A 72,089-nucleotide genomic window follows, 5' to 3' on the forward strand; every position below is an offset into this window, starting at 1 on the left:
ATCGTAACAGCGTGCGGTTGCGTATCACTACTGCGTGGTGCACGTTAAAGACCCCAGGCTAGCGGTTGTACTGCACTGGCTAAATTTCTCATCTACAGCGAGTGACTCGCCGCAACTTTGAAATGGCTGACCAACTACACGCTGTCTAAATATCCACACAACTCCGATTATTATTATCACACGCAGTCCACAATTACTTTTGTGTATTGGTTGGGTGATTAATATACAGTGTATGAATTTTATAAACCAATCGCAAATTTATGAGATGCTCAATTACTCATGAACCATCGCCTCATTGGTAATTTTTTTTTCTAAATTGAGTTTTCTTGAGAATATATATATGCTGTTCAATTTTCAGTTCTCAGATATATAATATCAAGTGAATTGGTTCACCCGTAAGGCCATCCAATTAAAATCTTGGCTTGGTACTTTGTTCGCCGAGTTAAAAGAAGTGTCAATAATGTGCCACATCTGAACAGTCGTGCACTCCGAATACCTGAGCGTGATGGCTGTCGCCGAGTTCCGTACAAAAAAGTACCTAACTACAACAAATAAACCGGACATAAATCTAACCTCTTGTTTTTGCGTCGAAATTGCGCCAGTAAAAGGCGATTACATTTTTTTTTCCAGCGTGGTGTATTTCTTCAGCTACGACATCAAAAAGGAAAAGGAAGTAACCTGCAGGAGGCTCTCAAAACCAGGCAAATTTAAGTTTTTGCCCGCTTCTTACTTGGAGAACTTCTCCAAATGATCTAGCATTTCTAAATGAACTCATGGTGACACATAACTCTACAAGTTACTCGTTCATGCCAAATGTAATTGACGAAGCATGAATAAAAAAAAAAGTGTCTGCTACTCATGGTTTCATGCTCTCTATTCAAACGTGAAATGGTGCATCACGGTCATTTTGGAAAGTTCTTACGGGAAAGGTTGGGTCTATCTCGCACTATGTAGAACATAACTCCATCCCTGCATCATCGTTACTAACTTTATATAAATCTCAATAGCGGTTTTGATTAAAACTTTTTTTTAAACCTGAGTGGTCGGGTGACTGTGATATCAATGAAAGTCATCTCGTTCTTTAAAGGTGCCGTGCAAGGATATGGACCAGGAGCATTTCTCACCTAATACAAGCTTAGTGGTACTGGTATGACTCAAGTATACTTGCACGCAACAGCACTGACCAAGAAGCTTCTTTATCGCCGTGTAATTTCAAGTAGAGAATCGGACGTTTTTTGTCAATCTCCTTAAAACTCGGTGACAGAGTTGTGGGGATCCCATTGTTGGCGTTGTCAAGAATATGATCCCCAGGATTTAGTCAATAAGTTTTGCGATCTCCGCGGTGGCGATATTTTAATGTGGCTTTTGCATGTGGGCATACACACTCCGTGAGCACTGGATTTGACCTCGGGACAATCAATAAATCGACGTGCACGCAGTCGGGTAATGGCTCGTGCCCAATCGCTGCAATGACGGAAATAGCCGAACCTTAGCAATGTCTGAAACTCGGCGCGTTCCCTGTGCTTTGCAAACTCCAGCGCGTGGCTATGATAAATTTTGGCAGCATATAATCGGCTCCATATCACGTGGCCGCTTGGCCTGGCTGCAAGTTAAAAAAAAGGCTACTTTTTTTCTTTTTTTTTTTTACTTTTTGTGATTAATAGTGCACGAGAAAAACTAACGTATGTTTCCTAGGTTAGTTAAAGTGCAGCTCGCTCGCCCATTCGTTTGCATATGCAGTGGACACAAAATGAATATCTAAAAATTCTTGGAATATAAAAATATACACTTCTGGAAAATCGTGAAGCAATAGTTTGCCTATTTTTCTTTTTAATTAATATGCTAAATATCTTCATAATCGCTACTCGCAAGAAGAAGCCGCGTACCAAATACTAGTTTATAGATAGGGCTCTGTGTTTTCGGATAAATCCGAAAAACTACGAAAAACACCCGCCGGTAAAATTTTGGTCCATTCGGATTTATTCGATAAACTCCGAATACTTCGTTAAACTCCGAAATTCGTTTTTTGGAGCAATGCTGGTCCTCACGTTTCGGTGGAATGTAGCAGGACATGGCAGTGTAGGCCCTTTGGTTCATCTTGGCGCAAATGACGCAGAAGTCACGTCACTGGGATTATCTCGCCTATTAAAGCTTAAAAAGAGTCTTTTCTTTCGTTCCTTCGACAAGGGCAAAATACTAGAAGTAATTAATTTCCACAATTTTCCAAAGTTTCCCAGGTCAACTTTATTCTCAATCGATGAATGGTAATATGTTACAATATTCTAGTCCCTCTTTTTTAAAACTGCCCGCTGTTGAGTTTTTTTTTTTTATGTGTCATGGTTATGTTGTTTTTTCGGTGCAATGTCATGTTGCTGGCGTCGATAACCCCTCTGTGCTATGGCGAGGACTACTTATTTGGGTGGTGTTTCCTACGGTGTCATTTTATTTATTTTTTCTTAGGGGGAATGCTGGTGAGAATCGTCAGGGAGAAATGGCATTGATGCTCTACAACTGAATTCCCTCAGAGAGTTCCAACACGAAGTATCTCTGTATGGCACGGTGAAAGATCTAAAAGATGCATATAACACCGAGATGCACGAAGCAGCAAGCCAAGTAACAAAACACAGTCAGAATAAATCTCAACCAAATATCTTGAATTACTCTCAATGAAAGAAAGCCAATCCCTAACATGTTTGCCACTACCGCACGCGTGGCTCCCGGGAATCGAACCCTGGCTTTTCGCGTGGGATAACCGTTAGGCCACGGCCGCGCTGCCTACTTGGCGCGCGGTAATATACATTCCTTGTAAAAAAGAAAAAGAAAACAGAAAATCTCGGGACAAAAGGTTACAAATCATGAAGAGTTGGGACCCCGCTTTTATACGTACCGTCGGTGTGGCAGGCTCGATAGTCAATAAAATATAACAAGTCTATTCATTTCTAAAAAAATATGAATAGGCACAGGTGAGTCGTCCTAAATAATATTGATTGTTTAATACGTTGCGTGTATCTCCTCAATACTCTAAAGCATGGCACCCCGAGGTTTGTCCGCGAACTCTGCAGGCCCATATCTTATGATATATCATTATCATATTAATAAAAGTTTTCCTAAAATATCATATTTACGAACAGGTATAAAAGGACATATATATACATTATTTTCATAAAACAATTTCTCAGATATTAGCACGAAAACACTTGATTAACACCAAAACACGAAAACAATACAAAAACACATATCCGACTCTTATTTTTAAAAATTTGCACTTCTTGTTTGTATCATTTTTTTTTTTTTTTTTTTTTTGTGGGGGGGGGGGCATTTTTTGGAGAGAGAACATGCTGGATTATATTGCCGCCCACAAGGCCGAGAAAGCAACGCTCAGTCATGGACTTCTAGAAGATTCGCGTTTATTTTTGCTCCGGACGTAACTTTTATCATTTCGTCCCGCTTTCTTGTTCTCGAAAGTGCCTGTTTATTCTCGACCCGAGCGCGCGATACTCGAACCTTCTTTGCCGAATTTTCGAGATAGTGACGCACTGTAGATAAGGAGCAGCCCAGGACCTTGTCGAGTCAATCTCGCTCTTGCTTGCTGTTACGCCGCCAAATCGCTGCACGTCTTTTTGCTGTTTCGACGCTCGTCTTTTATTTTGTTTAGCACAGGTTCGCCGATTAAACCTTTAATTTTAGTCGACTGTTCATCCTCTCGTCGCCTTCCTTCGTGACATTTCTGGTGGAGCTGCGGGGTACTGGCGGGTTGCTGGCGGCGGTCGTCGGGCCATGGCGGTGTAGCTCAGAATCGGTCCTTCGGGAGCTGGAACGGTGATCGGAGCCTCTGGCTGGAAAGCTCGCTGTATTTTCTCTCGAACCACCTCGGCAATTGAGAGCGAAGCCGGGTGGTTGGGAGCCGGCAGTAGCTTCTTGAGCTCGTCCCGGACAACGTCGCGGCTGATCTGTCACAGGTGTTTGATACCGACACCATCAACATCAGAGCGAGGTGTTGAAACAACCGAAACCGTTGACACCACGGCGAGTCTTGATAATGGACAGCTCTGGCCGACAGCGCTCGCTCAATGTTAGTCACCTCGGCCACGAAGCCTTCAGCCGCCGCCGGGGTGCCAAGGTATATGTACATGGGTAGCGAAGCTTCGGCCAAAAAGCGGTTCAAAACAAATCGCCAGCGATATCGACCTGGAGGGTCACGTGAAGGATGCGATTGAAGCGCGACTAGGAGAGGTGGGGACAAACATTATTAAAATTAATTAGTTTGTGACTAGAAGTATAATTATTGGTATTTTTAAACAAGCTAAATATAATTATTAGATAATAATAATCATATTTAACGCGCTACAAAATTCAAAACTGTCTTTGTTTTTGCCAATATTATGCATACTTCTCATTAGCGTCCTCTGTACGCCACCAGCGAAAAGGCCGACTAGCAATAGCGATATTTGCAGTTTTTTGTAGACCTCGTGGCGCGCGGAAAGGCAGTCTGCTGACGTCCGTCTGCTTACTTGTGTTTGGGCCTCCACATGCTCTTGGCTTTTAATTGTTTTAGCGGCAGTTAACACCGTTTCGGGAGTTTTGTTTTTTGCTCGGGCGTGATTAGCCCAGTTACCTGCGCGGGAACTCGGCTGTCGTGCGCTTGGATCTTGGACGCTACTGCGCCAAAGAGGCTCAACGTCTTTTGCGACGATGAGCACAGCGCGATACGCAAAGAAACGGTGCTCCATGGAAATGTGTGAAAGCAACACCCGCACGGCTGGCATCTCGCTGCACCGGTTTCCCCTCGACTCTTGAAGGTGAGACTTCGCTACTGTCAGTGACATGCCTGCTGTGTGATGTATGCACCTTGTTCGGTCTCCTCTTAACTCTTGTTAGTTTTACCTAAAAGTATTAGGGTTGTCTGGATGTGCACAAGAAACTACACCTGAAGGCGCAATATATTATACTAGGAATGTTTTAAGTTCGAAATCACTCTGACTTCGCAGCGTTGTGTGCCGTCATTATAAAAGTGCCCACGATATTAAAATTTACCTGTACCGGCCTGGCTCTGAGGAGCCTAGTGTCGTGATCATCGGCGTGGTTATCAGTGGTACAACACAGATATATAATAGGGTATCTGTGCGTAAAACTTGTGTTTTTACTCTTCATGATGTACACAGAGCAGTGATGTCATGCATTTGTTAAGGTCCTTACACTGATTTGCTTTGGTTTGTGGACATTTTGGCTACATTTTCTTTTCGTAAGTATTCATGACACCCTCATAGCACTATGCCTTATCTGCAGGCACGAAGGCTGGGTTCGGTTCTGCAACAACCGAAGTCTACAAGGGACGACTCCATGGCAGCTACGAGACAGGGTAGTTTGCTCCTTACATTTCGAGGAGTCAGCTCTCCTGCGCCCTGGACACCTCCGTCACAATGCGTTGCCAAGTGTGCTTCCCACAAAAAGTAAGCAGACCAATAAACCTTCCTTGCACTTTGTGACTAAGCATGGTTAACCCGCTCTTAGAAAAATGGTTACCACATGGGGTTGAAATATTGCTTTTGTGGGCTCATAACATTTCTATATTATTTGCAGAAACGACACATGGCGACATTTCCAGCAAAAGCTCTCCAGGTTCAGCAGTTTTGCATGGTGAGCTTTTTCACTGAAACCAACTTAAAGTGGCAGCAACTGCCAGCACCACTGCATTACCTCATGGTATTCATGACTTGAGCATTTTGCAAAAGAACTAGGTGAGATTAGCTGGGAAAAGCCGGATGAACATGGAAAGAGGTACTGCTAGAAGTTCATTTCAGGCCCGTTTATAATGACATGTTTTACTTGAGGTGACATAATCAACGCCGCAGAGCATCTTTTGCCTTACCGACACCCAGTCTTCCATAATAAAGCTGCCCATGAAAGAAACTGATTTACATTTTGTGTTAAAATAGGCGAATTCACCATAAATTTGCAGAGGTGAGTGTGACACCCTCATTGAGCTACACATGGTTCGGCAGTTCAGACTCACGGAGCTTCTGTAGTCACCCTGACGACCAGTCTTCCGAAATGAAAATTTCGTGGGAACAAGGTGATTTTCTTTGTCGTGTGTTAGAATAGACACATAGGAAGGAACTCAACTACTATTCCATGGCCAACTTCACGCTAAATTTACAGAGAGAATTTCACCAGCCTCATCAAGCTGCACATACTCCGGCCACTCAGACTGGTGGAGTTCCTGTAGTCACCCTGATGACCAGTCTTCTGAATTAAACCTGTCATAAAAGAAGGTGAATATACTTTTTATGCATTCAAATAGGGAAATAAGGGAGGACTTCCTCTTCTCCTTTGCTAAGTTCACATTAATTTTGCAGAGCGGATTTCTGTGGCTTTATTGGACCACACATACTCGTGCACCTTACTAGAGAACAGTCGACTAGGGGCCAATAATAAGTGGTGGCCGAATATTGCTTGTGCTATCTTTTTTCTTCCCTTTTCTTTGTGAGCTTGCTTTCTCAAGTGGTAGAAACAGCGCAACTTTACGTGAAGCAGGAAACAAGGAGTATACAGACAGGCGCAGTAAAAGTACACAGAGAGGCACTGTTTCTGCCAGCTTAAATGAACGACCAACTCGTCCAACTTTCCACTCTGTTGAACCTGCTTTCTTACTTGCAGTTTTTAAAAAAGCTTTTCTTTCTTTCTTTTTTTTTTGCGGTTGATCACAGCTACGCTCTACGTCAAGATGCTGCTCCTGCTCAAGTGTCCAGCGGGGACGTGGCTGACATGAAGATTTGGTTTCTTCACCGTCGCCTAGAGACTCTCTCTCTGGCTGTGCTGCTGGGCCTTCTCACAAATGTGAATGCTTTCTACGATGCAAACTTTTTTTTTTTTTTGTGAAGTTATAAAAGATCAGGTTACAAAAATAAGAAGCCAAGGCTCGAAAAACACCAGGGGATACTAAACTTTGTCTTGAGAGCAGATGACATAACAACAGACCGACTAGCTGGCAGCTTCAAATCGAAGTTTGTTCAAAGTTCACCACATTTTTGTTTCACGGTATTGTCATTGTCAAGCACACAAAAAGACAAAAAAAAAATTTCCACACGCAGGTGTTAACATTGTCAAATCAAAACAGCTGAACCGGTTTCACTGAATCATATGTCTTCCCGCAAAACCTCACGTAAGACATGTTTTTTAAAGTTATCGAAAAGCTGCCGTGGTCATATGTGTGTGATGCTGAGCCTGTCACGGTCCCTTGTCCTATCTGCCAAACTTTAGTCGCCTGTTTTTGTGTGAGCGCTTCACTGTTATAATGCCATGGGCATGAGTAAGGTATGGTCAAGCCTTAAAGGACCCATGAAACGAATTTTGGGCTGGAGTAAATCAATTTATATTGGGATTTTACTAATAGCACATCGTTCAGTGAGCCAAAAGATGAAAGGTAGAAAGTCAGAAGCCTGACTTTCGCTACAAAAATTTGCAAAACATAGCGGACTATTTCGTACCTCCTTCCCTTCGTAAACCCTCCGCCTTTTCACTGTGATACATCCGCAGACCCCGCAGCGCGTCACCGGGCTACTAGCCACCATAACCGGGCCCCCGCAGCGCGTCACCAGGGCCCAAGCGCACGTCACACGACACCGGACCTCACTTAATCCCTTTACCCCTAAGCTGACATTGCGGTGGAAGCTACGCGCTTGCCGGACCAATCAGCTGCCTCCCTTTCATCACCTGACCTCATTCTCTGCGGGTCGGTATGCGCGAGAGAGCGTGATCACGTGGAAAATGTGTGGCTGGCCCAACGAGCACGTAGCTTCCACAGCACTTTGAGCTTCGGGGTGAACGGGGTGGGGAAAGCAACTAGTCGGAATTTTGAGCGACGGGTTAATCTTCTAGGGGGACAATGGCTGTGTCCGGGCTACACAAGGGAGATTCCGAGCAAGAGAGGACTCCCCCTTTTCGACTTCTTGAGCTGTTTGGTACAATGCGCGATTTATGAGTTGAGGAGGAAAGCTAAACAGAAAAAAGTTGAAAAAGCGTTTCATGACTCCTTTAAGAAAATACATTTCACAGTTTGGATGCCTATTCTGACTTGCATGTTTCTGTGTGTGCCCTTGTCTTTTTTGACTATCAGGTCTCTGGCCAACATGAAGCGCCTAGTCCAACATAAATATGTACTGTTGCTTTCCTAAACTTGAATTGCATGTGTAGTTTGTCAAACTTGCGGTTCTTGTTTAAAGACACTTCAGATCATTGAGGAATGTTCTTGAGCGTGAATAGATTACACATTTAATAAACTGATGGCGAATGCAAATTTTTCTTGGAGACCTAATCTGGGTCATTTGCCAAACTGCAGCACCCTGCAAAAGCCGCAGCATCGGCAACAAGAAGGTGAACGCCTGAGAGCCAAGGTGCGACAGCTTCAAGAACGTAACAAGAGGCTGCAAAGGAGGCTGCAACGACAACGTCAGATGAGGACTGCTGCCGAAGTCGTTGAGAGTGTCCGCGTTAATGTGTCTCCTCGTGTCGCCGCACTCGTTGAAGCCCAGCTTAGAATGAGCAATGTGAGCCGGTTTGGCCAGAGATGGTGCAGCCACAACAAAGCCTTGGCTTTAGGCGTCTACTTTCATAGCCCTAAAGGCTATACGTATTGCAGGCGACTGCTGAGGCTGCCATCAGTAAGGTCACTGCAGCTATGGCTTCAGCGTGTGCCACTAAAGATTGGATTTTACCCTGGCATTTTCGAGCTGATAAAGAGGCGGGCAGCTTTTTTTCTTCGAGCCGATCGGGCCTGCAGCATAGTCTTTGATGAAATGCACATCAAAAAAGAGCTTTCATACAACTCCTCGTCTGACAGGTTTCAAAGGCTTAAAAAACATAGTGGACAGCAAGGCAAAAAACTGGCAAATAAGGCTCTCATGTTCATGGCGGAAGGAGTCGGAACACTGTCGAAGCAGCCGCTTGGCTATTTTTTGCTCACAAAGGCACCACCTTCAGATGTACTAAAAGATCTCTTCTTCCAGTGCTACAGCGCCCTTGTGGACGCTGGCCTGAAGCCGGTAGCTGTTGTATGCGATGAACGGTGCCAGAACGTGTCTCTTTTTCAAGCATCGTAACTGCCGAAAAGCCTTACATAGAGATCAATGGCAAGCCACTTTTTTTTCCTTTTCGATACTCCGCACCTTTTGAAGTGACTAAGAAACATGTTATTTAAATACGACTAAAAAGTTGGTGATTACATAGTGAAAAGTTCCTACATCAAGGAAGCTTATGAAAAGGACCGTAAACTTGAGATCGGTACTATGCCAAAGCTGAAGGAGAAGCATTTTAATTTGACCTTCTCGTTAAAGATGTCGGTGAAGCTAGCAGCTCAAGTGTTTAGCAATCACTGCGCAGCTGCAATGTATGCCCTTGTTACTTCTTAGGAATTGCCAGCCACAGCTGTTCACACAGCGAGATTCGTTGAAAGAATCGACCTTCTCTTTGACAGCCTAAATAGCTTGCAGAAATCTGAAAAGACGCCATATGCCTCTGCAATCTGTAACGGCTCTATCCATGAGGAGTTTCTGAAGGAGTGCATTCTGGTTTTTAAGAGCCTGCAAGTACTCGGATGTGGAAGGCAGCCGCACTGCATTTGTGGCTTCTGCTTAACAGTTAGGTCTCTACTGCTGCTCATCAATCACCTCGCGGTTAATTGCGCTTTTTCCCACTTTTTAAACTTCCATCTGAACCAGGACACCCTTGAAAACACTTTTGCTGTAATACGTTCAAAATCAGGTGCAAACACGAACTCCACTTTCCGTCAATTTCAGGCTGCGTTCAGGCACCTTTTGATTAGCAACCTATTCAAGCTGTCGGAAAAATCAAACTGTGCTGATGAAATGTCTCTTCTTGCTACGTTCCCAGCAGGCCTTTGGCACCTTCTCGTCTTGCCTTAGGAAGATCAGTTTTTCTTACCACGGCAGACGATTCGCCTTCAAACTACCCTTTGGCAATAGAAGAGAACAACATGGTTTATTTTGTTGAGTCGCTGACATCGAAATTCCTCAAGGTTTATTCCTGTGTAGGAACATCCCAGAAATATGAGTTGAGGACAGAAAATGCGTGTTTTTCTGAGATAAATCAAGTGCTCTTGTATTTGAGTGTGAAAGGAACTGCCGACTCCCACTTTGGAATCCTCTCAGTTCCTTCTGCTTCTTTCATATTATTTGTTGAAGCTTGTGAGGAAGTCTTCGAGAAATGTATCAACAACCTTATTTCAAAGGAGAACGTAGGGCGGACTCTTTGTGTCTTTTTTAACCAGAAGATTTCAAAGTCTCTGACTGTATATGTGACGAAAGTGTTTATGACAATTTGTTTTCTCTGATTGCCAGAGTCACTCTGCACTGGTTCGCGCGAAAAAAAATAAAGCTGACTATTTGATACAGTAGTAAAGTGTAAAGCTTGGCAGCAAGTGCGCAGACTACGTTTGTGAGACCACCCAGAGTACTTTTTAAAGCTGTGCAGGCATGTTCTATTCGAGTCTTTCATTTTTTTCGGTTTCTTGAGGAGTAATATAGTGTTCTAACTTATTCACATATATAGAGTTTAAAGCTGTGAAGCAAAACTTGCTTATGAAGTGCAGCATACCACAGGGCTCCAAGAGGGTTTACTCCACTTGGCTTCCTTGACTTGCACCAAACAATCGCTGCGTTGCAGTGTAGCAGTACCAGCAGATGCAAGTTAAGATATTTTCAGCATTATGGTACCTTGCCCAAGGAATGTGTAGAAAAGTGTAGCTTTTCTGTGTATTACAGTGGTGGCCTCAGTTGTCGTCGGAACACTGTGGAACCTCCGAGTTATTAGTGGCTGCCTGTGAACTGTCAATGTCCTCACAACATCCAGCCGATTGTACAATGTCTTATGTTATAACAGTGTGCCTTATGTACCGATCTACTAATTTCCTTCGACCATGACCTTTTGAAAAGAGTTAATACCGATTGTATAATTCAAGTGAGTAATCTGAGTGAATGATTGTAAGTGAATAAAACAAATAAAACGCGACTGTTAAAGCGACGTTGGACTTGCATTAGAGTTACTGTTCTGTATTTCATACGCCCAACACACTCCAGCAATTTGATTCACTCTTTTTTGTGACATTACATAATTTGCTTTAAGGTTTCTCACATATTTCCCAGGGATCCTGAAGGAACAAAAAGCAAAACACTGCGGCTGGAGTTTGACCACAGTGCAAAGACACGATGGTGTGACGAAATGAAACTACTCTCATAGCAGGTCGGCTAACAAAGTCGGCTGCAGAAAAAAAAGACATTTCGAACGAAATATAAGAGCAAGGGCAAATAAGGGTGTAAACGATCCAGTATTCCAGTATAGAGTAAACACAAGGTGTAAACACCCCAAGAAAAACCCGAGACTGCAGGTAAAAAGAACGACATATGCACAAAAAAGTATCAAACAAAGCTCAAACACGGAGCTATGTTTGAGACTTTTTAGTGTGTATGTCATTCATTTACCTGTGATCTCTGGAATTAGTTTGGTTTAATTTTCGCGCCAAACCGCACGCACGCATGACGTCACGTTTTTTTCCGGAAGTGTCGTCATTTCCTGTTGATTTTTTGTTCCGCCGGAAGTGTCCCCACGACTCATAGATGGCGCTAAAGCCGCTCCATGGGCCGCCATTTTTTCGACATGTGAGCTTCTATGGAAGCTTCGCTACCCATGTACATATACCTTGGGGGTGCTGCGTACAGACCGCCGAAGATTTCGATCTTGACGCCCCTCATGAGGAAGCGCAACTTCTCCTCGGTGGCCTGCGGGTCGGCGCGTGTACACAGGCGTAGCACGTCTTCAACGAAGCTGATCACGCTTTCGTTGGGTGCTTGAGTTCTCGTCTGGGGCAAGTCATCCGCCTTCTGTCGCCGGTGTTGGCTCAAGAAGGTCCGCTTCAGCTCGATGGCGCAGGTGTCCCACGAAGTGAGCGAAGCCTCGTGGTTATCGAACCCTTGGGGATGCCTTCCATCGAGAAGTAAAGGTTCTGGAGGCGTTGCTCGGCGTTCCATCTGTTGTGGTGGGCCACACGCTCGTAGTGTAGGATCCGTTCTCGACGCCTTCGTAGAGTTCGCCATGGAAGGGCGTCGGCGATCGCGGGGTGACGGGCAGGCAGACCGGGGCGGAGGCAGGGGTCTGTGGCGACTGGCTGCTCATTGTCGGCTTCGTCGACTGGTAGGTCTTCTTCGGCAGCGGATCGAATTCCGGGGCAAACCTTCGACACGGCGGGTTCCTCGGGTCTCGGTCAATTTCACGGTGGTCTTCTTGAGCCGGGGACTGGGCTTGCGCTGCGAGGCCTCGAAGGAGTGCGCTTCATGGGCTGCGGTAGCCGCACCTCCACCAGAAAACTTTCAGGTAAGAAGGCGACGAAGGGATGAACAGGGAACTTGTGTCAAACAAAAGAAAAGACCAGCGTCGAGACAGCATAAAAGCTTGCGGCGATTTGGCGGCGTAACAGCAAGCGAGAGCGAGGCCTCCTCGACAAGGTCGCGGGCAGCTCCTTATTTACTGTCATAGCTCCCTCTAAATTCGCAAAGCCTGGCAGTTGGACGACGGAACCATAGAGTGCCCGGTAGCAGATTTGGAGCGCGCGAGGATCTGGTAGTACACAGCATCAAAGAGCCATTTCTCGGGGAACCTGGACGTCAGCACACAACTTTTGTAGCTGCGAGGACCCGAAACACACTTGTTCGCTCGGGAGAAGTGTGTTTCGGCGTCTCGTCGCAGCGCGGCGCCAGTTAGATGGCTCTCCTCGCATCCGTTGTCTGCCGTTCCACCTTTTCCATTTCGGCGGCCACTTCTGTGGCGATCTGCCAGGCTTTATGTGTATATAAGAGGCTAGGCTATTGTATGTCACTATCTCTAAAATATGGCAAAGAAGGTTCGAGCCAAGACCTACTGTAATCCTGACCTGCCCACAGAAGAATGTGCCAGCGCGCTCCTTGTAGAAAGAACATGGCCTCGGCCGCAGCGTTCCGTCACACTATGATTTCGCGGCGCTGTATAAAGGCTTTGTTTCCTAGGCTATCCGCATATCAATCGAAGGCGCGAAAGGCGCGGCGGCCTTAAAGCCCCTCGATATGTTTTCGTTTGTCTTTGCAAGTAGCGCCAAATGCGCGAGCGCACGTGGACCAGGTCTCGAGCGGCCCTTGGAAGCAAATGGCGGCGCAGCACTGAAATGAGCGGCCCTTGGAAGCGAATGGCGGCGGAGCACCCGCTCGTGGCACGTGTCTTGCGCATTTCCGCAACAATGGTTGGCGGTACTTGTGAAAACACCTTTATCAAGGGGCTTAAAGGCTGAACTCCATGGGACGAATATCCTGCGAATAACCGACGAATTTTGCCCGGCGGCTTTTGCTCTTCGCGTGGAATCAACACAGTGGCTGCTACGACGCGCGCAAAGCGAGCGAGCCGTTGGGCGGCGTTCGCCAGTTATTCGTCGCGTAATTCGTCCCATGGAGTTGAGGCGGCCTTATCCGGACCCGACCTGCTCCCCTCGCGGGATCTCGTCATTCGGGGATCACGTGACAAATTTGCCGCTAGAGGCGCCGGCTGCCAGCACAGTGGTTATTTACGGGTAGTCCGAGAACGCTTCTTTTTTTTGTTTTCACCGATGGCAGAAGAGCAGTCGGGGCTAAAATACACCTTTGAGCTTCCGTGCCTGAGAAACGCGCTTTTTCGATCCAAGCGAACATGAAAGCGATGCACCCTGTTGTGTGCTATTGCTTCTGCAGCCTGCTGCCGCCACGCTACGGTAGGTGTTCCCGAGAAACAAATATTGCCAGGCGTGCCGTGCGGACCGTGCGTTAGTTAGGCAGGCTGTGAATCGTGTTTAGGTCGCAGAAAAACTTTATCGAACGCCCCCAATGGCACCATAAAGCACTTCATCGGCGACAGCGTCTTCCATAGGGAGCCATTCTGTGGGCTGGTCATGATTACAGTATATAGTCGTGGTTCGAGCATCACGCGCTCGGTGCGATAATGAACAGGCACTTTTGAGAACAAGAAAGTAGGACGAAATGATAGTAGTTACGTCCGAAGCAAGAATAAACGCGGATCTTTTAGAAGTCCGTGACCGAGCGTTGCTTTCTTGGCCCTGCGGGCGGCAAGGTGTTCAAAGGGTAGTGTAAGAATCTTAATGTTAAAAGAAGTTGCAGATTGTATTTTTAATATTGCTTATCAGAGCACAAGTAAAAAGAAAAACATGACCTTGCACCCAATATACTGATATTCCGTTGAGTAATCGCAAAGGAAGAAACGAATTATTTGCCGATCTGTAGCCACGTTTGGTCGTTACGGGAACTACAGTAACACGTCTCTGGGTGACACGTGGAAGTCAGCAAAACGTGCCCCACCCGCTGCTACGCACGCTGCCAGCACCGTGGCAAACCGTTCTTTGTGTCGATCGCTCGCCGCGACCTTCGGCGATGCTAATCCTTGAACAATTTAAAATTGCGAAGGAAGCTGTTAGGGGTCCCCCAGAGCACGACACTCGAAAGAGAGCGTGAGAGTTGAGGGACAACCTTACAGGTCAACACGCTAATAGCACCACCCATCTTCTTTGAACTTGAACAAAAGGATCATTTGCCCGTTTTATACTAAACACAGTTCCAACTTCGCATACAAAAGACGCCCTCCCCACCTATTACCCCCGAAAAACCCGAAACAAATTCTAATCACACGACTGCTTTAAAGGGGTACTCCGCCGATTTTTGAGCTACCTCAACTAACTATATTTTCTGACTCCCCGGCCTTTACCCTTTCTGGTATGCTATTTAGTATCGTGAAATTCATAATAGTTATTGCGAAATCGGCAAATGAAAATCATGCAAAAACAAACATTCAAATATACCCGCCCTTTTCAGGGCCGTGACGTCATTGGAAGGTCAGCTTGCCAGTCGGGCGAGCAGTCTAAAAAATAGAATATGCCAATCATTTGTTCCGTGATGGAGCGCGGGGACTGGAGCGAGCTTCCAAAGCATTCATTTGACACCATGAAACTGCTTCGAATCAGTTGGGAACAAATTCTACAGTCCAAAGAGTGAACCCCTGCACTTCCAATGACGTCACTTTTTCATTGTTGCCAGTAGAGACTTTCAGTTTGAAAAACACGGTGAGGACCAAAATTGTAAATTCAATAACTTCGTGAAAAAAAATTATTTTGACCTAATATTTGGGATACTATTTTGGCGATGTTGTTTGGCGAGTTTAGCGAAATTTCAAGCAAATCGGGGACCATGAAGAAATCGGCGGAGTTCCCCTTTAAGGCGCGTTCACACCGGCGATATAAGCAGTCGCTCGGTGCAAGTAAATCGCATCGCAAAAAAAAAAAAAAAAAAATTAGATTGTCACACTGGCGGGCGCGATGAGCGAGTCCAACGCCTTCGTTGGCGAGTCGCTTTTCGAAAACTCTCGCTCTGAACGCCATTGAATGGCCCAGCCGCTCCGCGACTACACTGTAAAAAAATTTGCACCCTTAAAGGTGCATTTTCGTGTCTATAACTCACCCCCTTGCACCCCTAAGAAAGGGTGCTTCCGAATGACTACACACCCCTTTTCATGGGTGTTGTGGTTTAAGGTGCACCTTTATCGATAAAGGGTGTTTGCAGCCTGTCACTACCCTTTGATATAAGGGTGTTATGAGGGTGTTAAAAGGGTGCAAATTCTAGGAAGCCTTATAACCCCTATTGAGCCTTATTGATGCATGCCACATATCTGATGGTCATTGTAGTTCTGGAATACTCAAAGACAACTTTCTGCGGCAATGCAATCGGAGCTGTGGGTGGCCGGGGTCAATTGGACGCCGGTGCGGAGCGCAGTCATCGGCTGCTATCATATCGCAGCCAATGGCTGCGCTCCGCACCGGCGCCCAGTTGCCACACGCCACCCTCAGCTCCGGCTGCATTGCCACAGAAAGCTATGCTCGAGTATAGTCATTTAAAGAACACACATAGCGGAACAATCACTCGAAAAATTTATTGTTCTTTTAAAACACGTTGGTTTGTGAGCAGATTGCTTATTTGGCAGAAGACTGCAGCTGAACACTGGAGAACTCTGCCACGTAAGAAGAGATGAAGCGCTGTGTTGCGCACCTCGGTTTTGTTACACGAACACCAAAAAATAAATGTTCTACAACGCAGCACAAACTGTGTGCTGCTGTAGCATAGTTGATGTCAAAAAGATAGTACGCCGCCATCATTGCAGCAATGCCTTGCTCAGCATCAATCACACGCAGTAACTGCTGCTTCTCAATGTAAAGGAACAGGTCGTCTGCCTGCTCAACAGAGGTGCCACTGTAAGCAATGCATGGTGTAGACGGTTTCTCCCCTTCCTGCATAGAAAAAGACAATCCGGGGCAGCAGTGTAGAGTCACAGGATCACAATTGTACAGTTTGGAGCAAGCCAGGCCTGCCCACCATCTAGTCTGAAACACTAACGATATAGACGTTCAAGCAAACAAAAATGTGTCTTTTGTGCATGAAAACATTCGTGGAAGCTTTAGTGAAAAAAATGAAAAAAGCACGGCAATCAAGATACGCCTTGGAAATGCGCGGAGTCACTACAAATGCACGATGACTCGTCATTTTATTGTGAGCTGTCATAGGCTAAAACCGGGACGTAAACGAAAGCATGTGTCTACAAGCCGGGTTTAAACAAACACAGTAGGTGCGCGAGCAGCAGACACACTTGCACGCCGCATGCCAAAATTATATTGATAACTATAGAGCCCCTTCCCATACAAAAGTGGCCTATGGTCGTCTACACTCCCCGGACCGAAACGGACTCAAACTTCTCTTTGGCGTGGCTAAGGTGCAATAGACTAAAAAATAACTGTGGGGCTAGTTGGTTATTCATTACAATATACTCATTCGTTTCTTCCGGGGGGGAAACTTATATGGCAGGCTGTCACCCCTTATGGCCCTCTATGGTCGGCCATAGAGATCCATAAAGACAGCTACAGCCAGCTATAGAAAAATCTATGGCCCTGTGTCTAAAGACTGGGAATTAATAAATTTTCTTTACCCGCCTATAGAAAGCTCTTTGGTCACAGGTCTAAAGACTGGGAACCAATAAATTGTCTTTAACCGTCCATAGAAAATCTTATGGCCTTATGTCTAAAGACTGGGAACCAACAAAATTTCTTTAGACGCCTATAGAAAATTACATGGCCCCGTGTCTAAAGACAGCGACCCAATAAATGCTCTTTTCCCGCCTATGAAAAACTCCTTCGCCCCGAGTTTAAAGACTGGAAAGCAATAAATTGTCTTTAGCGGTCTATAGAAACATTTATGGCCCCGAGTCTAAAGACTAAGAACCAATAAATTTTCTTTCCACGCCTACAGAAAATCACTACCGGCGCTTACTTTTTTTTAGTAAAAACACTCCACGTTAGAAAATTAAATCAATACTACATTTCTGTCAGGCCGGTGACAAACCATGACCCTAGATATGTTCTCTGCTGTTCCAACGAGTCGTGAAAACCAGTAATATTGTTTGTTTGAAAAACCCATTAAAATACTTGTGCAACAATTAAAATTACCCCCGAAAAGTGAAAATAACTTACACTTGCGCCGAACACTGCAATCAAGCAATAGATTGATTGCAATCTTCAGTGCCAGTGTACTGCATGTCATCACTGCATTGTCAACGTGATTCATCAAACTTATTAAAAAGATAATTAATACATTTTAGTTAATTAGCCTAATGATCTACATTTGCTTTTTTCAGGGTTTTGAAGTAAGAGATGCGGGCTATTCCGAGAGACAATTCAAATAATGTATTAAGTACGAGTAATATTTGCTCCGCCTCTCAGTGTTTTTGCGACAAATAATGGGTCACCGGCAAAGTCGGATTCAAAAATTAGACTGCCATATATACAGCTAGTGCGAACATAGCGTTTGTAGAGGGGAGGAAGTGGCCGAGTGGGCTAACGCGTCTCAGATCGGAGCGTGGAGCGAAAGCTTGCGCTGGAACCTCCTGGGCTCGATCCCCGCCGCCCCCGCCCGTTTCGATCTGGATGAGTTTCGTACCGGCACACGTTCGTGTGATCACTACTGCGTGATGCACGTTAAAAACCCCAGGTTAGCGGTTGTACTGCACTGTCTAAATTTCTCATCTACAGCTAAGAGACCGATTACCCGTTGAGGCGCATCTCCATCAAGGCTGTATAAACATAAAGAGCAAACTAATTTTAGCGTTTGTAGATCTGCGTTGTTGCTGCTGTGTGGGGAAGTGTTCTGCTTGTGTTCTGTGTGTTCAGAGATGTATTTATATCTATACATTGATTTACACATATATATATATATATATATATACATGTGTAAATCGCAAGTCGGGGAACTTCAAGTAGATTTTTTTTTAGGGTTTGCTGGCTAAAGAGAGCCATAGGGAAAGTCACAGAGAAGTCTTTATCCAACCATTAGAAAAGCTAAAGAGCGCTATGGCTGGACAGCGATAGGGCCATAGACAAAGCTAAAAAGGCCCATAAAGGCGACCATAAAAAATGCTAAAGACAGCCATAGAAAATTCTTTAGCTAATTGGGCCAAATAGCTAAAGCCGACCATACAAAGAATTTTCTATAGCCGACCATAGGACATTTTTGTATGGGCTTGAATGTAATACATTGACTTGGGCTTTCCCACCCCAGAAAAAAAAATTAGGCACCTAGTGCTTATCAAACGATCATGTACAGTCGTAATATGCTTTCTTTAAACGCGAAAGTACCCAGTCATGTACCTCAATGTTCACGCAAAGCGAGATTTTGATTGTACTTTTAGTCACATATTTAGCTCGAATTTTCAGCTCTTTGTGATTTATAGAACATTTTTGTGGAAAAGAGCTTCCTGTTGTTTTTTTTTTTTTACTCAAACCCCGTTTAAACTTTTGCGATACATCTGGTACAGCAAAGAAGGCAAAGAATTTAAGCAAAAGGATATGTGCAGTGCTGCTTGACCTAATCGCCGCAACAATTGTTGTCTTATCCACGTGAGAGACGGACCTGTTAGAAAACGTGATCTGTTGTTAAGCTAATGTAACACACAGTTATGACAGGATGGTATATCTGCATTTCAATTTCAAGCTTTCAGGATAGCCCTATGTTGCATAAACTTACCAGAGGCACAAACATTGCTTCCATTGCTCTTGGTTGATGAACAAGTTTCGCCAGGAGTTGCAAGGTTCGTACAGCCCGGATGTCTGCAATATGAACACATCACATACTCCTTAATTTTTCTTTCAATATAAACTTTGTGCTGTTTAAGAACCAAAAAGACTGGAAAGTAAGACTAGTCTTTTCTTTACCTAACGCTTTTTCTCATCCTCATCTCGTTTCCGGCCATCCCTTGTTTACTCATACCCCCCCCCCCCCCCCCATGCAAAGCTTATCTTGTAAATATTTTGCCTAAAACAAGCTGGTTCCTCTCAGACAAATATTGGTAGCAAATTCAGACCTGTTGCATTATAAGCTGCAATATTAAAGCAAGATTTAGAGCACTGTAAGTATAAAAACGACTGCTCGGCAAATTTGGAAATCTTTATAAAGGCAATTCGCCGAGATACACAAGGAGGCGGCGTTACCGTCGCGCTACCATCAAAGCGTGGACAATACAAGGTCACCAAACGGCTTTTTAAAACTATTCGCCACAGAATTCTAAGTATTCTGTTGAATATTGTAGTTTGAAGTAATTCTAGTGGGAAATATGTAATTCTTCAGTAAATCACAGCATTATCGAATCAAATGTCCACCACGTGCATTTCCAATTATAAACATCAGCTTCCTCAGCTATTACACCTCCGTCTGCTGTAAAAGCTCGCTGAGCCTCTATACGGATAAGCTGAACAACTGATTTTGAATGCATCTTTTTCCACAACAATCAGCAAAAAAGTAAAAGAAAGCAGTTACCATTTCTGTCTTTTAGTGGCAGTGTGGTTTCATCTCGAGGTGGATAAGTTCACTAACTCAATTGCTCAGAGAACCTTACTATGGTAATGACGCTTCTGTGCTGATCGGTTTCAGTGAATACACTGCATACCAAGAATGTCTTGGGTCAGTGTTGTATCATAGAACACTAATGTGCACTCTGGTGACTCTAAACTTGCACAAAGCAGAATGGAATTTTTAGTAGGCTACAGCAAACACTAGCGACATAACATGGCCGCACTGAATTTTTAACAAGTCTTGATGAACATACGTTTCTTGCGCCTTGCACAAGCTGTCGCCTCGTCAGCCTCCAGGACAGGCATCGTGTCCTTTCTTTTGGCTCCCAAGCGATCCCCGAGGGCTAGGCTCAGGACAATTTGCATCCCTTCCACCACAGCTGCAGCTCCATCTTTCTTGAGTAGCATATTAAAGTCGTGGAAAAACTGAAATATTTTAGAAAACAAAAAGCTTGCAGAATTAAAAAAAGATAGAAACACACTTCAAATACAGTATTCGCATGCAGAGCTGGCCGTCGTGGACAGCTATAACTGAAACAAACTTGTAGGGTAAACTTGCAGGGGGACGAAGATAATACCTGAGGGCTTATATATTTGTTTAGAGTAGGTCTCAGCTGTGACAGCAGCGCAGAAAAACCAGTCTTGATAGAAAAGGTAACAAAACGTATTTCTAAATGAATAAAACAATTTCCTAGTAACATTTGAATGATGTTGATTCGAAAACGATTCAGCAGACACCTGAGAATGTGTATTCACGACGTAAGGACATAGATACATACTTCGATTCTGCTAAATTCTTGTCAAATCTTTTTTTTCCTTATTTTATGTTTGGCATGTGCCGAATCTGAACTTTGACAAATAAAACTCACAAATATACTACTGAGGTTATTATAAAGCACTTACCAAATCGGCGTCTCGTAAGTATGGATACTTGGTGACGGCCACAGCAACCGACAGTCTGCTTAATTGTTCCACTCTGGCCTGATGCGTCAGTTCCAGTCTGCAGCGCATTTGCTGATTGTCAGGATTTGGTTTCTTCCACTCTTGGCAAAGCCATGCCTCATGCTGCGCAAGACTACTCGCATCTTCTCCACAAGGAGTCGAACTTTGTGCCTGCGTAGAAAATAAGGTTGTGTTTAGTGAAACTAAAGGAAAAACTATCACACAACTGTAATCTAAAGCACTAACCAAAGTTTGTCCAATGCTGCCACGCTGCAGCTCTTCTGTCGTGGTTCCACTGGAAGTTCTTGGTTTCTTTGCGGTACTGCCATACTTTTCTCTGCTGCTCATTACACGATCGGTTGACAGTTTCCTCCTTTCATTTTTGAACTTCTGCCTTATAAACATGACCCAAGAATCCTGAAATATCAGATAACTCAATAACTACAGTTCAGTGGTGGCTCTGCGATACAAATGGTTTTCCCTTTACCCTCAAAGCTATAATTCAACTCTGACCTGTGACTTTCGTCAAATAGTTGGTTATGTTCCAACGCTGTCAGTCAAGAAAACCAGCATGCAGGATGCGTTTCCCTTTTTTTTCTTTTTCCCCTACTTGTGTATAGCACCAAAGTGCAAAACAGTTTATTTCAACCTGTCACAAAGTTAAAAACAGGGCAAGCACTCCTCAGAGAGCACAACTCTAATCCCATGTTTTCAAACACACGTGTTTGCAAACAATGCAGAAAAATTGCACTATTGTTGATGCAAAAAAACAAAACGCAACATGTACAGCAACAGTTTGATATTTTTCTGCAGTTCCTTTTTTTTATTTTGACTAAGATTTTGTTACATTACGCCCCTTCCCTAAACAGGTAAAAGTTTTAATTTGCAGCAGATTTTAAGGAAATATTGCACTCTTCCAGCACAAACAAAGGAACATGTTTATGACTAAAAAATCATATTTTTTAGTCAAACAAAAAAGCTGCCCATTAGGAGCTTGTACTACTATGGAGAATAGACTAAACAGAAAATGCATCTCAACAAGGCACTTACATGGCCACTTCCACAGGTATCTGCCAGCTGTGGGTATTGAGCAGACTTGTACCGTACGCATTACAAGTAATCAAATTACTTGTAATCGATTATTTTTTGGAGTAATTTTGTAATCAGTTGATTACTTTTATTACGCAGTAATCACAAGAGTAATCTGATTACTTTTTGAAGTAATAAAATTACTTGTAATCGTTACAATTTGTCCACGGGACCCCCCCCCCCCCCCCCGCCCCCCCCCCCGGCACACGCCTTTTTTTATGTCACGACAAAAATAAAATTTGCTCTTTTTTTTTTCGAACGGAAAAAAGAAAGATTTTTGCAGAGCTGTAGGGAACGAGGTCCATCTCTTTCTATGTACAGTTTCTGTGGAATGTCCGTTTTTTTTTTCGTTTTTTTTTTGTTTTTTCGAGCTGGGACTGGGAGTGGGAAGCCCCAGGAAAGCCACAGTTTCCCCAACTGTGGCTTCCATTCAGGGCGAAGTTTGAGGAAGCAGAATGTAGCTTTGTGAGTCCTTCGTTCAAACTAGCCCCCTCACGCACACACACACAGAAATAAAAAAAAAATCCTGCTTAGGGTATTTACTCGCAGCCCGTAGGAGAACCAGAACCGGAGAATGCCTAAAGCGGATGCAAAATATAACAAAGGCAGTTGAAATATTTCCCCATTTCCCCTACGTGGTCTTTGTGACAAGCAATGTTTCGAGTTGAGAAGTGGTCAGGGCAATCTCTTCCGCTAATGGATACTACACATGATCAGTTTCAAATCATGGATCTGCTGCTTCTTTGTACAACATGCGAACTCATCCACATGTGGATAATAAAATGAGCGACGCAAAATTTGAGCGATAACCCTTTCTCAAGCTTAACAAGATCTAGAACCCCCTCCACCCCCCCCCCCCCCCCACACACACACACACACTGGCGAACGCGCAAATCATTAAACGTCTTCAAACGAATTCTATGCTTGTGTCCGCATTGTGAAGGTGCAACGACCACGAAGAGGGAGCCAGTTTTTCTTCTTGTGAAATATAGGTTGGAAGTAGTTCATTGTTATGAGCGCTAAAGATGTGTCTTCACACAATAAAGTAATCGGAAAAGTAACGATTACTTCTTTAAGTAATGTCCAATTACTTTTGCCGTCGAGTAATCAAGTAATCTAATCGAATACTTTTTAGCCAAGAGTAATAGTAATTGTAATCGATTACTTTTTTTTAGTAACGTGTACAAGACTGGTATTGAGATACGAGTGCCCGCCCCACATTTTGGTAAAACGCTCTGGATGGGTACCTGCAAAAATCATATTTGGCTGTCATTGCAGCACTGGCCTTAACAGGTAGCGACAGCTTCAGAGGTATACGACTTGATGCAAGCTTACTCACAATGTATGCGTTGCCATTTCTTGGAACAAAACGTCGACAATTCTCGTTGTGACATAGGAGCCGAGTGGCTTGCCTCCTGCTGCAGCCGCTTTAAGAAAGTCGAAGTCCGGAAGTACAAATCCTGCCCCATCGTCGTCACCATGACTGAATAGGAAAGGGTTAAAAAAAGGGACAGTCTATTTATTTCGATTACCTTCAGGGCAAGAGGTTATACAGAGGGGAGTGGGAGTATGTGAGATTAATTTTGACGCTCCGAAACGAGGTGCCGTCGTTTATAGTGACGATATTCTCTGGAAAGCCGTTGTATCTCAATTGCGTCGCCAAGGGCGTGATAAGTGCAGGCCGTTGAGCATACCTTGGTGTAATTTTGAAATGCCGCTCCTGGCTGGTTCCTGGAGTGTTTTCATCAACTGAGCTTCCCTGCAAATACGTGAATTAACAAGAAAAACACAATTTATCAGGCGTACGAGGACAATTTGACGATTATACAGGTTCTTCAAAGTTATAAACAAAAAATAAATATATTTAGTTTCTTGTTACTATGAAAATACATTTAGAAAAATCTGCTCATCAGCTCCAATAACACTTTTCACCAAAACATAACAAGTGTAGAAAAGAGGAATGCACTGGGCTATTGATTCTGTCTCACTCATTTTGCAAGGGGAAACGGGCAAACTAATTTCTCATTGATACAATGGACAAGTGGAGTAAAGTAGAGATGTTTCTTTAGAATGAATGTCACAGCAGCTAGTAATAAGAAGGCACAAGTGAATGTCCTTACTTTTACAGGATTCAATTAGGTTGGAAAGGTTAAGAGAAAGTATAATACACATTGTAATGTTGCAAGATGTGGCACTGACCTCTCCACTTGGAGTTTCACCGCCATGTGCTGTCTTCACGACACGAAGAAGGGCCATGTCATGAATTTTGTCCTCGTCAAGTACGTCCACATACTCGTTAAAATCTTTGTCGAGCACCTGTCCAAAACGTAAACAGTAGACTTAGAATTGCAGCGTTAGCAAAGAGCCACAACAGTCTATTCGAAACTGTGTTAGCTCTGGTAATAGCTGAAAATGTCCAATGATGCTGTCACTAATCTCCGGAGTATCGTCGCAGTCATCCCTTTATTTCGCATGGAAAATTAAGAGAGCACAAAAAGTTAGTCCGCAAACCAGCAGGTGAAGGTTAACCATAATTACTGCAAAACCCCGGTAAGGTTTTCTGTTGTGCTGTCCTTCAATTTTCCCGATCTCCGGGTTTTAGTAATGATATTAAGAGAGCACCACACGTTTTGCAAGCCGGATTACAAAGGCAACTTGGTGAAGCTCCAGCATACCATAAGTTGTTGTGATTCGCCACTGATCATTGCAAATTAAAACGTCAAACTTGGAGCATCATTTCGTATGCCTCATTGCATGCGGGAGGGAACGCACTGACGTGAAGCGTTCACAACGCGTGTGAACGACTAGATATAGCAGCAACAGAACGAGAGCAGGCAAGATTCACAAATTCCTGCACAAGCCAGTGATCGCGATCTCAACATAGGTCACTTAGGTCTTGATTAATTCAATGTTGAGATTGATTTTTTCCTTACGTATAGGACGTATTCACTGGCGGCAATCGATGTGGTCACTGGTGTCGAACACCTGCAGCTAGCTCTCACAAGCATAATTTCGCACCATCAAAACTGCCTTTCTTGGCTGACAAGAAGTTGCTTTACCCACGGCTCGTACAGATGACGACACAGGACGGGAATCGGGTCCAAGCCATTGGCGACAATACGTTATAGAAATTAAAAAAGAGTAAAGCTATACGCACTCCGGAGTGCGCTTCGGACGAAATGGCTATACGCACTAAGCCGAGAGCTCATGCCCCTCGGGCCAACCTTTTCGAACGGCGCGTGTATCACTGGGGAGCTCGTTAACACAGCCCACCGCCTGCGTTCACGCCGCTTCGCGGCGACAGTATCGGCTACTAATTACAAAACTTAACCCGTACACGCAGCTTCGCGGCGTCCAGCCCGCAACCCAAGCCCCGCTGTCCCCGATCGCACCTCTGGAAAAGTTTCGTCGACAACATTCGGTTGTTTTAGTGCTCATCGCGAAAAAGAATGTCGTAAATATCGTCGAATGCCTCGACAAAACAAAATGTTCGAGAAAAAAAAGAAAAAAAACAAAAGTAAGCCCACCGAGTATCAAACCCGCCTCCCATTACGTAGAAAGCGGACGTTTTAACATATGCTATGCCCCCGATAAGAAAACTCATTCTGACCATTCGTTTTATTCGAATTTAGCGGAGTGCGTATAGCCATTTCGTCTGAAGTGCACTCCGGAGTGCGTATAGCTTCACTCATTCAAAAATACACACTATCACAGGTCACAAGAAATCAGCATTAAGAAACCTATGTATGCACGGGCAGTGTTCGAATTTTTTTCAAATATGTTCACATTACCTGAAATCTGTCGCTTTCGAAGTTTATCTCTGAAGCCAGGAGACTGCAGGTGCTCGCGGACGCCTTTACACCACGTAGGTTCGCTTCTTCAAGTGTCAACTTACGACGTGCACCATTAGTGCCCACTGTTAGGAGGCACGTAACCGACATTTCGGTATCTGAAGGCGCCGAACTTCGGCTACCTAATGAGCTAATTGTTGCTTATTGCTACCCAACGCAACGTTCGAATCGCGAACCACGATGCTATGTCCTTATTGCGACCCAACGCAACACGCAACGTTCGAATCGCGAACCACGATGCTAATGCGACACCCGGATGTAAATACGGCTACAGCCGGCCACTTTCGTAAAAGTTGCTTAAGGTCGTGCTTCGTTAATAACAAAATTAAATTTGGCCAAAATGTAACAAAAAGTTCATCACAATATAAAACATATTTATCTAAATAATTACTATGTTCGTAAAAACGGTAAAAGACAGAAAAAAAAATAATTCGAAACTACGACGTGGCCAGGTTCAGCATAACCAGAGTTAGTTGCGGTTTCGCTTTTTTTTTTTTTCTGCCACTGAGCTCCAGCAGCGCTACCGGCGCCCCCCCCCCCCCCCCCCCTTCCCCTCCACGCCGCGCGGCCTTCGCCAAAGGATTTGCTGGGAGACGTCAGATGAGATCGCACAAATCGAGCGAGCGTGACCCGTGCTTTGAGGCCGCCTTACAACTGATGTCAGCACATTTCTGCTGGTAAGTAAAAGCGAGTTGCACTTCAACAGTTAAATTTGGAACAATATACCCGTGAGCGTATCTTAACCGGGGGAAACAGCGCCCTCGCCAAACCCAGAAACCGGAAGAAAAACAAAAAGATATACAGGGTATTCCAAGGTAATGGCGGAACTTCCTGGGGCCGAGACAACTTTCGGTTGACCATCTTGATGTGTACATCTGAACGAGCAGGAAGGAGCAGCGCAATTTTCTAAGTTTTTCTCAGCGGAAAATTGCAAAAGGTATGTCGAAAACCGGACGTCAGGTAGATCGGTGTGTATTTCTGAAGCATACGGGTCCAAGAAAAAAAGCATCGCATCTTGTTTTATTTCACCTCCCTGGCGAAAGTGACGTAACCCTACCTGAAGGCGCAGTGGAAGCTTGCGTACACGTGAGACATTCAATGAAGTGTCCACGAATCAACCGAGGCATCGGCATGTAATTGTTTCGTGTTTTTCGTGCACGGGAGAGCGTGTGCGAGAACAGTATCGCTTCATCAACTGCGCGGCGTCGCCTTGAGTGTTCGAGCTGGCCAAAGCGAAACTACGCCCTGTTGGACGTAGTTGAAGGTGGGTGCGAAGGATTCTGCCAATGGTGCTCGGTCGTGCCTGGAAAAAAAGTGAGGAGTGCGTTTTCGACGACGTGTAGAGATACGTGATTGGGAAAAGCCGTGCAGCGTATAGTACAATTGTGCCGCTTGTTCCCCGCAAAATGCAAGCGGCTTGTTTTCGAAGACGCGTGGAGATCTCGTAATTCTGGCAACGTCGGCGTACCACGGCGATCTCGATATTCACGCGGATACAGGTGCAGACGCGGACGTCAGTTTTGGATTCTATAACACTAGTTTTGCGTCCAACTTGTTACGATCACGCGGGACATATTGTCACGAATGACAAGTGGTGAGGAGGCGAATAACTGAATAAACTGAACGCTTAATGGTGTGAGCTTTTGCACAAAACAAAAGAGGGTAGGTTAGCGTTGCAGGCGTCGATGTCGGCGAAACGGCAGGATCGAGCGCATGGGGCGAAAGCTGACTCCGGCTTGCCACGTGGGGCACCTTTTGTAGCCGCGTGCGTTTCTGGAACATTCGGCTTAGAACGTTCGGCGCGTAGAACATTCGTAACTCGATCAGACGAGGATGTTCTAAAATTTGTGAGAACGCCAAACAGAAAGAATAAATAAAAGAACATTCCAGTTCCTTGAATCGAACCCAGATCCTCCGCTCGACAGCCCACCAAGGTAACCACTCGGCACGTACGCGCTCGCTCTGCGACGAGCGTGGCAATATCGCATTTGTTCGAACTGTTCTGTTTGGGCGCACACAGGCACACACACAAGCGCAATTATGTTCGACGACATGGAATTTGTTCAGGGCTCACATAAAGCGTTTGGTCACAAGTTCACATGCACACGAAAAGTAAAGTCATCAAATAATTTTGCTCTGATATAAAAAAATGATAAAAACTTATTTTATCTATTAAGAATTTTATGCAGTGCCAAGTTTGCCTGTGTTATGAAAACCTACGTTAAGACTAAAATAAAAAAGTTGGATCTGGGCGTATACACTAATTAATCTTCCAACTAATCTTTATTTTCCTAAGAACTCAAGTGTGATTCGTTCGATCATGTATCTTCGATGTCCGGAAGAGTCGGATGTGTGTATCTTTATTTCAAAATGAAGCGATCCTTGTGAGCGTGAAATTGACGCTCGCGTGACAGAGACTGTTCGCGCTCGACGGCCGCGGCTTGCTGCATCTTTTATTTCGCAGAGATCTGCCATAGCAAAGTTTCCCAGTTAATAGACATTACAGCACTTGAAGAAGCCAATGAGAGCGGAAAACGTAAAAACAAAATACTGATTTAATTGCGGAAAACACGAAACATAGTGGTGATGTTTCCCTTTGAAAGCATGCAAACAAAACCTGAACCGAAAGTTGTCTCGGCCCCCTGTCATGGCGGCCGGAAGTGGCGAGATTACCATGTATGTGTTTTGGGTTCACAAGCTATTTTACAGGATTTGGACGTAAATGGAAGCTTGTGCGTGTTGGTAAGGCATGATTGCTAAACGTACAGTGCCAAAATACTAGGAGAGAAGTACGCACAATTTACTGACTTTTACAAGGAGTTGTAAGTCAGTGAATGTCTGTTCCCATTCTGTCCGGCCTTTTGGCGCTGTGCGTATAAGACACAAAATGCAGCTTTGTTGCGAGTACAAAATTTATATTTATTTAAGGTACATCATATCAACAATTTGTATAATGTTGAGGTGCGAAGCAATCAGTATTACGTTTTAAGAAGCCATGTGTTAATTTTAAAGCCAGTGTTTACGAAGTAAAAGCTAAAAGTTTGTTCCGAAAACCATACTGATACGCAACTACTACTGTGTTTGTTATAGGGTGACGAGAAGTAGGGACACCTGGAGTGCTGTGGGTTTTTATTAACGTCGCTAGTTGCTATCTCGTGGATCAGGAGAGGAGTCGGTAAGAAAAAACTATGTCTGACAAATAAGATGAGGCGATGATGGCTGCTGTTCTTCAAGCCATGAGATTACCTAAACTAACGCCCATTTATAAGTGTTGAAAACTTATTTACCCAGTTGTTATTTGTGCTTTACTAGGAACTTTTTTCCTATAACTTTATTTTAACCATGGCTAAATTAGCTGTGTTTAGGGCAAACCGACCTATATGGTCATTACATACAAAGATAATTTTCTAAAGATATTAACAGGTTAGTATATTAGGATAACTTTTTTATCGCAAATTTAAAAAAAGGCTGAGATTGTCACTGAAAAGTTGCTCTATTGTTTGAACAAAGAGTTTTTGCTTTACAGATGCCTGGAATCCGTTTCCTTCAGTGCCACAAGTGCAAGAAAAGAGAGGTCACATTGAGGTCCTTATTTAGGCACCTTCATGCGGAGCACGGACACGAAAGAAACTGGCTGCGTGGCCTTCAAGGGTGCTTAAAGACATATGTCACATATGGAGCATACCGGAAGCACGTTTCGAGGTATCATGCGAAAATCCTTGAGGAAAACAACATTCAGTACAACACTGAAGGAAGCGAGGAGTCGGAGCATGGTGTTGCATCCACCAGGAGGGAGCAACTCAACAGCCTTCCAGTTATGCCGTTCAGTGCGAATGCCGATATTTCACAAGACATGGAGACCAGTGTGCCTGACTCACCTCGCGATGGGCCAGACTTGTTCAAGCAATTTGCTCTCTTGCAGCTGAAGTGGAAAGAGGGAAAGCGCTTGCCAAGTTCTACCTTGCAAGATATATCCACTGATGTTGTTTTGTATCTGCAGAGCATGTTTGAGCTTTCCCTTTCTGCTTCGCAACTGGTAAGGAATAATGTGAAATCATTTGTTGAGTGTAAGCTTGAAAAGCTACTAAATGAGCATGAACGAGAAATGTATTGGAAGTTCTGCCTGCCTTTTGTAGAGCCAGAAAGTATTTGCATTGGTAGAGACTCAAGAGGAAAAAAAGAGACTTTCAGCTATATTTCTGTGACAAAAGTCCTAGAGAACTCACTGCAAAACGTTTCTGGCAATGTCGGGTCTTCACATTCACCAAGGTCAGATGAGTACCTTGTCGATGTCTTTGACGGAACAGCTTTTCAAGATCATGCATACTTTCGGGGTGATAATAGACAGCTGTGCATTCAACTTTACACCGACGAATTTGAGGTCTGTGATGCCCTTGCAAGCAGACGAGGAAAGCAGAAACTGATGGCAGTGTATTACACAGTACTGAATGTTCCTCTTGACTCTAGATCGAAGCTTTCCTCCATCCACTTGGCAGTGCTAGCAAAAGAAAAACTTGTAGCAAAGTATGGCTTAAAGAGAATACTTGAACCCCTTGTAAATGATGTGGCGCTGTTAGAAACAGTAGGCGTTACTGTTAATGGAGAACTTCTCAAAGGGTCCGTGTTCTTCGTTACAGGGGATAATCTTTCTTTGCACCGATTAGGCGGTTTCAGGTGCAGCTTCAGTCATGGTAGGATATGCCGACACTGCATGGCCTTACATCATGAGATAGGAACAAAGCACCGACCGTCTGACTTTCAGGAGCGAACACCATCTCTCCACAACCACTACCTCAGCTTGCTATCTCGTGGTCTCAGCTGCTTGCCTTTGTATGGCGTGCGCAGTGAATGTGCTGTCACATTTTCTGGCTTTGAGCCTACACAACACCTTCCGCCTGACGTCATGCACGATCTACACGAGGGAGTTATACCACTGTTGCTAAAGGAGGTTATTTCCTTTTTTGTCAAGGATGGCACTTTTACTTTGGAATTGTTAAACACTGCCATTGTGACGTATAAATACAGTGAGGATGATAAGCGTAATAAGCCGGAACCGGTGTCAACTAGTATGTTGCAAAAAAAAAAGGAACTATCAAAGGGAGTGCTTCGCAGCTGTACTGCTTATTTCGGTACTTGCCTTTTTATGTGGGGGAGTGCATACCAAGGGGCCAAAGGTGTGGGAGTTGTACCTTTTGTTCAGAAAGGTAGTAGACATAATCATGAGCAAGCGAGTAACAGTAGAGTATATTGCATACCTCGAACGCCTGATCACATGCTTCTCCGTAGACTTCAAAGATGTGTTTCCAGCTGTTCGTGTACCTTGCAAATTACACTTCCTGATTCATTACCCTAGGTACATGCTCATGTATGGGCCACTTGTTCGGATTTGGTCGATGCGCTATGAGGGCAAGCATCAATACTTTAAGGACTTAGCCAGAAAGCTTAAAAACTTCAAGAATATCATGTCCACTTTGGCAAATCGTCATCAAGCTTATGAGATGTATCTGCAGTGTTGTGAAACCGGCGATATGAACATGACCACCAGGGGATGCAAGCCCTTACTGTATGAGCATCTTCCTTTCGTTGTAAAGAATTTCATATGTGCAAATGCGATGAGCACTAAAAACATCTTTTCTTTGGTGTCGGCTGATATTGGCGGCACTGCACATGCAGTTGGCAGTGCTAAAGTGATCGACTTATCTTCCGACCAGCCAACTTTTGTCATGGTTACTGGTATTTTTTCAGTGAGCCGGCATGTCTTGCTCCAGGTAAAGAAGCTTGAGACAATAGAATTTGATGAACATTTTCATGCATACGTGATCAGGAAAACTTCAGAAACTAGCATTTTGACTGATGTATCAAGCCACCAGACAGACGCACTGGCCATTCATGTTTTAGGAACCAGGATCCTTGTTTCTGTACGCCATGCTCTGATATAGACTTCACATCCCAGAAACTGCTCAGTGTACATTATTTGAACTTTTTCTTGTGTTTCTTGTTGCAATGAATAAAAGTAGTTTGAAGTGTTGGCTTCATGCCTTGCAACGTTGTGTTGTTTGTGAGATGTACAGTCATGATCTCGCTTAGCGTGAACTTGGAAGCATATAGCCGGGCGTACCCATGTTCATGGTAAGCGAGATCATGACTGTACTCTTCAAGGGAATACCCCCTTTTAAATGTATATATTAACATGAAAGTGTGTCTGCTTTTCAACATATTAGTCAACACACAGAAAAAAAAAACTTATTTGCAAAAGGAAATGGAGTGATCTGCAATAACAAAATGTGGCTTGCTTTGCTAAGCGCGAGTTGAATGCATGCATTCACTAGTAGAATTCAAAAACCTATAGGGGTATCCCAGATTGTAAGCACGGATGAAACCAACTGTTAGCAGTAGGGCTTGGCGTCGATTAAAAATTTTAACCCGATTAATCTCCACCCTTTAATTGATTAATTAATCGATTAATTGGTCTCGTTCATTTCTATGCATAATAATATTGATTAAAAAAATTGCATCTACGTTTTTTTGCTGAATATGTGTTAAACGACGCAATTATTTTACTTATGAATCAACTTCGATATACAGTTGAGAATAGTTAAAAAACACTCACGCTCACGCATTATTACTTCAGCTCCATGAGGCAAAAATGTTCGCTGATATTCTCCGAGGAGGGCGACCTCCTTTTATTGCTCATAGTAGTCTCTGCTGCGCTAAACGGACACTCGCACGGCGTTGAAGTCGCTGGGAAATGTGTAACCTTGTGCACATGTCTGAAATTACAAATCTCCCCCTTACAGTTTACCTTAAGTTAATACTTCACCTAAATTTTCCACTTCATGTTGGTGTGCTCGTTCATGTCTGCATAGTGAAAACGTTTCATTTTTATTTAATTTTGGTTCGTCAAAATTTTACCGATTAACCGGTTAAACAATTTAATTGCAATTAAAGCATTAATCGATTAATCGGTAGATTAATCGATCGATTGCCCAGCCCTAGTTAGCAGTCGTGCTGAGATAGCGTCACTATTGTTTAACTGAGGATAACTAATTAACTAGATCGAATTACTGAGTCATTAAAGACCTCATGAGTGACATGGAAAGTTGTAGAGCGCTATGAGAAACCTCACATTATGATGTTTCCAACAAGGTGTGCTTTGCATGGTTTTGTTTACATGGCAAGAAAGGACGTCCACGAAGCGCGTCCCAGTGGGCCACGATTTGAAAGCGCGTGGTCACGTGTTTTCTCAGTTTTCGTGGGCGTTTCGTTCTTCCATTGTGAGCTGAAGTACGGAAAGCCCACTCTGCTGGCAAGCACCGCAATCTGGTGTTTCTCATGCTGCTCTACATCTTTCTAAGTCTCAAGTGGGCTCTTTTATCAATAAGTAAAAAGTTTGACTAATTATTTTTACATAATTAGTTAGCCACAATAAAACAAATGGTGACGCCATCTCAGCACGACTGCTTACCCGATTGGTTTCATCCACCTAAAGGGTACTTAGACGTTCTCTTCAAATTTGCTGCATGCTACCTGAGACGCCCGGTGTGTGCATGTCACACTTGGTTCACAGAGCTTAAAAATCAGCATGCGCGGCAGCAAGGTGAAGAAATTTCGGTAAGCATGTGCTGATACACTTATGAGTCCCTCTTTATTTTTCTTAATTAACAAGCCATACGCTTAATAACAAGCGCGTACTATATGTGTGCATCGCTCGCGAGCCTGTCCATGCAAAGATTAGTCTGAAATCTGCCACTTAGAAATAAGTGGTAACTGCATGAGCTCTATAGGATAGGGTGCTGCGAATATATCTATAAATGCACCCATACACCCTACTAATCTTCAACACCTTTGCACCTACGCACCTTTAAAAGGTGCATGGGTGTTTTAAGGGCTTTCAGGCGATGGCTACACCCATTTTCAAAAAACATACAAAACAAAAGGGTGTAGAAAGGGTGTCCTCAGCAAAAAAGTACCCTTGAGGGTGCAAATTTGTTTACAGTGTAGATCGCATCGCAAAAAATCAAGTCAGCAAGCGACTGCTCAAATCGCGTCGCTTTTTTCCCGCGATGGTCGCTTTTGCGATGAAAGTTATCGCGCGACTAGATTGCATCGCAGGTATGAACGCGCCTTTACGGAGTATGTCGATGAATCGAACCTCCTTCCATATCTGTAACTCCTCCTCTTTCTCCCTGCCTGCTGGTCGAAAACATCTCGCGTGTACATAGAGTGCACTGACGGGTATAGGAACAAATGGTCCCGGAACTAATGGTCCCGGAACTAATGGTCCCGGAACTAATGGTCCCGGAACTAATGGTCCCGGAACTAATGTCCCAAGTCCAAAGTAGGAAAAAATGGTCCCGTAAGAAGATTGTTTTGAAACTAAGATTTTCCATGCAATATACTTCATTCGTTGTTCAATCAATGATTGCGCGGTGGATTGAAGGATCTCGTCTATATTTGAGGCCGGTTACTTCGAAGAAAGTGGTCGGGTACTGAACTTAATTTTATTCAAAATCGTCAGAATATTTTGGAAATGAATACTGTCCAACAGTTGACTCTTAACTGTTTTAGTTTAGTGAGCTTACACGATATTATAGGAGTTATTACGGGTCCATATCACTTCAGCGAATGACGTTCTAGCAAACAGACGGTTGAGCGAATCGACGTTTTAGTAAATAACAGGGGCGCGTGTTACCTCCCCCCCCCCCCCCCGCTTACGCCCCTTCGCGGTGACAGTATCCGGCGGCTCATCACAAAAACGTGAACCCACTTGGCTTACCCGTAATAAACGCGCTTCGCGGCGGCCGACTATTCGCTAAAGTGTCATTCGGTGAAACGCGGCGGTTCGCTAAAACGTCATTCGATCAATTGAGCGCCTCCCCCCCCCCCTCCCCCCTAGTCATACTGTTGAAGACGTGAAACTCAAATTTCTTCCATCTCGTCATGACACGTGGTGGTAGCACACATAACGAGCGGGCCTCGATGCCTTTATAGGTGTATTAGGTTTCCATAGCGCAAAACATTTGTTAGCTTCTCAGAAAAATATAAGAACCGGTTCAGTTCGTGCAAACGGCAACCTCGAAATTCGGCGAGTGTTATTGGATTTCATCGGATTTATCCGAAAACGGAGAAGCCACGTTGGCGATATCGATCTGGCATCATTTTTTCCTAGTTTGTAGTTGGGACCATTAGTTCCGGGACCATTTGTTCCGTTTCCCTGCACTGACGCAACACCTCTTTCGCGCGCTTTCCCCGATTATGAGTGACCAAGTGGCTGACGTCATTTGGTCAGACAAAATGGGAGAAAGAGCGCGTGAGAGCGTAGTTTCGGCTGCGTTAACGAGTCGCTTCTGGCCACCAGAAAGAAAGGCGGAGTGACGTCACGTGCAGACCATATATATCAGCCAGGCACGACACAATTTTAGTCTTCTTCTAGAGGGAATCGCACTGCACCACACTCGTCGGCCTTTATCCGACCTCGAGTGTGATGTGCTAATGGTGCGCCCTGTCAATCGGCTTTTAGTTGGGTCCAGCACCTTACTCTATAGCCACCTTGCACTGTTTCAGCTGGCTTTGCATAGACAGTGGCGTTGCCAGTTTTATGGCACGTTCCACAAAAAAGCTGGACTTTTCTTTTTTCTTTTTGCTCTTTGGTAGTGGTAATCGCCACTTTCCTGGGTACTTGAATTTTGGCAAACAAAGAGCGCTTTCAAGATATACTTGAATTGTATTTTAACCTTGATTAAATTTCTATCCTATCGGAAGGGTTTGTATATTACCGAGGTTACTGTGATTGGTCAGTATGATTTGATACTGTCTTGGTCTCCTTTGCCCTTATATAATAATCTTAGATTATTTTTAGCGCAAAACATCAATCTCAAGAGCTCTTTTGACAGTTACCAGCACTGCCACAGGTGACGAGCGCGTTGGCAAATATTGACGTTGGTCGTCTGCAAGCATCTCTGCCTTTCCTCCTCACCACCGATTCGATCTCCAAACACCCGACATAAGGATCGCAGCACACGATAAAATACTCGCCTCGGAGCACAGTGTACATGCTTCAATATTCTTACTTGTGTGCGTTTCTTCCAAAGACATGCGTACTCCCTGGTGTCAAGCAATGGCCGCCGGTGGCGACACCAACGGATCGCGCTTCCCCGCACCGAAAATGAAGCCACCGTCGGCCATCTTACGAGATATGCTCTAGCGCTGTAAAGCCTAGACAGTTACCATGGTTACCGTGTGTAGGTCACGATCCAGCAATTGTCATAGAGATCAGTGAGTGGGACGCACTGATCTCAATGACAATTGCTGGATCGCGCTTCCCCGCTTGTTCGCTGCAGCGCGATAGAAGCCACCGGACGGCCATCTTGCTCGGGTAGGATTTGCGGTTTTCCTAGCATTTGGCTGCGGTTGGTTGGTTGGTAAAAACTATATTGTTTTGCTGCGGTTTGCCAGCGTGCTATCAGACACGTTTTCTACTCGTTCGTCGTCATTCGCCGAAGAAGCTTTTTAAGACTCTGTGTACCATTGAGACTTGCCGTTGTGAACACGTGGAAAATTTTACGAAAGCGCAGTGTCGCAGGAAAAGGCGCAACTCGTCGAAAGCAAGTTTCGCCGGTCTCGCGGCGGGGTCAAAGCTCCCTTGGCACGCCGAAGCGCTGTGTCTCTGTGTCGTCACACGCTTGGATACCGACCAAGAATCGACGCCGTGTGAATGTGTTTTGCGAGTGCAATGTGCGTGAAGCTGTATGTGCCTCTGGAATAGCGTCTTACTTTACTCTGACGACTGCATACTTGCAGCCCTCGCGGTCCAGAAACGAGCTTAGTCCAGCGTCCACTAGCGACGGAAGAGGGGGGGGGGGGGGGGGGGGGGGAGGTAGGTCTTTTTTTTGTCCTTAGACGATTTACAGAATACCGTGCACAACAGCTCCTCACCACTAATATGTGCTGGCTCATTATCAACTTACTTAATTTCACTTGACGTTTGAGCGCGGCTCGCCTAATTGTATGGTCGACAGATTTCACACGACCTTATCGGCCGCGCTTCAAAGATTTTCATTCTCGCCGTCTTGTACATTTGCTTTCGAAAGCCCTCCTTGCTCCACAGTGTTGCTCTATTAGTGCTCCCACGTAATCCATTAGAGTAGATTTGGAACATAGCCATGGTTAATAGTACATAAGAGCTCATACAGATTACCCCCCCCCCCCCCCCCCCCCGGTCCTTTATTGATAGCAACTCACCGAAACAGTTGGACGATTCAGAACTTCGTGGCCGATGTATATATGATCTAAAGACGCGCGACACACCTTCAGAACTTTGGTGCGGCGTCGATTCTTGATCGGTATCCAAGCGTGCGAACGCACAAAGATGCAGCACTCGGCGTGTCAAGGAAGCTTTGATCCCGCCGCGAGACCGGCGAAACTTGCTTTCGACGTGCGGTGGCTTTTTCCTGCTGCATTGCGCTTTCGTAAAATTTTTCACGTGTTCACAACGGCGAGTCTCAACAGTGCACAGTGTTTTAAAAAAACTTCTTCGACAAATGACGACGAACGAATAGAAAACGTGTCTACATCACGCTGGAAAACCACAGCAAAAAGCTAGCAGAACCGCAAATCTTACCCGAGCAAGTTGGCCGTCCGGTGGCTTCACTTGCGGGAGCGGAAAGCGCGATCAAGCAATAGACCTATTGCTATATTACAGAGCCGTATATGTAGAGAGTTTGGCCATTCGTTGGGAAGTATAGGAGACAAATGAGGAGGCGCCCTTGGCCGAAAGCGGGCTGGGCGTGTTCCAGGGCGTCTTCAGAAATTCGAATGTGACCAACCAGAAGCCGGAAATAATACCCTGGCGGTGGTCGCGGGAAACAAACCTGATAACTGCATTGGAGTAACTCTCGATGGCTGAAAATGTGGTACACGTGATGTTTCAATCACGCTCATCCGAAATGATGGTGGAAGAGTGCGACTAGCGGAACGATCGACATAATCCGTACGCCAAACGCCGAGGGCCGGGAATTGGCCGTCCGAGCGGTCACATTCTGTCCGCGCAAAACAGAGTTGAGCGGCGCATTCGTTTCTTACACCTTTCTGCATGATCGTGATCAAAACAACACTTGCACCCTATTTTCAACCACGAAGAGTTACTACACTTCACTCTTGCACGCTTATTAAAACCATATACGAACATAGACCTTTGATCAGAACGGTTTCTCGCTACCACCGCTAGGGGATTCTTTTCGGCTTCTGGTTGGTTAGGAGGGCATGCCAAGCCCTCTTTCCGAGTCTGCCGCACGCCCTGGCTCTGCCCGCGCCTCCCATTGACCAAACTCTCTACATATACGGCTCTGCTATATTACCCAAGCATCAGGGAGAATCCAGGGATTGGTGTTCTACGCACCGCACGTGGTGGTCTCAGCAGTAATAAATTTTCTAAAGCAAAAACCTAAAACAACTTGTATCTTCCACGCGCGTTCGTCAATGCTCTGATTATTTACTTCGAATCTTTTGTACGGGGAAGGCGTGCGCGTGTGGCGCGTGGAACACCAATCCCTGCTTTCTCCCTGATGCTTGGGTAATATTGCAAATGGTCTATTGTCATTGAGATCAGTGGTGGGACGGCCGGAGAAGTCACTGATCTCTATTGTAGTAGGCTGGATCGCGGACCGCGGCCTCGGCAGCTGGGGCCGAGTGTCGCCACCGGCGGCCATTGATTGACACCAGCCAATGCATGGGACTCTATGGGAAGAACAAGAAAAAGTGCCGTTTCCCCCGTTTCTAAGCTGCTGTCGGCACTGAAACCTTTAGGATGCTTTTCGATAAGCCCGTCAAATAGTTTGCGTACAAGCATTAAAACTGACAGCCCTCGCAGTTCTTATAAATAAATATTCTGTGGTCGAGAGTGACTCCGTTGTAGTGCAGCTCAATGAGGCGAGAGTTACCTAGAGTTACCGCGGAGTCGGTGGTGGTTTCGTTGAGTTTGGTTTAGCAGACGACCAGCTCGAAGGCTTTGCCACGCGGAATTCGCTCACTCCCGGAAAGCCGCTGTCGAGATGGTACTTTGACATTCATCAACTACTGGGCTTCCCCATGGACGGTCTCATTGACGGCAAGTTCCTTTGTTTACTCCACTACGAGAGCAAGCTTGCCGGCTCAGCCGTAGGTGCTCCGGTAGGTGCTCCGGTATGGCCACTGAGATCCGACGCGCGCCTTGGCGCGCGTCGGATCTCAGTGGCCATGTTGGAGTATTCAAAGTTCGCAGCGTCGCCACGGGATAGCGCCATAGCCCCACACTCTAAGAAAAAAAGGGTGTAGTTGGGTGCATCAGGCGCTCGTGCACCTTTTTCCTGAAAGACGCACCCTCCGTTGAGCAGCCAGTGTGCTTGTACGCCGACAATGAGCATCCCCCTCTCCCTTAAAAACATCTAGGTGTACCAATGCACCGCCACGCTAGCCACGCGCCCCGATCAGCTTGTGCTTGGATTCCCCCATAAGGGTCACTTTTTGGGCTGGGCAGTTTCTTAGGAAGTATGGAGCTATCCTGTTCCCTCGGTATTGACAGTAGAGTGAACGCTATGCTTGTTTTAGGCCAATCGGGTCTCCGGGTAGGATCATGTGACTACAGTCTCCAAGCTGTTTGATGGATTGAGGGCCCGTACCGTGAGGACAGGGTGTAGCGAGCCAGGATACGACCGACACGTTTCAGAACACAACAGAGGAATGAATTTAATCAAGCGACAACAAGTAAGTACAGCGAGAGGGGGCGCCACAGGAATGCGGCAGACTATTTACAAAGTCAATAGGTGGCGACCTCTACATCTCCCCCCTTTATGAAAGATGAAAGATGGAGGAAGCCTACTACATAAAACTTCACAAATTTAAACGAGTCGGCCGAACAACACGTCGGCCACTACGAGTTCGCACAACACCGTCGCTGTCGGTTGGGACCGGGACCGGCTCAGTGGCAGGGGGCGGCCCTGTCGGGCTTGCGGGTCGTGGTTGTTCAGGAACCAAGACGTGTTGCGCTGATTCAGGCTGATCTTGTAGTTGTGCCTCTCCACCGAAAGGCACGAGATGGCGGCGGTTTCGCTGAAGAACACCACCCCGTTCTGTTTCCACAATATAACTTCGTGGTCGTTGAGCAGGACACAGCACTGTAGCGCGCACTTGATCAGGTCTCACCCAGACTTTCTCTCCGGTTCGAAGTCACGGCAGGTCCCTGGCCGCGTGACGCCGGTTGTAGTCTGCAGCCTGTTGTCTTTTGTAGACTAAATCATTGTTGGCAACCTTGTGTTTCACTGGCCGGTTTGGACGGAGCTGCTCGTCGCGCTTAGGAACTCGGGTCTTCAGCTGCCTCCCCATCAAAAGCTGGGCTGGGCTGAAACCGTTCACTCCCGGGGTGTCTCGGTAGCTGAGGAGGGCGAGATGGGGGTCATCTGCCTTCCGAAAGAGGTCTTTTACCGTCCGGATCATTCTCTCAGCTTCTCCATTAGACTGGGCGAAGTGAGGGCTGCTGGTGATGTGGTCAAACCCGTAAGATTCAGCCAAAGATGTGAACTCTCTCTCGAAGAAAATGGTGGATCGTTGTCAGACCTTACGCGCTGAGGAATTCCATGGCGAGCGAAGATGCTCTCGATCACGTCGATGACAACCTGAGCTGTCGTGCTTCTTAGCGTTACAACCTCCGGGAATCGGGAGTAGTAGTCCACCACCAGGATGAAGGTTTGTCCGTTCAGGTGGAATAGGTCCATGCCGAGCATTTCCCACGGACGACCGGGGAGAGGGGTGGAGACCAGTGGCTCCGACAAGTTCACACGAGTGGAGGCGCACTGCTCACAATTGTTAACCATGGAAGTGATCTCCGCAGTTATGCCTGGCCACCATACCGATTCTCGAGCCCGGGCTTTGCTACGGTTAATTCCCTGATGTCCCTCGTGCAGCAACGTCAGCACTTGCAGCCTCAGTGAAGAGGGGATGACTAAGCAGGCACCCTTAAGAAGAACACCGTTGCAAACAGATAGTTCATCCATCACGGCAGCATACTTTCCGAGATGTAGCGGTAACTTTGACTTCTGCGGCCACCCGCGCTGGCAAAAGGAGATCAGTGCACTGCACTCGCCATCAGAGCCTTGTGCTTTCCTCACATCCTCCAAGCTGACAGGCAGTACTTCGGAGGTGCTGTCAACTACCTCTGTGGCAAAAAGTTCCACAGTGTCCAAAGGACAGGGTGCCTTTGGAGGAATCCGCGACAAGGTGTCTGCTGTAGCCAGCAGCTTTCCAGGCACATAGAGCATCTGGAACTGATAGCGGATAGTCTTGAGCCTAAGTCTCTGTACTCGCGGAGGTAGCATGTCAAGCTCCATCTTTCCAAACAGCGAAACAAGGGGCTGGTGGTCCGTCTCCACGTCGAAGTTTATACCACGAACGAACTCGTCGAACCGCTGGATGGCCCACGCCGTCGCCAATGCCTCCTTTTCCGTTTGACTGTATCGTTGCTCGGTGTCTGTCATTGACCGCGAAGCGAAGGCGACCGGTCGACGTTCTCCCGACGGCTGAGTCTGCAGCAAGACGGCACCGAGTCCAAAAGAGCTTGCATCTGCAGAAACCGTCGTGGCATACGCCGGGTGGTACTTGGCCATGCACCGGTCTGAAGTGAGCAGCTCCTTGACCTTTGCGAACGCTGCTTCTTGTTCATGCTGCCAAGTCCAGCTCGTAGTTTTGTTCAAGAGGACTCGAATTGGGGCAGTGACGTCAGAGATGTGAGGCAGGAATCTTGCTAGGTGGTTTACCATCCCAAGGAGGCGTCTGACGCCAGCGATGTCACTCGGTGGATCCATGGTCCGGATGGCTTCCACTTTGCTGGGATCCGGCCTGATGCCTTCTGCCGAAACAATAACTCCCAGGAAGGAGACCTCGGAGACTCCAAACCGGCACTTGTCTTTGTTCAACGTGATGCCAGCTCCTGCTAGCCGAGACAACACCTGCTTGAGCCGAGCGTCGTGTTCCTCCTGGTTACGTCCAAAAACGAGAATATCGTCGATCATATTGGCGACGCCTTCTTGACCTTCGAGGATCCTGGCCATTTGTTTTTGAAAGTACTCCGGCGCCGAGGTGATGCCGAAGGGGAGTCTACAGAAACAATAACGACCGAAAGGAGTGATGAAGGTCGTGAGCTCCTGCGAGCCGGCTGCCAGCCTGACCTGATGGAAGCTTGCTGTGGCGTCCAACTTCGAGAAGATGGCCGCGTCGCCCAGGAGACCAAGGACCTGCTCGACTGTCGGCAGGATGTGGCGCTCTCTGAGTACCACTTCGTTGAGCCGTGTCAGGTCGACGCAGAGTCGATACGCTCCGGTAGGCTTCGGGACGGCGACGAGTCCGGAGCACCATGGGGTTGGTTTGTCGACGCGACGAATCACTCCGTCGCTCTCCAACTTATCTAACTCGTGCCTGACGACCTCTCGCAGCGGGATGGGAATCCGACGAGGTGCGCTGAGTGAAAATGGCACGGCGTCTGGCTTCAGGCGAATGGTGTACTCGTCCTTGAGTGTGCCCAGTCCGCGAAACAATTCGGCATGTAGTGTTGTCTCGGGAGCATCCACAGCACCTAGGAATTGTACAACCTTGAGAGCCTCAATCGCTGGAAGACCCAGAAGAGGTACGGAAAGGGAGTCGATCACATAGAGCCGCTGAGAGCTTGTCTTCCCTTGCCACTGCAGTCGTGCCAGATACGACCCCAAAACACGCAGCGGTTGACCTCCGGGTCCTGTCAGCAGGCTTTCCACCTTGTCAAGCTTGGCCGGCACGTTGGGAAAGTCACTCGGTACGGCAGACACTTCCGCTCCAGAGTCCACTTTGAATTCCGCGGTGTAGTTATTCACGGTGACGTCCACGTACCTAGCTTTAGCGGATGTTCCCACAGCGTGCAGCTGGACAGAGCCGAGCTTGCCTTGCTTGACTTTCTTTGCACAGCACACCTCAGCGAAGTGTCCCTTTTTTCTGCAGTAGTTGCAGAGCGAGTCCCGGGCTGGGCAGTCTGAACGCGCGAGGCGCGCGACCGCAAAACGAACAGGCCGATGACTCACGGGGATGCCCTGCTCTGGCTTGGGCTCCGCTTGCACGAGCTGCTTTGGCGTCGGAGCGCCGACGGGATGGAACTATCTTTTTTCGTAGCGTCGACTTGGACTGCACGGGAACTCTCGTTGCTTGGCCGAGCAGACGCTTTCTCTTTATCGGCGTCTTCGGACCGACGTGCCTGGGTCCAGGCTTCAGTGAGAGTTAACTTAGCGTTCCGACACAGCTGCTCCGAGAGACGCGTGTCACGCAGGCCGACGACAAACCTGTCACGAACTAAACGCTCTTCTATCGCCGCTGACTGGTAGTTGCAGCGCTTCACGAGCTTACACAGCTCCGCGTAATAGGCATCCACGCTTTCGTCAGGTTGCTGGATGCGTTTGTGGAAACGCGAAGACTCGTAGAGCTCGTTGGCTGGATGCACGAAGTGCGCCGTAAAGCGAGCAACCACTGCGGTGTACGAGGCGAGGGACGCCGCGTCGAGCGAGTACGTGTTGAGCAGCGGACGAGCTTCTGGACCCATACAGTAGAGTAGGGAGCGTACCTGGACGTCTTGAGGCGCTTGTCCAAGCCCAGACACGGTGACATAGTCATCCGAATGCAGCTCCGGAGTTCCCGGTTGGGCCGATAGGGGCGCCGCGCCGCTGGCTTCTCTCTTGTACGTCCATCCAAAGAGCAGATTCGTAGGTCTACCCAGCCGACTCCGACCAAACTGTTATGCTCATATTCGCCGCTATGATTTTCAGCGCAGGCGACGTGTATATGATCTTCGCTACCGAAAGCGAAGCACTCTGGGCTTTTCCGACCAATCAGTAAGAGTGAAGGGAAACGACCGTTTTTGTCTTTTTTGTTTTGGTTGCGCTCGCTCGTCACTCCAAGCTTTCAAACCGTTACGCGCGTGCTAAAATCGGAAGTGCGGATTATACGGCAGTATGCAGTACGGTGCGACGCTGCTGCGCGCTTATAATAATTAGAGATGTACGTCTCTAATTTGAGAGAGATTCTGCCGAGTGTTTTGCGTGCCTCATGACGGCGTATTACGGAGTCTACAGCGCGGCGAAGTAACCTCGGAGTGCTCATTCTTCCGCTTTCCAACAGACGACAGGTGAACTTCTATATAAAATTTTTTTTTTTTTTTGTCAGCGTTCGAAACTCGACTTTTCCATCAGAGCATCGAAATGGATTGCGTATGCAAATCGCCAGGACTTTGGAAGCCTGCCCGGGCTGCCCGGCTTGCCGACGAGCAAGCTGCGCCAGCGTCGTTTGTGCAGCGAGCACTTCGGTGCTACCGTGTTTGCAAGCTGTGGGAAGATTCGTTTGTGGAAAAACGCGTGCCCCACCGTTCTTGTTACGAATCCGTTGCTGCAAGGACTTGCTCCTCTGGGTGAGTTGCTGTCAGAGCAATCTTCAGTTAATTTGACAGCTTCCCCTATTGAAAATTCCATCAAGGTACGTAATTTGGGACACTGACTGCCAGTCAGCAGCCCTGGTGGAACGTGCCCTGATGGTCCATCAGACGACGCCTGACTGCCACTGATGGAATGTCCCAAATTACGTATGTGGTGGTCTTTGATGGAACGTATTGCGGTGGTCTTTGATGGAACATATTTGATGGAAGGTGTGATTGTGATCACTGCTGAGCTGATAGGATAGCCTAACCAAATTGCAGCGTTGCCAGAGAAACTATTACATACTTTCGACTGCCATAGGATCACTGCAAGTTAACTTCAAGGAGAACAGCCAATAAAATGACAAGTAAAATGCAAAATCAAACCTGTTGTATCTTTATTAGGTCACAGAAAACGCCTGCCTTGAGCGATGCTCCATCTGAAAAGGTAAAACAAACAGCACAGTTAAAATAAATTAAGTTAAAGCAGGTGGTAACTGCAATGGTGGAACTGACAAATGGTGATTTGGAGCTCTTGTAGCAGGCAAAAACTGGTTTTGGGGCAGACATTCTCACTTTTGGAGCAAACATTTTACCAATGTTATTGCGTCATTTCCCATGCAGAAGTTCAAAAATGCTATAACAACTTGGAACCTAATGCCGGAGCTGAGGGTTTCTCAGCAATGGTGACAGCTGCTCATATTGAATTCGAACAAGGGAATAAGTGTGTACCCGTCCTTATTTCTTGTTTTTTTCTTTCACTTTTGAAATTTGATTTTTTAGGCAACAGGGACATTCCTTCACAAACGGGCCCACGTGCACCCAAAGCATGTTTCAGAGAAACGCCCTCGATGTCTGAACCTTTCGAGACGACCGTATACTTTAATTCACAAAACGTATGCGACTCAGCTGAAGCTAGAGAGCAAGCATGCATGCTACGACATGCAGTCCCTTGCTTCCATGGATGAACACAAGCAGCAGACATATCTGAACTACGCTCACGGATGCTTTTTGTCTGCGCTCTTCATGAAACAATAATAATGAGCTGCGACATAGCGGTAATGCCAATAGCCCATCTGTAAAAAAATTTGCCTCTTTTACGGAAAAATTCTCTGGCACCTATGCTGCCGGAAAGGTCATCCGTAATTCTAATAATGGAAAAATCCTTTTAAACATATACACAATCCGTAAATAAAAGGACATTCCGCAAAACAGATTATGGAAAGCGCTCTACTATCCGTAACGCTATTCAAGAGCTGTCCATAAAACAACGGACTGGAATATGCATTCCGTAAAACCTATTACGGAAATCGCTCTAGTATCCGTAAAAGTGCATAAAAGTTGTCGGTAAAAGGGCAAACAGAGTAGGCTTTCCGTAACTTATATTACGGAAAGCACTCTTGAGTATCCGTAAAAAGTTACAGAATTTTGAAATGGAAAAGGATCTCTTTAAACGAATATTAAAAACTCTTTCCTATGCTGCTTGCAGCAATCATGCAATGTCACCTGAATAATTGATGAGAAAATAAGAAAAGTACCTTCGAACACTTTATTTGGGTCCTGGAAGAGCCAAAGTAGAGCCCCCCGTGGTGTTTGGCCTTTGTTTTCAGATGCTGCATGTAGCATGATGTGCTAAAGAGAAAACAGAGAAAAAATAATTAAATATCTATAGCAGATGCAAATTGAGCTTGTGCATAAAACACAGCCCCCCTCAGTCCATTTAATTATTAGCCATGAATCTTATACAAAAGTCAAATGGACATGGCCTCTAATTGTTCATCCTGTGACCCGATATCTGAAACCAATGTTTGACTTGAGGGTCTTGTTCTCCTGTTCCTTAGTCAAAACCGATACACTTCAAGCCTAAATTCGTTCGAAACTTAGAAAAAAATGCAAGGCCGGAATTGCAATAGTGATTTGGTTTATAATGTGAAGCATTTCTTGAGAACTGATGAACCAACCGGAAAACTCGATTCAGTTTGAGTAATGCTTTATTTCTGAGGTTCATGAGATGTTGCAGAAGAGTCTATGTAAAACTGGCTAAGCTTATATCCCAGACTTTCATAAGTTTGGGCAGCCACTCAAAATCTCCCATTAGAACGAAGGGCTAGTTGCACTCTTTCTCGTTGTCGAATCAGGTGGTCAGCCTCGAGTGCTTAGAGTGTGTGAACATAGAAACTTGATTTTCTCTTTAGATATCCCTGAAGGTTTTCACAGAACTGAGCGGGTGAAAGAGTGCATGTGTACTAAAACTGCTATCAAAAACTGGGGACTAAGCAGTAGCTTAGTCCATAGTCCCCAATCTTACAATTTGGGAGCTCCATCCTACCCACGGTTGAGCACACCTGTGCACACGCTTTTGAGTTGAGCGAGTGGTAAAAATTTACAGAGTATTTATATATGGCATGCAAGTCTGTTTGCAAGCTCCACACTTAGTGCACCTGATTACCCCCAAAATGTGATCTAGCCATTCCCTTTACCCCAAGTGCCTACCACTCAAGGAGCTTGCTTGGCCACCTCGTCAGCGCATTCTGGCTGCGCATTTCTTTTGTTGCCCGTTGAAAGGCGGACCCTTCTTCATAATTTTCTCTGAGAGACTGTTCCGATGTGTGCGAACGATGCATTTTGGTGTACCTGCATGCCATATACTCCAATTTACAAGTTGGATTTGGAGCTGACAAAAGCATAGGGTCAGATGCACGATTTTAAAAAGCTTTCTCTCTGCGTGAGTGCTCATACAAACCAAGCTGTCATCATGTGCCTCTGCCGTTGCCTGTGCTAGAGTCAAATCGGTCACACAAACCATAAAACAGACCAACCGACTGGTGAAAAGTGACAAAAAGGTTCGCCCACAAATGCTGTCGAATTTAAAGTGAAAATAGGTCAAGCCGAGACGAGCAACCCATTCAAAAAAAGGTACCATGAAACTTTCATTACACCAGTTATTTTATATCTACAAGAAATAAATATATGAAGCCAACCGCATAAAATTAATTTATAGAGACCATATTGGATCTGCACAGATGAGGAAGAAGCCAATCTTGTGGAAGGCCTTCTTAATAAATGTGGCCTTTGATCTAGTGAAGCTGTACAAGTTAGGATAGAATAAATGTTAGATTTTTCTCCATACATTGTGGACAAATAGGCATCCGACTATGACTGTGGAGGGGAGGGGGACACAGGCAGCAGCTGCATCTTTCTTCTGCGTGCACCTCGACCAAGTCGTATTAATTTGGGTTGTGGGGACCTGTACCTGCATGTCTTGGCACAGAAGTCCGCCGAGCACAGCGATTTCTGTGCCAAGACATGAAGGCCACAAGACATTTTTCAAAGAATTGGGCAGCTAGCAGGACTAGTGGGCAGCAAAACCACTGCCACCCACTGTGAGAAAAACCCTGGTTGGATGTGATCAATATTGTTTAAACAGTTTTCAGAAGGGTGCTGTCAGTCACATCAAGTTTGCTTTTCTCTCAGACCATGCTAGATTTTAAAAACTGAACTATTTACTTGCCAGCAAAAAACATGTGCAGCCAACTCCACAAAATGACTTTTTCAAAGTGACCAATCGTCAAAAACTGCTCCACGTTGTACAATTCCAAATGTAGTTCCTGAAAAAAAAAAAAAAAAAGACAAACACGAATGACAATCTATACAAATGAGAGTAGCTTAAATCGTAGCTGGCTATAACTATCCAATGTAATCCTCCAATACAATGGCCACAGGAGACTGCCAGAATTCAGCTGACTTGTGCTCCTAGAAATTCCTACAAACAAGACTTCAGAACCATGCAGTTCCCTTTACTTAAAGGTTACCTTATAATGTGTTAGAATATACAAGAAAACAGATTTCAAATCTTGGAGCAAGACCTTGTAGGCATCGACATAAACTAAGCGAAAAAATTATGCGATTAGAGGACCCTTACAATATTTGTCGCCTTGGGCAAGATACTTTATATAAAAAGACTACCTAATTAAGCTAGTTAAGAAAAACGTAGCCTATATTGGTTACTCCTAAGAGGTAATTCCATTATCTTACTTTACTTCTTTTATTAAACAAATAAACAAGGAAAACTAGGAATTGGCTATGCTCAGGTTTTTTGCACAAAGTGCCGGTATCAGTGTTATTACATCTTATACTGAAGCAGCAGTTGCTTTTCTAAATTTTCATCCAAAATTTTTACATTACTGAAGGCAAGCACATCCATTTCCATCGCTGAACAAGCTTTCAACTGGCACACTCGGTGGAATGGCTTGCATGCACAAGGATTTGTTCCTGGTTAAAACCTCAACAATATACAAAGCCATTGCCTCTGAGGTTACCTTTCTCCACCACTGCTCCTCACTGTAAGCACAACTTTTGGAGGGAGTTGAGAAAAAATATTCTCCTTGTTTATCTGTTGTCAGTGTTTTCTCTGCATTGCCAGCTGCGCTTTGTCATTGGCACTTGTCATCCATAATCCGAAGTGCATAATCTTTTTGGTCATTGTCTATCCATGACAATCTAGATATAAGGTATGCATCACATCATGCTCCTCAATGTAACTGTAATTAGAAAATTAACTCCAAAAGAACATTGCTACTTTTTTATTCAGTAAAAATAACGTGATACAGAACTTACTTCCCACAAACTTAGTGTGTGACAGTTAGTGTTACCAAGAAAACAATTGTTACATCAATATGTTGCTTGCAACGTGTCACTACTTAATACTACCTGCGATTTAAACGTGGCAAGTTCATCGGCTACAAAAAGCCAGCAGCAGGTGACCTAGTATGTTTGAATTTAGCTATAGTAACTAGATTCAAATGAATTTAGCATATTAGGTTTGAATCTAGCTATAGTGAATAGTAACACCAGTTGGGGTCAAAACAATGTTACATGCGACGGACACTACTACAAAACTTGTCGGAAGTGACACCAGCTGGATCAGCGTTGTCTCCCTCTCAGAGTCGTGCTCGATCTGTAATAACTCACTTTTTACTTACCATGAAAATACACCAGCGAAGTTGACTCCGTAACTCGACTTGTTCAAATAGTTAAATCATAAAACGTTGCTCGACATCTCGTATCTTCTGAAAAACAAGACATACACAAGACTGTCAGAATGCCAGTTAAAGCAAGTGAGAGTAGCTTAAACTGCAGTTGGCACTGGACATGCAAAGTAACCCTGCAGTCCAAGCATGGCTGCAGGTAGCTGCAAGAGATCAGCCAACTTGTGTCCTGAAAAACCTCTACAAAACAAGAATAAACCATGCAGTTCCATTTTGATGTTAACTCATAATCTGCTAAAATATGCATTAGAAAAAGGCTTGATACATGTTCAAACTGGGGCTTTAGGGGCAACATGTTAGATGTGGCTGATATTGCTACAACAGTTGTCGAAAAAGTGACATCAGCTACATCAGCGTTGCCTCCCCCCCAGGGACATGTTCATTCTGTAAGAACTCAGACTGGAGACTTACCATAAAAAAAATACAAAAGCGAAGTTGACTCCGTAATTCAACTGGTTCAAATGGTTAAGTCGTCAAACATAGCTCGACGTCTTGAGGTGCACACTGTATTTTCTGAAAAACAAGACACAAGATTGTCAGACTGTCAATTTAATCAGGTTAGAGCAGCTTAAATAGCAGTTGGCACTGGACATGCTAAGTAATCATGCAGTGCAAGCATGGCAGCAAGTGGCTGGCAGACCGGCCGACTTGTGCTTTGAAAAACCTCTATAAAACAAAAAGAAAGAACCATGAGGCTTCACTTAGTTCAAAGCTTAAAAGTTACTATTTAAAGGGGGGTGCAACGATTTCCGGACTTCGGTCAAAAATTTGTGGAGGTTGCTCTCCGACACTTCTGAAGTAAAGAACAGGAAACCGATTTCGCCTGCGCGTCCTAGTTGTTGCGTAAAAAAAAAGACAGCTATTGGCATTTCGGGCACCCCTCAACTCACTCCCAGTCTTCAGGGTCACACCTGGTCGCACTCCTAGTGACGTCATTCGGAGTGCCGTGTAGGTTCCCGTGTGCTATCTCGGAGGACGCTTCCTCTCCCTCTTCTCTGCTGACATTAGCGGGCGTTATGCTGCAGCTTGGAGCCGAGCGAGGGCACGTAATCTTCTAGCCGTAGTTCCTTCGGCTGCCACTTGCGGCTGCAGGTGGGGGAAAAAGCTTGGCTTTTGTTTTGCGATTATGCAGCGGAATCGCAACATTCTTAATGAAGGAGATGTTTTCTGTATCCTCCGGGACGTGATAAACAACATAAAAATGACGAGATGCAAATTCTCTTAATCATAAAATCGTTGCACCCCCCCTCTAATAATAATACATTTAAATATCAAACGAATAATTATTTTGTGCGAGAGCAAGGGGCAAAAAAGTTGCAAGGAGAGTTTGTAAAGTGGCAGGGTGCCGGTTGCTGTAATTAAACAGACGCAGACTCCTAATAACACGGGATATGAGTACCATATCATGTCGCCCACATCTGCCTTGACACTAGCACTCGCACTGCGTGCATGCATCACCGGTTCACAGCAGTATACCGTAGCAAATCATGTATTGGCTCAGGGGGCTCAAACATTTTACAGATCAACCATCTGTGGTTACAATTACAGGATGCCTTCCCGTTTTAAATAAACGAGTTGAAATAAGTTTTATTTGCTTACAGTTCCCAGACTTCTGTGTGGGCTTTTGTGAGTCGTTTCAGTTGCTTTTTTACGATGGTGTGTCCTGGAGCATTCTCAGATTGAAAATTCGTAATACTGCTGAACCGTCCTATCCGATGAAAGTATAAACAAAATATGACATCATTCTCTTCGATATTTGAAAGTTCTGAATACTCACAAAGCCCTTTGTTACGCTTCTCAAAAGATTGGCATCAGTCACATTAGAGTTGTCTTCCTCTTAGGTACATGCTAGATGTCTAGGAATTCAAATTTGCACTTACCATAAAAAAACATACAGGTTCAAGGGATTTCTGTGGAGACTTCATTTGAAGCCCTTTAGCATCGCTAAAATCTTGAGCTGGGCCGTCGTTCGCTTCACTGCTCCCATTTTCTTCAAGCCCTTCTCCAGGTTGATTTGGAAGATTGGTCTAGGAGGATATATTGCATCATCTAACATTAATGCCATGCCTGCTTCAAGCATACTCAGCCTGGTGAAGGTGAAGCCATTTATTTTCTACTATCAAGTCAGACTATGGTGGTGTTGGAACATGTTAAACCTGAATGACTGCTGAACAAGCACACATTCTATAGACCGACACCCTGTTTATAAGCAAGCCCGCGTTGGCCAGACCAGGTGTGAGCACTGTGCGTGCGCAAAAACCAAATTCGCGTAAAGTGAAGCGTCTGCGCTGTGCCGCCGACAGCGCCACCGCAGCTGTGCGACGTCAGTGCTGCGTGCTGGTCTATACAAGATAACCATGCTTCCCTGCCTTGAAAGTTACAGCCTAATGACAACCAGTGTTCCCACGTTATCAATTCATTATAAATATGCAGCAGCGTAATTCTTTGTAAAATTAGTACAGCTCAAATGTTTGTGCGAGTTGTGAAAAAGGGCGCTACGGCACAATAAATGATAGGGTAATCTAGATTATGTCATTCTATGACACATCCTGTGGACTTGACGCATTTCAAGATTTTCTCACATTTGCATAAACTCGAGAGTGGCCAAGGCTTCCATTGAATAGGTAAATTCAACACGTAAAAAGCTCCAAACAAGACGCATACCGCCTTCAAGAATGGCATAGGCTCTTTAAACATTGGCCAATGCTCAGTGACAAGGAAGCAATTGTCGTTGAAGACGCCTCCTGAAAAAAATATGAGCTTGCATCTCAGACAATTTGAAACTGCAGGAACCGTGGCTATGTTCCTTACAAACAGTCTGACTGAGGAGCCAAGATTAATGCACACAATTTTGCAGTCCGTGGAACAGTGGTATTACGCGCCCTCCTGAGTGGCGCCGTGCAAGTATTGAGCGGAGGTATATTGCTTTAATATACACATAGAATATTATGAGCATAAAAATGAATATCAATACGATGATCTTAGACCATCTGGTTGGGGGGAATCAGCGTACAGTGACACAAGTGCATTCTGTGAAATGAGAAATTCATCGGCTGCATTATGACTGCTAACCAACCAGTGAATGTGAAGTACGCAGTGGTGATACACCAATGGGGAATCAGTTCATCGAACGACGTTTCCTCGACAGATCGTTTCATCGACAGCTCGAATTAACCTTCTTTTTTTTTTTTCCTTCTTTCTTTTTTTTTTTTTTTTTGGGGGGGGGGGGGGGGGGGGGGTAAGCTGCATGAGACTGTCGCCGCGAAGCGACCTGTACGGGTCGGTTAGGTGGGTTAACATTTTTGTAACGAGCAGCCGCAGACTGTCGCCGCGAAGTGGTGTGAACGCAGGCGGGGGTGTGGGTTTACGCGCACTTCAGTGATACACGAGTGGCGAAACGTCACTGCAGCATGCAATTCGCGTAACGAGTGTCGATGAAACGTTCGTGTCGACGAAACGTGTCCATAAAAAGTTGTCCACGAAACATACTGCCGCGAAACGAATTTCGACGAAACGATATGGACCCCCCGGCGAAATGAGAAGGCTACAGGAAGCGCGAACAACGATGCGAAACTCGTAAAGCGCACTCACGCACTCAGACGATGGGTTGTCACGTGCTTTACTGCAACTCTTGCGAGCCAGCACGCGCGAATAGCCTCCCAATCGCTACAAACGACGAACCGCGCGTCCCAGCGAGCTCACGACATGACACAAGGTTCAAACGAGCACCCGACTTGAGCTTTCAACTCTGAGAAGAACGTCAAACACGAACTGAGATAGCAGCGACAGTCATTGAACCCGAAAGTTTCAAGCGACGCAAATCCGTGGTTTCGTTTCTTTCGAGGAAAGGAGTGTCAAAAATACGAACGTATATATGACAGTTCCCAATCAATGTTAATAAAAAGAGCAGAACAAACTCACCGTTTTCATAACAACAAGGAAAGCTCGCACAAAAACCACCAAGCACCTCTACCCCTCGACAAAACAAGCGCGGCAGTAACGGCCGTAACGGCAGCAAAACGACCGAGCGGAGATGGGTAGATGAAGAGATAGCGGCAGTGTGATTATACTAGACAAAAATCTCACCTCGTGCTTTTCAATTGAGCGGTAACTAGCGCCACCTCGTTTCGGAACGTTTATCATTAGTTGATTGACAGTGCAATAAATGATTCTTTAAAATGTGAGAACCGTTGTCTATTAGTCTAAACCAAATAAAACAACTTCCAGTTTGTCGCAAACAATTTTAGTTGTTTAAAGAATCGTAACTTTAGATTTACGGACAAGTCAATCGTATTTCAGATTACGGATGCTTCTCCGTAGCTTTTAATGAGAAGCTCTACGTTTTTTTACGGAACGTTTTTACCGTGCACACCTGATAGAAAGATATAAACTTTCTTGCCTAAACCTCTCGGACCGAGTCAAGAGCATTTCAGTATTGCAGCGAGAGGTTCCGACAATAAGTGCATCGATCTAAAAAGTGCTTCGCCTGCATATGCAGTTAAACCAAGCAATCGTACATCAATCGCCGTACTTCAGTTCTACTCACCTGCCATGCACAGTAGTTTCGCGTCGTAGAATCCTCCTTTCGTTGGAGCGTCTCCGGCCCAGTAGTACACCTTGTCGTCTTCAACTACACCGCTAAAGTGCCTTACATTGTCGGAACTTACAACAGGCTGGGTCTTGTCGGGTAGAAATTCTACTAAAACGTAAGACATTGTAGAGCCCGGGCAGGATCGACAGGTTGGAGAAAGCGGGCAAACAAAACGAGTCGAGAGCGATCGTTCATGGAAGCTCGGCGAAGCCCACATGGGCGAAGCGAAGTGCGAAGTGTCGTGGTGTCGTCAGTGTCGTTTTTATGGTGTACTAGAAGACTGGGCAGTGTAGCGAGCGCCGGCGGAAGGGGGGCTCTTTCTGCGATGACCGGATCGGTGGCCGCGAGAGGGCGCAACGTGTAGTAGGCGTGCTGCCGGAGTGCGGAGCGCGGGCAGCGGTAGCGCTTGGCTGGCTTGGCGTTCCTCACGAGTTCGATTGTTTCGTATTGTTTGGCTAACTCTTTACGGTATTCTTTATTTCTGCTGTTTCACATATTATTTATCGCACTAATTCGTTGCCAAATGCTTTGCCCGAGACGTGCATCTTCGGGCAGGACGCCACAGTACACATCCCGACACTGCTAGCGCGAACAAGACATTGGCGCTTTCGCGGATTTACTTCGAAAGAGCATTAGTGAGGACGAACTTTTATCACCTGCATTATAGACCCGAATGAGCTTTTTCCCCAGCAATTAGAACTTTGCTGAGATCCTTTGGTTTCTCATAAAAAAACTGGCGATCGCTTGTTCGCGCTAACAATGTTGCGTTCTGAATAGGCGGGAAATCCATCCCCCAGGGAAACGTTCGGGAAGTCTCTTGAAAGAGACGTCCCAAACGTGTGTAATCCCCTGGATAACGTAGGATAAGCATGCTGATGGCATGATACCTAAACAAATGTGTGCTTTTGTGACCCTATAATTTCGCTGTCACTGTAGTTGTGATCAATGAATTCCGTGGTTCAAGAGCACTGACCGTAATTAATTGTTTCAACGTTTGGGAAAACAAAATAGGGCTTACAAAACGGATTATATCGTCTACTATATATCGTCTACGCGGCATATCGTCTACGCTGCATGGAGGTGCCACTGTCGACTCTCGCAACTACTTCCACGGGCTTTCGAAGAAATTTATAGTACTAGCCTTTATCGTGTTTGCTGTTACTACGTAGGGTCTTCAAACAGGACTGTGCGTATAGCTAGAAAAATGTATCCACTCACCAGCTCTGGTAGTAACCATGCACAGTGGATAAATTCCTTATCCACTGAGCACCAGCTATATTGATAAGTGTGGGCACCAGGGCGCACAGATAAATTTTTAATTATGCACTGGGCACCAGCGCACTGATGAGATTAATGAGGTGCACCCAAGGATTCCGGAGGCGATGGTACTTGCTTTTCCCAAGAGCTCGGGAGAGGGGGGCTACCGAGCTCCCCCATAGTCGGCGCCTGTGGCGTTTTGTACCTCTACATTCTCCAACGTAAAGTCATGATCTTGATGAGCTTCGGCATCTTCAGGATAAATGACTCAGTATCTTCCGCTGGGCCATGAGACCCTTCAATATTCTTGCGGTAAAAAAAAAAAAAGAGGCCTCGATCTTAACACCTCGATCCTCATTGAAGAGACGGAGTGCTGGGCCAACCCTCATCTTTTTAAAGCTGTTAGGAAAAAAAACATTTGCTGATGTGAGGCCATAACCTTTAACGTCACATTTTCACAGTCACTTCTCCAAGCCTTTCTAATGCAGTCAGCGTGCACAGGACCCTTCGGCGCGTCCAAACCAGTGTCTGTAAAACCGATTTAGCAGATACTTTAGAGTGCAAAAAGTCCGGAAAAAAAAAAATGTAGAGGACGACTGTCATGACTGCCTGCATTACATGAAGCAGAGTTTCCCTGTCACTCCTTTTAATGTTGCGGGACGACGACTGACGCCGATCGAACTCGAGAGGGGCACGAAAAAGGGAACGGGCTTCTTTGCAGGACCGGTAGCCACTGTTGCAACCCGGCACGGGCCCCAGGAATTGAGGTTAGGGAGGGGAGGGGGGGGGGGGGGGGGGGGTTCGGGGGGCATTGAGAATATAAGAGTAGTTGTGAATTAAAGGGGTGCTTTCGGAAAAACAAGGGGGGACTACACCCCCGTAGAGGGGTGTAGGGAAATCACTGCCCCGGCACAAAACACGTTTCGTCTCTCTTGTCCCGCCGTTTTTTCGTAATTGCACGCGTTGTTTACTGAACAGCGCCGATCACAATCCATTTCACTCAACCATTAAAAAAAAAATTGCAGCAAAACAACGCGACGACGCGAACCACGCGATCACATGCAGTACGACCACACGCAATCCGAGCGGGAAGGAGCACGCCTGTTACCCGCAGCGCCCCCTGGCGTCCTTGCGCGCCGTCATCGCTGCGCCGACCACCTCCCTCCGTTGCTTCTCGGCGCGGACGACACACTGCCCAGTTCTAGTACACCATATCGTTTTCGACGCTTCGGCGGCTTCGGCGGGCTTCTGATCAAGGTTGTCGGTCGGTTGCGTGTCACATCTCTAACGTCAGCGGTTTTATGGGCTCACGTCCCGAAATCGTTTTCTCGTGCATAGAGTTATTATATTAAACGCTAGAGGCTCAGCTGGCGCTAGTGTCTATGGGACTTCCGGTTGCAAATTGAAGCAGACAGCATGCAGTCTACTTTTCCAGTCTTCCTGTGTATTCCTATGGGAAAACGCGCGTGAATTTTGTCTCGTCGCCGGAAAATAACATTAATAAATTTTGTTATTTCGGTTGTACCGGATAGTATGTACCTTTATTAATATTGTGAAAGTGTAATTGCTTTAGTTACAGCATTTTTCCTTTACCACTGAACTAGTTAAACTTCGCTATATTTCAGGCCCAAACCTCTGTTTCACGGCAGATATGTAGAAACGAGCGACGATTCCAAGCAAAATAACGATCGAAAGGACTGCAGAGTGTGTTCCAAGTTCGCCAGCATTCCGTTGGTGCTTATATATTGCTCATATGCCTGTCCTCTCACTATATGAAAATTCCCCCGCCGTGCATCTTTACGAGTGGTTAAAAAAACGTTCGAAACGTAAAGAATAAAGTATGTGGGCTACGAAAGGTGTATTTTCTTATTATTTCCTATGTCTGGCAGTTTTTATCGCGCACCTGTTCCCTGGCTTCCCCCTATTTGCAAAGATTTGGAGCGTGCGGGTGATGATTTGAACACAGAACAAGCATCTTCGCATGTATTCATGAGCAGAAAGAATAAAGCAGTACTTATTTATTGCAAATCAGACTATATTACGTGACTTTCAATTTATTTTGATCGTCTGCAAGCACAAGGAGTTACTTATCCAGTGTTACTGCGTAGTTCTTGCCGTCTCTCTTGGTTTTCCACATGTCCTTCGTTCGTTTGGCACGTATACCCCCATGCTGGAAAGCGCCGGCGCCGTGTTCGCGCTAACAGTGTCCGACAGTGCACATAAATACATGTACGAAGCGGCTTTAGCACCGTTTTTCATGCCACGATGTTAAAATAAAAACGCCGTAACTGACCAATTATTTCATCTGCGTGTCTGGGAAATGTTCCAATGTGCCTAGTAGGTACGAATTATTCGTGATATTTGCTCTTATAATCGAGCGCAGGAAGGAAATGCACTCGCTTTTTTCCGTAGAAATGCATTACCGGAAGTCGATTTCGGACTGCTTGCTGTCTGCTTCAATTTGCAACGGCACACTAGCGCCAGTTGAACCTCTAGCGTACATTATAATAACTCTATGTTCTCGTGCATAGATTACTTTTCGTATTCATAGATTTGACGAAATAGTGGTATCCGAACGAACTTTACGTCCTTTGACCGTACTTCTGTCTGCACGTCAAAGCTTTCTGACGTACAGTCAGAAACAATCGATGTAAAGTCAGAATCACCACCAGGACATCCTGATGGCATTTCGCGGCGGCCGACTGCCACCAGGAAACCATCAGAAAGCCGACAAGCGGGGTCTGACTGGAGTTTGACTGTCGGTCAGAGTAACTTGTTGTCCAATCAGACATGCTTGACGTACAGTCAGGCACAGTCAGCGGTCCACTAGAAAACATTGACTGCCAAACAGCGTTACATTGATGGATTTTTCCTTCGGGTCGTGTTTATATGTTAGGATAGAGTACCGATAAAGCACCTACAGTCAGAGATGTAAACACTCCAAAACAGTAGTTTCTTTCTTTCTTAATTGCATTGCCTATTAGCGAGTTTGTTTATGGTTTATTTATCGTTTATTCTTATGCAGCTCACCTGCAAGCCTTTTCCTTTATTTCGGTGTTGATTTGTTTGTTTGGGTATTCAGAAGTTTAGTTTGTGGGAGTTGTTTATAGAGCCATTTCGATAATTCGATGATAAGTGCTTTTCTCTTAGTTTGTACATTAAAGTAATTAATTTCGTTTTGCATGTTTGACAACTTTACTGTGTTTACTGCCTACTACAGTTCTTGGTTCCCCTTTGAGGGCGGTGGACTGCCAACGGAGTTTGTAGATGCGTGTTTGAAGTACCGCAACTCATTTGAATGGGGTTCAATAAAAAAATACATTTCAATGAACGTGCTGTTTCTGTTTGATTGCACTGGTAATATCACGTGAAGCGCAGTTGTTGTGAAGTATATCGCGCGCGGCTCGTCTGCTAGACCGGTGCCGTGCTGGCCGCTCAGAGCGGCCGGCTGGGCCGGCGCGGCACCAGCCTAGCAAACAAACCAAAAAAAAAAAAAAAAGAACCCGGGGGGAAGGAGGAGGAGGACGGAGGGTGCACGCCAACGGCAGTGGTGGCGCCATCTGGCAGCCTTTCGAGACCAATTTTAATCTCCGACCATGCGTATGTTCGCCTTTCTGCCACTAGCGCCTCGTGGCGCTAGTTTTTCCTTACCATGGTGGAGGCTACAGCTGCACTCGGCTGACATAGTCGTCGTAGCGGTCTCGCCACGTCGGCCAAGTCCCGACGTTCGAAAAGTCGAACGCGTCCGGCTGCCGCAGATTGACGCCGACCCACTGCGGGCTGGATTCCTTGGACATGATTGTAGTGTCCTGAAGGCTAGCGTCGAGGTCGGTTCACTTCTGACACCATGTTTGATGGATTGAGGGCCCGTACCATGAGGACAGCGTGTAGCGAGCCAGGATACGACCGACACGTTTCAGAACACAACAGAGGAATGAATTTAATCAAGCGACAACAAGTAAGTAGAGCGAGAGGGGGCGCCACAGGAATGCGGCAGACTATTTACAAAGTCAATAGGTGGCGACCTCTACACAAGCTAGAGATAAGGCAGAGCACGGCACCTGCCTGAAGGCCAAGGCCACGGATAGCATCTACTGCACTATTAACTTTGGGTCGAACGTGGGTCGAACTTTCAAGAGGATATAAGCGACAAATCCGTTCATTGTTTGGTTGCCCCTGAAGATAAGCCGTTGCGAGGGAGCCCCCTTTTGGCCTTGAAGGAGCTGCAATTTTCATACTCATTTCTTTTTCTTTCTCTACCGAAGCTGAAAGCATAGAAGTTGCTGGACCAATGAACCGGAGGCTTTTTTTATGCCTCGACTCCTTTGTCTGCGCGGATAACGGCAGGAGCGTGATCATGTGGTAAAGGTTTCACGGATGACGTAGTAGCTTTTTTCGCCCTCGGAATGTCTGCTTCCCGGCCTAGTTGCTTGTGTGCTGTGCTGCGACCAGCGGGGCTGCCGTAGATTTCACCCGCGACAACGTATTCGAGTGTACCAAGATTTCCAGTGTTTGAAAAGTCCTACGCGTATATCGGCAACAGGAGATTTCTTCAAAAAAGCCCAAGGAATTCATGTGATGTGTTTAGTGCTTGGTTCGGCAAATTACTGCTTCTGCCACATTCTGTTGAATCTTCACGGACCCCTTTCTTTTCGTTTTTGTGTTTGTGTGGTTCTGCAGTGCCCGTGTCGACATATATATCGGATTACATAATTCAAGTACGGTATTTTCATCTTAAGTGCCGTGCAACCTGCTCCTTTGCAACATTTGACCGTTCCGTTCCGGATTACCTATAGAATTAGGCAGTGTCTATTTTCTAGCAGCCGGGAGAATAATTTCCCCAAAATTCTATCGGCAGTCGCCAGCCATTAGCTGTTTACAATCATGCGACAACTGCATGTGGAATACTGACCTTCTTATTCTCCTGGCGTTTTGTTAAAACACGTTTTTGTCGATACACGTTTTGTAGACATGTTTCATCGACACTAAAGCGCCGTTCCCACTCTTGCAACAGAGTAAGACCGAGAAAAACCAGACCGGCTTTTAAGCATTTTGCGACTTCTTAGGACCGGATGCGATGCTGCCGAGCTGGTGCAAAAGGAGATCGCAAGAAGCTTAAAAACCGGTCTGGTATCTCTCGGTCGTACTCGGTCGCAAGAGTGTGAACGGGCCTTAACGTTTCATCGTCACTCGTTACGCAAAATGCACGCTGTAGAGACATTTTGTCTCGCGTGTATCTCTGAGGCGCGTGCTCACCTACCCAGCCCACCCGCTCGCGCCACTTTGTGGCGACAGTCTGCGGCGGCTCATTACAAAAATGTTAACCCACCTGTCCCACCCATACGCGTCACTTCGTGGATACATTCTGGGACGGCTCATTACAAAAAAAGAAAGGAGAGAAGTAAACATAGAAAAGCTAATCTGAGCTGTCGACAAAACGTCGTTCGATGAATTGATCGTGACTGCCGGTGGAATTTTGTGAACATAATTTTACCGGCTGCTGGCGGAATGGACACTACCCCCGGTTCTTGTTTGCTTAGTAATCATTTCATTTGTGTAACAGCTTCTTTGTACGTCTTCAGATATCACGGATTGCTTGCAAGTTTGTACTTGTTTTAGGAATAGGCTGTCTAATAAACTTCTATGAGATTTGAAAACAATACCGTGTGTCCGTTTACCTGCCTTTTCGCAATCACCGGCGCGCATACATTTTTTACTGTTTTCCTTGATGTTTTGAATAGGTTTATGAAGTTATGAAACGGGTGCATAAAGAGGTGTGACCATGCACCTTTGAATCGGGTGCATCTGTGTTCTCTCCGAATTCAGTGAGTGTAGAAAGAGGTGTAACAGTGCACTATTGAACGGGGTGCTCCTGTGTCCCCTTGAGAGCAGTAGGTGTAGAAAGGGGAGTAATGGTAGACTATTGAGCGGGGTGCATCTGTGTTCCATTTGAGTGAGGCGGGTGTAGGAGGCGGTGCAATGGTACACCATCGAATGGGGTGCATGTGTGCTCCATTTCATTTCATGGGGTGTAGAAAGAGGTGTAGCCGTACACCATTGAATGGGGTGCACCTGTGTTCCCTTCGAGTGAGATTTCTGTAGAAAAGGGTACACATGTGCACCACACCAACGGGTGTAAACGTACTCCCATATTTGGGGTGCACATGTATTCCCCCAAAGGGTGTAGCATATGCGACAAGCACTTACACCCCCTATGGGTGTACCCCATGACACCCTTTTTTTTTAGAGTGCACAGGCTGTGGAAACTTGCGAGGAAACAACTTCTGCAAGAGCTGACAGATGGCGGCGGGGTGCATATATGGATAAAGCCCCTTCATGTTTCAAAAGTAGCACAAAGTGCGTCGATGCACGAGGCCAGTGCAACGTGCAGCCCTTGGGAAGATCATGGCGGCGCAGCGCAGCACCAGCACTAAGCTAGATTTCAGACGCCATGTTCTTCCCAGAAGTGGCGCGCGGCACGTCTTTTTCGACAAAAATGAATGGTGCCACTTTTCCCAGGATAGGGGGGTTTTATGTATGGAGAGGCTATGCGATAGGACGCATAGCAACTCAGGCCGCAGTGGATTGGCTGGTTATAGGAGGCGACGTCCTGACGTAAAAACTAGCAACTGAAAAGCGCCGGCGACGTCCCCTTCGACGATTTCGGCGCCGCGCTGTGGTGGGCGGCGGGTGTATCACTGGGGCGCGTGTTAACATGACATGTATGTAACGCGTTACTATAACGAGTTACTTCAACCTAGTTATCTTTTTTTTTTTGTTACGAGTAGCGTATTTAGTTGCTTCTTAAAGAAAGGGACGAGTAACATACTTAGTTACTTTTAAGGCCAAGTAACGAGGAAGGGTATTTCGTTACCTTTGAGGAGTAACGTGCATATCACCGTTTCAGCAGCCTCGTTTTAAATCTTATCGAAGTATGCGTCTCTTGTGACAAAGGCAGAGCAGAAACCCCAAAATAAATAAACAGGATGACAGTATAGCAACGTTTAACGCTGAACACGTCAGTCGAACTCTAGAGCTGGGAAACTCCTTCACCCAGCGAACACAATAAGGTTCGTTGGTTGAACCTTCTAGACTCGAGTAAAGACCGGATGCAAACCCGGAAATCGCCAACACAGGAAAGCACAGAACCTCTTGTCAACTTCGAACATTAGAAGCAGTGATGACAAAAGAGAGGGGAATCCCTGATTCGCCAGCTGTTCCTGAAGCACAACACTGTCGAGAGCGCATCAGTTGAACGACTCTTCAGCGTCGCCAGAGGTGTATTTTTAAGGACGCGGAGAAACAGAACTGATGAAAACTTCGAGAGGTAGCTACTGCTGCAACGATTTTAACGTTGAAAGAATTGGCACCTACTCTTGAGATTTTTCGTCTTATCACAAGGGACAGAAAACACACCCCCTGCCTTCGAAATGTTGCGATTCCGCCGCGTAATCGCGAGGCAAAAATTAGAATATTCCCCGACCTGCAGCCGCGAGCGGCGGCCATGAGAACCACTCGGCATGACGTCAATGGGGAATCTTGTAGAAAGATAGCAGATTGTGCAAATACGTGCTCGATAAAAGGTAACTTTTCTATAAATCTTGTCGTTCCAAAAATAAATATAAATGCGTCAAAACCCTGGTATCATCGACAAAACTTTTATTATACGGAGTTTTAGTGGCGCCATCCATCCAAGGTCCACAAAACCACCAGCTCTATCTGCTACCGCGAACAGCCGCCAGAGGCCGGAGGGGGAGGGGGACAGACCCGGACGGGTATGGCCGGACCCGGATGAGACTTTCCTGCTTTCACCATACTGCTCGCGCTGCGGCCGCCAGCACGTGGTCACGCGGTCGCGAGCGGATGAGTTCTCGCTGCTTACTAATGGCTCTAGAGAGAGAACTTCACCGGAACCCCGCGCGACCCCCATTGACGTCACAGCGCACGTGACTCGGAAGATGGTGAAGGAGTTGAGAGGTGCCGAAAACCCCAATCTTTGTCCATTTTTAAAATAAAAACTAGGACACGCAGGCAAAAGCGGTTTTTGTTTTTTACTTCAAAAAGGTCGAGACAAGCTCCCAAATTATTTAAGCAAAGCACTGAAACTGTTACACAGCTCCTTCAAGTGCAACGGCTACTGAAAAGAAAACAATAAACCATAAAACAATAGCAGTTGTGTATTTGGTCATCAGAGGCCAGATTGACGAAGAGCTTCTTAGTTTACGACAACTTAGCTAAGAAGTTCGTAAGTTAAGAACATCGTAAGAAGAGGAGAAATCGGTATTCACGAACGCGTTCTTAAGTGAGAGGAGGAGAGCGACGTTGTCGTACGGAGAAACTAAAACTTACCGGTGCTGTTGCTATGGCGACGGCGTCTCCGGCAGCACGAACAACCAATCGGAGAGCTCGGCATTTGTTCGGAGCCGTTCGGAGCACGTGGATTTTTCATAACACAGGCGGCCTTTCTGCCACCGCTTGTCTGGGGTTTGTATCCGTGCAGTGATATGTCCACGCTAACACGATTTAAACTCGCCCGAATGCCGAGGCCGGGATGCGTAATTACCCCCATTGACTGCTACGAACTCGATCACTACCAAGTCAACACAACTGTCATCGTTGGTAAAAGACGGCCCGCAGTCGTTTGCAAAGCGAAGTAGATGGGAACAAATTGCCGCGGCGTTTTTTGCGGCCTCGGAGATGCAGGAGCGAGCCGACGTTAAAAAAGATACGTTTGAACTACGACAGTGTAAGCAAGAGCCACGTAAATGCTTGTTTGCACTACGGAGCGGACGCGCGCGTTTGATCGAAGTGCTGGATTTGCGCTGTTGGACCGCAAATTGATAAGCGCTTCGGGACCGATACTTTACAATTGCAACTCGGTGCTGACGTGACACCTGGCGAAGAAAGGTTGGACCGGCATTGCGACCCACGAACTGTTACAGCGATCGACAGTGAGGTGCAGTCGTGTCAGAATAAAATGGAATACTAATAACAAAGTGTACATATACCATGTTGCGAAGGTAATCCATAAGGCGTTTATTTGAGCTTGATATCACACAGAACAGAGATAGAATCGATGAGAGCCCCTTTTCGACGACAGCGTTCGTCACCGTTGCCTCGGAAAACAAGGAGATGACAAGAGGAAGAGATTGACCTCTTAATCTAGAATTGAGGTCAGCGATCAAACTATAATACGGGAAGGGTTCACAAGGGTCGCGCAGGCATATTCCATTCAGCACGCCAGCCGGTCGTGGGCAGACGGTCTTCGCCAAGGACCATCAGATCATCGCTGCGCCGAGTCGGAGTGCCTGCTAGGCCTATCTGCCGATCGGTCGGAGTCCGTACTCGTGGCCCTTGGAGTTTTTCCCGGGTGTCTGTGGATCCAGCGTTCTTGTTCGTTCGTCGTGGTCTGTTTCAAGTACTTTTTACTTGTTTCTTGCTGCTTGAAGTCGGGACGCGTGAGAAGCGCACGTAGAAAAATAAACATCGTTGGTTGTCGCGACCAACTGAGCGACGCTGTCGGCCATGCTGATTTGATCGTAAGAAGTGCGTAAGACAGCTTCGAAGCTGTCGTAGGATTTCGTCGTAACCTGCGCAAAACTTACGAAAATTTCGTTTCGTGAATACGGATTTGTTCTTAAGTTTTGTCTTACGCACATTTTTGGCGTAAGATCGTTTCGTGAATCTGGCCTCAGAGTACCGAGAAAAGTAACTCGCTACTTTCGAGGTAAAGTAACGCGTTCTTTTGGCGAATCGGTAAAGAGTAATGTATTTAGTTACTTCTTGAGTGAGTAACAAGTAACGGTATTTACTTTTTGGGTGGTAACGTGTGCATGTCTGGTGCTAACCCACCACGGCACCCTCCGTTCACGCTGTTTCGCGGCGAATGTCTGCGCGCGGGTGGCTCATCACAAAATATTAACCAACCTTTGCCTACCCATACACGCCGCTTCGCGGTGCCCCGCTGGCGGCCCAAGGCACGCCCCAACCCGGTGTCCACAACCCCCCCCCCCCCCCCCCCCCCTCCTTCCTGCAACTCGGTTGCGTCGCTCCGTCGCTAAGCCTGTGCGGCCGCCGTCGCTATGCGTCCTATCGCCGCCTCGGCCGGGGTGCGGGTGCGCGCTTTGGACGCCCTCGGGAGCTCCAGCCGCCGGGTTCGGAGACCTGTGGACGCCCACGGGCTGAGGTTCCGGTCTTCGGCCTGCCACACCGTTCTTGACGCGCAGTTACCATGTCACCGGGCCGTAAGTGCATGGTGTCGTCGCGCCTGTATCCACAACATGCATGCACAACAACGAGATGGCTATGTCGTTTTCCGCGCATTGCGCGCAGGTCCTTCATGCACACGCTAAGTGACCTTATCGTCTTGCACCAAAGAGAAAAGGGGTTTCGGGTATGTTCAACCAGCTGCAAAGCGATGAGAGCTTGCATTCATCATGATTTGTTATATATAACTGTTGCGCGAACTGCTCACGCATTTCTTCGAGGATCAGCGTAAAGCGTGTTTCACATGCAGCGGTTTTGGCCCTAGAGCGGCGCGATTCCTGCCGTCGCGGCGGTCTGGCCAGCACCAGCGATTGAGCGGCACGAGCGCCGCGACGGCAGAAATCGCGCCGCTCTAGGGCCAAAATCGCTGCATGTGAAACACGCTTAACGGCAGCAGCGATATCGGCGGATTTTTTCTTTCTCTTTTTAAGAAAAAACATCACAAATATTAAAATTGGTGAGCGTATGTTCATGCAGCCTAAACCTAGTCTGCCTCAACGGGCGACTTGTTTCTCAGTTTTTTGCGCAATTTAGCCAGTGCGGTACAACTGCTAGCCTATAGAGACTTTAGCGTGCGCCACGCAGTAGTGATGCACGACCGCACGCCGGTACGATGCTTATCCAGATCGATACTGGCAGGGGTGGAAATTGGTTTGGGCTTGTGCTCCAAGTGCTCCGAGCTGATGAAAAAATACATGTGGGGTGTCTGCATGTTTATACAGCCTAGAACTTAGTCTGCCTCAACGGGCGATTTGTCTTCCAGCTGTAGATGAGGAATTTAGCCAGTGCAGTACCAACCCTGGGGTCTTTAACGTGCATCACGCAGTAGTGATAGACGACCGCACGCCGGTACGGTACGAAACGGACAGGGGTGGGAATTGAACCCAGGATCCCTGGGTTCTGCAGCTCGAGCTTTCGCTCCACGTGCTCCGAGCTGGTGTGCGCTAGTCCACTCCGCTACCGATCCACCCCGAGCTGGTGAAGAGACCACAGTGATGTTTGTCGACGATTAGCGCACTCAAAAAACTGTCATTCAAGCATTCACACACCCAAAGAACACTCCTTTCACACAGCGCTCACTAACAACTTTGTATTTCGTGGTTTACTTCGGCTTCTACTTCTTCAGATTTTTGACGATTTGCAAATAGAAAAAGACGACATAAGAGTAAAAATTTCTGTCTAACGCTTAGGCTAATTCGCGGCTAAATAATTAATCTCTTTTCGTGATAATGTTATCGACGGCGTACTAACACATTTGTCCTCTAGTCGTATGATATTGTCGGCTTCGATGATTTCCCTTGTTAATTGGTTTGCACTTTTGCCCAACACGGTGCTGTTGTTGAAGTGCGCGACACATCCACAATCCCGACAGTGTATCCCCAAGTGGCCAGAGTTTGCGTTTACAATGTTGTTGGAGTGTTCTCGAAGGCGGTTATTCAAACATCGCCCAGTTTGTCCAACGTATTGTCTTCCACATGAAAGGGGGAATGAATAGACAACCCCCTCAACGCAGGGCACAAAGTTGGTCCTATGCTTCTTGGAGCAGCAGTTTGCGGGATTTGAGGGTGTGGTGACGTTTTCGCAAAGGCTGCATGGACAGTTTGGTAGGTGCTGAAAACACGATGTCCTCATTGACTCTGTTCGCTGCTTTCTTGAGGCCGTGGGAAAAATTGTGGATGTAAGGGATGATGACTGGTCTTCTTGTCCTGTCTCTGTGTGTTTGTTGGACACAGTTCTCTGGCTTCATTTCTTTAAGAAGAGACCACAGTGAGCTGCGAGAAATCTGTTGGCCGTGATTGGCCAACGCCGTACTTGACCTTGGCGGCAGTCAATCATATCCGCCGTATTTCTCGCCGACTTTTTCGCCAAGTGTCCAGATTATTGCCACGGTGGCGTTAATCTGGACACTTGGCAAAAAAGTCGGCGAGAAATATGGCGGCTATGACTGGCCGGCGCCAGGGTCAAGTCCAGCGTTGGCCAATCACGGCCGCCGGATGTCTCGCCGACTTTTTCGCCAAGTGTCCAGATTAGGGCCCCAGCTGTGACCAGCCATGGAAGGCTGACTACAGCTACGTTTTTGTTCGGAAATGTTCAGTCCAGAACCCCTGTGTTCTGCAGCTCGAGCTTTCACTCCACGCGCTCTTGGCTAAGAAACAGAATCGACAAAAGAGGAAGACAACGGCTGCGATCAACGTCAATTTGAGAGCGAAGGGCGAATGTTCGGACAGCTGTAGCGACAGCTCCTCTTATTCCTACGAAAACACGCTGCATCATGAATTCACGTCCAGGTATGACATCAACTCATTGCCTTTGTCTCAAGATATGTTTTAAAGATGCCATATGCTACAAAAAATCGTACCCTTTTACCAAAAAAATATTTAGATAACACATATGACTGCAACAAATGAATACGTATATTTTCTCTTTTTTTTTTCTGTTTCACACACCGTCTTCGGTGTGACGGTCTCTACACGTAGAAAGTGCTTTCAGAACTGTCTTCGGTCATCAAGCGTCACAGCAGTAAACAAGTGAAGTTGTTAGATTATGATTTCTTACGACGGAAGCTTGGGCGAGCGGGTCTCTCATATTTAAAGTTGCACAACACAAGATACGAGCTCGAGCAGAAATGACACAACTCAGGCTACGGCCATTTGTGAAGTTGGCGCTTTCAGTGAATGTCTCGACTATCGACAAACTATACCAATGGTGCGAGCTAAGAATCACAGATTTGAGTTAAACTTCACCGCTCAGCAAACGAATGTCGCTTTTGATAGGAAGAGCTTTCTTGCGGCTCAGGTGTCCTGCACTGAAAGCTGACCCGCCTCTAAGTCACGTGCTATTTGTTAGCAGATACTGTAGAGCATGCAAATATAGATATCATATAATACTGAACAAACAGGGTGAAGGGTGTTGCAAGTTGCAACTTTGATAGTACCTTATTTTGACGTGCGTCATCGCCAGTAAAATTTGGCGCCGGCGCTTTGCCTCGGTGCCACCGAGGCGACTGAAACGGTCGATGCAGAGTCAACTTTAAAAATAAACCTATTTCACGCGCAAGGAATTCAAACATAAAGAATATGAGATAGACGCTAGTTCTCCCCGCCTCATTTTTCCATACATTTGTTTTTATTACTTATATAACAAAAGCTGGAATACCCTGTGACCGAAGGATATAAAGGGCATTCGTGGAACCATACAGAATATACACTGGACAAACCCTATTTTCTCTCGTTTATTTTTTTATATTTTTTGCCGAATAATTTCAACCAGAAGCTTGACTTCAAGTTCCGGCCCTATAGTTTGGACCAGGGCTTCTTTAAACACTGGAAGGTGTACCAAACAAGCATAGTGAGCTGTTCAGTTTCGTATTACTCGCCATATTTCACGGTGATTTTTGCGAACTATATGTAAAGTCTGTCTGCAAATGGTCGTGTGCACGAAGATGTAAATGTTGCCTCATGAACTCGCAGGTTTATTTAGCATGGCATCGGTAGCCGGGGGGGGGGGGGGGGGGGGGGGGGGGGGGAATCGGTGGCCGAGGCTACAGCGCACACCCAGCTCGACGCGCGAGGAGCAAAAGCTTACGCTGCAGAACCCAAGGATCCTGGGTTCGGGTCCCACCCCTGCCCGTTTTGATCTGGATGAGCATCTTACCGGCGTCCGGTCGTGTATCACTGCTGCTTCAGCAGTCGTACTGGTTAGCAGTCGTACTGCACTGGCAAAAATGCTCATCTACAGTGTAAACCAGCGTCCTGGCAGACCGACTAAAAACGTCCAGTTTGATTTTTGTTTTTTATCGGTAGCCGGGTTCGCCATCGTTATCTTATCTCAGAGTGCATCTCGTACGTGCGCTCTGGTCACGCGCTTCTCCGCAGCTTCATTTCGTCGGCATTGGCACGCGTAGGCGACGCTGGGCATCCCAGGCAACAGCAACAGCTGTCATTGGGACCCCGCAGTGTAAATTATAATCTATGCTGCGGGACAATGCGTGAGGAAGGGACATCGCCGCCTCCTGCAATGGCCCTTCCGAGTGAGCGCGACTCAAGCTGGCCAGTTCTCGATCGGCGGCTTTCGGGCGGAAAGAAACCTAATTTCGAGCCGCAATTTCTGTTCTGGGTAGTTGGACTCTCATATGTCACGTACAACTAAAAACGTCGGCGAGCATAGATACCCTGTCAGTGTCCCTTTAAGAGAAAGCGAACAGTGCGCGTGCACAGCTTTCATTGGTACTCAATTGGTGAGCGAGTGCAGGGGCACCCATAACTTTGGCTCCATTGCCACAGAAATTGGCCCCCAAGTACTGGCGGTCTTCTCCGCGTGTTTTCGAACCTAGTTTTACGGCTTCGTCTTTAGGCCGCCAAGCGTTTTGATTCGCTTGAGAGGGCTGGGGAGCAAATTTGCCGCCACAGTTTTTTTGTTCTAGACGCTCGGTGCCATTGATTTCGCTGGAGTCACCAATAGCAATGCAGCAACGCTGCATGCCTTGCGCCGGCACCCAGTGAGCGGCACCGAACAGGTTTTTTACTTCACTTACGCAGCGCGTGTAATTCGTTTTTTAAACCACTAGCTTTATGAATCCGCACTGACGTTTCCTGCAATGCGTACGTCTTAAAAAGCAGCAGCTTAGCTTATGTCTTGAAAATGATAGCAATAGAGCTTTTTGCCAAATTACCTAAGCTTCAAAAAGAATGCCGAGAACGTAGGCACACGCGCTGCGAATGATGGCGTCTTCGGCTCTAACTGTTCGAAAGCAAGTTAAAAGAAGGCACTTCACCCGCGCTTTTTATGAACGCTTTATTTTCGTGCAGCGCGTGTACCTACGTTTCCAATATTCTCCTTGACGCTGGGGTCATTTAGCGAAAGGTCTATTGGCCAGGTTAGCAGCATGTCATGCCGCGTACCACAGCACCGACGTGACGTCTGATTATCTGTGTTGCCATCCCTCTCAGCACACTTTGAACCGTGATATTTAAAAGCCTACACACAACATGGAGAAAAAATATATATTTAGGGACATAGACTGAGCTAAAAGCAGTCATAATTTCAAATCTGCAAATATTGACCGGAGCTGCCCTTTAATGCCCTGGCTCAGACATTTTAGTTATATTGACTGGAGCTGCCCTTTAATGCCCTGTCTCAGACATTTTAGTTGGTTGCGTTCAAAGCTACTCAAACCACTCACATCTTGCATTAACGTCGCCTCACCTGCCATTGTGGTTACCTCGAAGCAGAGCGCGCACCCTTCTGCAGCACGTATTTCACACCACCCTTGGCAAGAACCACTGTAGGAGTGACCACCAGCACAGTGCGATAACGTCATGTGCAAGCCGACTATACGGAGTATTCACTGGCGGCCATATCCGTGTGCGCTGCTGCTGAGCGCGTGCTGATTGCGAGCTTCAGCAGTCCTTTTGGAGCGTGCATTTATCACCGTCAATGTTGCCGATCTTAGCAGGCTATTATGTGAGCTCGTTCTGAGCATGCGCTCTAAACATCGCCCTCAAATATGGCGTCCAGTGAATACCTCCTATAGCGACTATAGGGAGTATTCACTGGCGGCCATATACGTGTGCGCTGCTGCTGAGCGGGTGCTGACGGCGAGCTTCCGCAGTCCTTTTGGAGCGTGTATTTAGCACCATCAAGGTTGCCGGTCTTAGCAGGCTATTAATTTGAGCTCGTTCTGAGCATGCGCCCTAAACATCGCCCTCAAATATGGCGTCCAGTGAATACCTCCTACAGACCTTTTTCGCAAGAGCACCGCCATCTTGAATTGTCGTCACTTCCAGTATGGGCGAAAACATTGTTTTGCCGTCGCCACGCCAATAGAAGGCATTTAGGACATAAACGTAATCGTCACACGTTCTCGTTTTGCCTCCCCTCTATTGCTTTACTATTTGCAGGTTGAAACGTTTTGATTTTTTTTGTCGCCCATACCGGATACGCCTATTAGGTGGCTGCAGGGACGAGAGTACACGAGAAAGTTCTATACTAATAGAGAGTTTTAGTAGATCGTTCCGATACCTCCGATAGCCCCGATAACGATACTATGCATGCGCAGGGGAGGCGGTGGCGGAGTATCGGGTATCGTTATCGGAGTCATGGGAACGATCTACTAAAACTCTCTAATGACAGAATCGCCGATAACTGTTCGCAGTGCACAGCGTGGCAAGCAATGCGAGAAATAGCTCCATGAAGCGATCATGAGTCACGGTTGTCCTGGTGTCCTGGTCATGACTGCCGTTTTAGTTTCTACTCATTATTGTAGCGCTCTACCGACTTTTGAGACATTGACAAATGCGGCGGCGCATTTCGTACTCCGCGCAGCGAAGTTACTTTCTCACTGTACCTCCGGGCACAGAAGCTTACAAATATGTGTCTGTTTCGTTCAGGCACAGCAAAAGAAGTATCGCCTCTATCGAGCGATTTCCTGTTCACATTTTCTGTGAACTTGTACAAGCAGCTTCAAGCTGAGGAGGGAACCAACAGCAATATCGTATGCTCCCCATTCAGCGTCGCTGCCGCCCTGTCCATGATCAATGCGGGAGCCAGGAACAACACGCAAAAGCAGATTAGCCACCTCTTACACGTGAAAGACCCCGACGTCCACGATAAATTCTGCGTCTTC

The 72,089-nt window shown here is 46.2% G+C and overlaps 2 protein-coding genes and 1 pseudogene across 2 annotated transcripts in view; 2 read left to right on the forward strand and 1 right to left on the reverse strand.

Annotated features, from left to right (window-relative positions):
- Positions 1-16,045: 16,045 nt before the first annotated feature.
- On the reverse strand, positions 16,046-26,199 carry LOC121836872. Its single transcript, XM_042292157.1, has 11 exons — positions 25,789-26,199; positions 24,197-24,313; positions 23,692-23,756; positions 23,337-23,480; positions 23,183-23,244; positions 21,959-22,011; positions 21,155-21,325; positions 20,870-21,079; positions 20,221-20,392; positions 19,143-19,225; positions 16,046-16,360 (listed from the first exon to the last, which is right to left on the reverse strand). Exons 1-11 carry the CDS (start codon positions 25,936-25,938, stop codon positions 16,046-16,048), a joined length of 1,542 nt encoding a protein of 513 aa, XP_042148091.1. The 5' UTR covers positions 25,939-26,199.
- A 4,552-nt stretch (positions 26,200-30,751) lies between these two features.
- On the forward strand, positions 30,752-31,787 carry LOC121836873 (annotated as a pseudogene).
- Positions 31,788-71,924: 40,137 nt separating this feature from the next.
- LOC121836874 (leukocyte elastase inhibitor-like) overlaps positions 71,925-72,089 on the forward strand; it is a 1,044-nt gene continuing 879 nt past the window's right edge. The window contains exon 1 of the mRNA XM_042292158.1: positions 71,925-72,089. This exon is cut by the window's right edge and continues 879 nt beyond it. Coding sequence (XP_042148092.1) covers positions 71,994-72,089 — 96 coding nt within the window. The 5' untranslated portion in view covers positions 71,925-71,993.

The sequence above is a fragment of the Ixodes scapularis genome, unplaced genomic scaffold, assembly GCF_016920785.2.
Source record: "Ixodes scapularis isolate PalLabHiFi unplaced genomic scaffold, ASM1692078v2 PGA_scaffold2__306_contigs__length_199485367, whole genome shotgun sequence".
NCBI classification, from domain to species: domain Eukaryota; kingdom Metazoa; phylum Arthropoda; class Arachnida; order Ixodida; family Ixodidae; genus Ixodes; species Ixodes scapularis.

Coding starts and splice junctions, on each gene's coding strand:
- LOC121836872 (XM_042292157.1), bottom strand. CDS start 25,938: ATGTCGGTTACGTGCCTCCTAACAGTGGGCACTAATGGTGCACGTCGT. Junction 23,757..24,196: donor GTGAAACTCCAAGTGGAGAG/GTCAGTGCCACA, acceptor ACGTATTTGCAG/GGAAGCTCAGTTGATGAAAA. Junction 21,080..21,154: donor GCAGCATTGGACAAACTTTG/GTTAGTGCTTTA, acceptor TTTTCTACGCAG/GCACAAAGTTCGACTCCTTG.